The sequence below is a fragment of the Vicia villosa genome, linkage group LG7, assembly GCF_029867415.1.
Source record: "Vicia villosa cultivar HV-30 ecotype Madison, WI linkage group LG7, Vvil1.0, whole genome shotgun sequence".
Lineage (NCBI taxonomy): Eukaryota > Viridiplantae > Streptophyta > Magnoliopsida > Fabales > Fabaceae > Vicia > Vicia villosa.
The window spans coordinates 30,999,956-31,072,044 of NC_081186.1; the positions used below are offsets into that span (position 1 = coordinate 30,999,956).

Below are 72,089 nucleotides of genomic sequence, written 5' to 3' on the forward strand. Positions count from 1 at the left end.
CTCACAAATGTGTGGTTGTAAATCATATTTTCACATCTACCATATAAGAACATTAGATGTTCTGGAAATACCCTTACTATCCTTGCATACGTGTCAATACCTTAGCTTCTACACATTTCTAACTGAAAAAAGTAACATATCTCTCTCACGTCCTTTTCCTCTATCTCGTTCTCTCTCTCTCACTCTCTCTCTCTCTCTCTCTCTCTCTCTCTCTCTCTCTCTCTCTCTCTCTCTCTCTCTCTCTCTCTCTCTCTCTCTTCTTTTTCTTTTTCTTTGTGTGCCCTATTCTTCTTCCTCTTCCCCAACCATCCCCCTCTTCTTCTTCAGATTTGGACAGAGGGAAGAAAGGGCCTTTGACTAATTTGTGGAGAAAGTATGGTATTATTAGAAAAACTCTTATGTGGTAAGAGATTTTTTATTTTGTTTTTGAATTTTTTTTATTTGTATCGGTTTGTTTATTGAGTTGTTAGAGATTATTGTGTCTGTGGTTTTGAATAATAGCATGATAGAAAGATAGGGTTTATAAATTGTATCTATTTTATTTTGTTTGATTTTATGTTTAAAATTAGGGTTTTGATTTTGTGGTTACGGTTTTTGTGGTTGATATGATGATTTTGTGGTTAGGGTTTTGATTTTGTGGTGAGGACACTAGTACGAAAAACACATTTTAAATCAGACATTTTAAATCATATGCTTTCCACTTGATTTAAAAACTTGAAAAAGCTAGGACACGGGTTGCCTATTAAAGTGAATAATATTTAAATTTGTTAATCTGATTTAAAAAGAATTTTATATAACTAAAATAACTAGGTAAGATACAAAAGTGCCCAATGCATCTATTATTCCCTCTCTTCTCCGTGAAAACACAAATTTTCCCCCTTTTTTCACAAAAGCACCCTCACACGTTTTCTGTCGCAACCCTTTCATTTCATACTTGGCGACTGAAAGAAACCCTAAACATGTTTCCTCTTTCTTCTCTCTCGTCGGTGAAACACTATACCAAATTTGTCTTTTAGCAGCACCCCTACTAAAGCGCTTTTAGTAAAAAGCGCTGGTATAGGTTGCGCTAAAAACAAAATAAAAAAACACGCTAAAAAAGCGCTCTTATAGGCTGGGGTACGAAAGCGCTTTCTAAAAGCGCTCTTATAGTGGGGGGGTACGAAAGCGCTTTCTGAAAGCGCTCTTATAGGGGGCTTATGAAAGCGCTTTCAAAAGCGCTGCTATAGGGGGTGGGGTACAAGAGCGCTTTTATCCTAAAAAGCGCTGGTATAGCCTTAGTTACGAAAGCGCTTTTCAAAAGCGCTGTCATACCCTTTTTAAAATTAAAATTTTTAAAAACAAATTATACTAAATGCGCTTCATCGTTTCCAAATCCCTAATTTCTTCATTGCTGCCCACAGAAATTCACAAAATCTTTGAACTCAGAAAACTCAGAAAATCGTTTCATCTGAAAATTGTTTCCATCGTTTCCATCATAAAACTCACCATCTCATAAAATCGTGAGCCACCATTCTCCGTTCTCAATCGTCTTCTTCTCATCGTCTTCTCATCGTCTTCTCTCTGTTCTCAATCGTTTCCATCTTTGCTTATTCTCATCATCTTCTTCTCAACGACACTGCTCGTCGCTTGTTCAACTCTGGGCTTTTGTTCAGATTATTCGAGAGACACATACAGGTAAAGGTTCTTTCTCTGAGATACATTCAATTTACCTACTCTGTGGTTTAGACTATTTAGGAGTTTTGGAATACATATATTTCATCCACACTGACTTGGGACTTGAGAGATAGGGCATGAAGGGCGAGAATCTGAACATAGGTGGAAGTTTTGCTCAAAGTATGTTTGTAGTATCAGTATTAAATTTGGTTGCTGTAGAATAACAATTAGAATATGTTCAGATTGCTGGTAATTAGAAGGAAATATTTGATGGAACAAGTTTATGCAAAATGGATTTAATCTTTAATGGAAATATATGATGGAACAAGTTGATGGAACAATTAGAAAATGTTCAGATTGCTGGTAATTAGAAATGTTTTGTACTTTATTTTGTAACATTTCATAATCTTTACTGGTTTTTACTATTTTGCTAAATGGATTTATTAGATATATATTATTTAAAACTGTATACAAGTTGGCCTACACAAAAACTTAGGTGTTGTTTCTATAACTTTATTTTGGATAGGATTAGGCATATAACCTAATTAGATGTAGACTAATTTTCCATCTGATGGTCTCATTTAATATAAAAATGGACTTTAAATAGGATTTCAAGTGAAGTCAAACCTTTACAAATAGGGACCAAGACTTTGGCTGAGGTCTTAAATTGAGGAAATAAAACAGACCTCTTTGAAGTAAGACCTGACTTGCTACTTTGAATTGACCTATTTAAGCTAATTGATGAGTATAATCACTTGTGACACTGTTAAGGTTAGCTTCCTGATTCACTTAATGGTGACAACTTATGTCGACATGATTTTAGTGCCGAAGTTTTATAGGATCTCAAGCAATCTATGTGGAGTAAAACTCAAGCTCCATTGTCAGACTCTACCAAACTTTCATAGCCCTTTTTTTAGCTAAGTGTTTGATAATCCATATATTGTATTAGATTGGGTTTGAATGATATTGTGCTTCTGTTTGAGTTTTGGTTTTGGTTCATGTTCATGGCTGCCCGAGTTCGTTGTGTAGACATGTTTGAAGTGAGCTTAAGTATGCGTTAATAGGTTGGTTTAGTGGCTTCCCGGTTTCTAAGTTAATTGATTCAAAGGTGGTTGGTAGTGAATTTTGAGAGCCAATTTATACGTATATCATGGCTGTCCGGGATGTTGGTTTAGGGATTTAGAACTTGTTCTGAACCCAATTTCTCATGGTACAATGTGACTTCTTGCATCTTGTTTCATTTTTGGTTTGAAAATTGTGTTAGTTTGTAAGTTTACTTGAATTTAAATGCATTTGACATAATGATACAATGCTGATTTTTTAAGCTATGGATTATGACCTAATTTTTATATTCTTCAATTAAGTTTTTTATTTTATATTTTTTAGGAATATCTTTGCAAGATAGGGGTTACTTGTGAAGAGTGAAAGTTTGATCTCATTCAAGAAGTTGCTTACTACTATACAGGTAATTAATTGTTCTCTCTCGTCAAAGTAATATGTTGCGTTTTATTGCTTCTGATTCATTCGGTGTATCCTTTGCGTTTTGACATAAACGCATTATACCGTTCTGTTCCTTAATAATTAGTTGTTTTTGTTTAGCTTAATTAATTAAGACATGAGTGTAATACTCATTATTCCGACATGTGGAATATTCTCTGATTTTTAAGTGATGAACTTACTAACTTTGTAACTTTTAGATTATATTAAGTAATACTCATTATTCCGACATGTGGAATATTCTTGATGTCAATTTCGTTAATCGTTAAGTGATGAACTTACTAACTTTGTGAATTGAATTCGCCATAGGGGTTACTTGTGAAGAGTGAAAGTTTGACCTTTTTTTTTAGCTTAATTAAGACATGGATAAGACATGGATGAATTCAAACCGATTATCGAAAGAGTACGAGAAAGGGGTATGGGAATTTGTTGAGTTTGCGGTTGCGCACTCCGATGACCCGCTTCGAATGCCGTGTCCTTGCTTGGGTTGCTGTTATGGGGGTAAGGTTGACAGGAATAAGTTGGCATCTCATTTACTACGGTTTGGAATTGATAGAAGTTATACATGTTGAACAATGCATGGTGAGAAAAGTAACGGGAATGCTGAGTCGAGGTGTAATAGGAAGTATGCTTCAAACGACGATTGCACAGACACATACGATTGCGATCGAGTCGAAGAGATTGCAGAAGCGCTTGAAGAAGATCTTGCGGATTGTCCCAAAATGTTTGAGAGGTTGGTAAGCGATGCAGAGAAACCGTTGTATGATGGTTGTTCAAAATTCACAAGATTGTATGCGGTGTTAAAGTTGTACAACTTAAAGGCGGACAATGGATGGTCGGATAAAAGTTTCACAGAGTTATTAGCCCTTATGAAAGATATGCTACCAGAGGATAATGTTCTTCCCAATCGAACGTATGAAGCCAAAAAGATGTTGTCCTCTATTGGCATGAGCTATGATAAGATACATGCATGTCCAAACGATTGCGTTTTGTTTCGAAACGAGTATGCAGCGTTGAATGAGTGTCCTAAATGTGGTGCCCCTCGATATAAGAAAAAGTTGTCTCCTGCTAAAGTCTTATGGTATTTTCCTATAATTCCGAGATTTAGATGCATGTATCGTAGTGAGACCGATTCAAGACACTTGACTTGGCATGCAGATGAAAGAATTATTGATGGAAAGTTGCGACATCCGGCAGACTCACCACAATGGATTAAAGTTGATACTGAATATCCTGAATTTGGAAAAGAAGCAAGAAACCTTCGGTTGTCATTGTCTACTGATGGAATGAACCCGCATGGTATTCAAAGTATCTCGCATAGCACATGGCCTGTGATTCTTATGATCTATAACCTACCTCCGTGGCTATGTATGAAGCGTAAGTACATGATGTTATCTATGCTAATTTCTGGGCCTAAACAACCAGGGAATGACATAGACGTATACTTGGCACCGTTAATCGAAGATTTAAAGTTTTTGTGGGAGAAAGGTGTGGAGGTTTACGATGGGTATAGGAAAGAAAGTTTCAACTTGAGGGCGATGTTGTTTGGAACAATTAATGATTTTCCAGCATACGGAAATCTATCCGGGTACAGCAATAAAGGTCAAAAGGCGTGTCCCGTTTGTGAAGATGAAACCGATACGACACGATTGGAGCTTTGTCAGAAGAATGTCTTTCTCGGCCATCGTAGATTCTTAAATTCTAATCATCACTACCGTGGGTGGAGAAAAGCATTCAACGGAAAGGCCGAACATGGTACAGCCCCGCCTTTTTTTGTCAGGTGATCAAATTTTTGAAAAGGTGAAAGATGTGAGCACTCAGTTTGGCAAGCCTTTTGCACATTCACTTGTCAAGGGTGGGTGGAAGAAGAAGTCCATTTTTTTTGAACTTCCATAGTGGAAGTCGTTGTACGTAAGACATTTCCTGGATGTTATGCATATTGAAAAAAATGTATTTGACAGCGTCATAGGTACGTTACTCAATATACAAGGAAAGTCTAAGGATGGCCTTAACATAAGGAAGGACATGGTAAACATGGGGATGAGAACTGAATTGGGACACGTGACGAAAGGAAGACGAACATATCTGCCACCTGCTGTTTACACTCTATCTAGAAAGGAGAAGAAAACATTGTGTAAGTTCCTCAGTGAAGTTAAAGTTCCAGAAGGCTACTCTTCAGATATTAGAAGACTTGTGTCCATGAAAGACCTCAAGTTAAAGAGTTTGAAGACGCATGATTGTCATGTTATAATGGAACATTTTTTACCAATAGGTATACGTTCTATTCTGCCAGAAAAAGTAAGAAGCGCAATAACTAAGCTGTGTTTCTTCTTCAGGTCAATTTGCAGTAAGGTGGTCGATCCCGCGATCTTACCAACATTGCAAAAAGAGATAGTTGTTACTTTATGTGATCTTGAAATGTATTTTCCTCCCTCGTTTTTTGACATAATGGTTCATCTAGTCGTTCATCTTGTGAAAGAGACACAATTGTGCGGACCAGCTTATATGAGATGGATGTACCCTGCTGAACGTTATATGAAAATATTAAAAGGGTACATGAAAAACAGAAGTCGACCGGAGGGTTGTATTGCCGAGCGATATGTTGTTGAAGAAGCGGTTGAGTTTTGTACTGAATATCTGTCAAATGTTCAATCAATTGGACTCCCCAAATCTCATATTGTCGAAAAAAAAGAAGGAAAAAGGCTAATTGGAAATAAAGTTGTGACATTATCAATGGTCGAACGGGATCAAGCGCACTTGTATGTTCTGCACAATGAGATTGAGGTTGAGCCGTATGTTGAAATGCACAAGGTTGTTCTCCGAGATTTAAATCCAAATAGAAATGAGAACTGGATAGTACGAGAGCACAATCGAAGTTTCATACCGTGGTTTAGGGATCATATTTATTCAAAGTATCGTTCAGATCCTGCTTCAGTAACAGAAAGGTTGAGATGTTTAGCCTATGGTCCAAATGTAATTGTGCTTTCTTATAGCGCATATGCTATTAATGGATACACATTTTATACCAAAGAACAGGATGATAAAAGTACTATGCAAAATAGTGGTGTTACCTTGGTAGCTGAAGCAATGCACATATCAAGTGCGAATGACTTAAATCCGAAATTTGCAAATTTGTCATATTTTGGGGTTATCGAGCGCATTTTGGTGTTTGATTACGCGAAGTTTCAGATTCCTGTATTTGGTTGCAAGTGGGTTGAAAATAATAGTGGCATACGAATGGATAAGTCAGGATTTTTGCAAGTGGATCTCAATAGGGTAGGGTACAAAGATGAGCCTTTCATTCTAGCCTCTCAAGCTAAACAAGTGTTCTATGTCAATGATCCGACAAGTACGAAATGGTCTATATTGCTTTTATCTAACAAAATAGTTGATGAAAACATTGAAGATCAAGGTGATATTGGTGTTGGCATTGAATCTTGTACAAGAAACGATCAAAATGAGAATGAATCTTGTACTAGAAATGATCATAATGAGGGTATTTGGATCAATCCAACCGTCCGCGTTGTTAAGAGACGCGTAGAACACAATCCTACCAAGAAAAGAAAGAGACGTTAGTGATAAAGGTAATAGTATACATATTCCGAATAATTTGTTTTATTCAATTTGTACCGATTGTTTTAATCAATAGTATAGTACTTATTCAATTTTGGTGCATATTCTCGTTTTGTACATAACTTTTGAACCATGTCCGTTTGTCGACTTCTTTACATGTAACTATACTATTTTGACGATTCCGGAGCTGCTCATGCACTTATCTTTACATTTCGGGACTGTTTTTTTATTGTATTTGCTTCTGCCCGTAATCAAAAGTCGGGCTTAGGGTCTGAATTTCGGAAAACCGACTTTATTTTTGAGTCCGTGGGGACGTTTTACCATAGCCATGTAAATTTCGTTCAATTCCGACAAATTTCTTTTTTGACGCTTATTTTGATTTGTACCGATTTCGTTTCCGATACACTTGTACATGCATGGTTTGACTTCCATTTTACTTGTATAGATTGTTAGCTTATTAATAGTGTACTAATGTGCTTTAGTTTGTTTGATACAGGTTAAATGGCTCCGGATAGAGATGCTCCACCTGAAAACTCACAAGAAAACTCACAAGAAAGAGATGCTCAAGAAAGAGATGCCACAGATACAAATGCTCCACCTGATACTGAAGCAAAAGAAGTTGCACGAGGCATCACTATTATGAAGGGAATCGTTCGACATAGAGACCAAGGATTAGTATACCGTTTGGATTGGAATTCTGATAAACAAGCAATTGGTCCTAATTCTGCAAAGTTGACCAGCTATATTGGTACACTTGTTCGTATGCATATTCCGGTCTCCACAGCTAAATGGAATCTGAAAAGCGAAGAGTTGGATGCGAAAAAAAAAGCGATTTGGGACGAGCTTCAGGTATATATCATATATGGTCAATTGTTGTTATTATCTTGACGATAAATTGTTTAAATTACTTATACTAACACACTATGCGTATGTTTTTTTGCAGAGGACTTTTGAGATACCAGATGATCGTAAACGCTACATACTTAGTTTGGCCGGCAAAAGATATAGAGGGTGGAAAGCCTTTTTGACAAACACCTATCTTAAGGATAAAGATGGAAACTTTCTTGAAGAGGCACCGGGACGGCCAAAAAAGTATGAGATCTTCATTGGTGAAAAAGATTGGGCTGAGTTTGTAAATCAAAGAGATGAAGATTTTCGGAAAAGGAGTGCCACGAATAGTGCGAGAGCATCCTAACCCGCATATCCATACAAAAAAGGGCGTATGGGATATGCATGCTTAGAGGATAAACTTGTAAGTAAATAGAAATGCATTTTAATTAATTGTCTAAATGTGTTTTATTTGACGATTTTATCATTTGTGTCAATGCATAGTTAGAGGAGTCTAAAAGTGAGGAAACCTCACTTCCTGTACATGTGTTGTGGAGGGAAGCTCGTGTGGGCAAGAGTCAAGCTGTCGATCCCGAAGTTCAGAGAGTTTTTACTGAATATGTAAGTATAATACTGTGTCTTTAATTAAATCAAATGTTTTTTAATATATAAATGATTTTTTAATGTAAATGAATTACAGGAGACCTTGTCGCAATCGGCATCCACCGGTGAGGGGAGCGTACTTAGTAGAGCACTAGATGCTCCTGAGTATCCCGGTCGGGTGAGGGGTAAGGGTCATGGTGTGACTCCAACCTCTTTTTACAAGAATCCTAGGAGAAGAAATCCTTCAAATGAAGAAGTGTTGCAAAAGTTGGCGGAATTGCAAGCACAAGTCTCTGAATTGCAAAGAGATAAAGAAGTGTATATGAGAGAAAAGTGCAACACTTCATCGGTGAAAGAAACTAGTGATAAGGCTAGTATCAACTATCAAAGGAAATTTCCCGAGGTAATTATAATTTTTTTCCTTTTAAATTGTTCTATTTTATTAATGATAATGACTTTATATTTACTATTGGTTTAGGGCATTTCATCTTGCCAACTATACTTATCGGAACCGAATTATCGACTAGTTGGCAAGGGAAAAGTGCACAACACTTTGGGTGATTTACTTCACCATAGACCGCTCCCGGATGGACACCTGAAAGTATCGGTGGATGTTGTAGTAGATCATGATGCGATGCTACCGGTACCTGACATGGTCTCAGAGACGACATTGCTGCGAGATGCAATAGGATCATTTGTTGCATGGCCCTCGGAGCTCATTACCATTAGTGATGAGGTATATTGAAAACGATTATGAATCATTTAGTTTTCAAATGTCAATTCTAAACCGTTTATTAATTATTTTTTACATTTTAATTTTAGACTGCTCCTATAAAACCCACAATTAAGGGTAAAGGGATTTTACAGGAGGAGGAGTCCGTTGCATCACTAAAAGAGGTACATTTAAAGTGTTAATAATTAATCTGAATCTAAATCTGCATGATTTTATATTTTACCTAACTTATATGATTTTTAGGCATCCGCTCGGGAGTCACAACAAGTGACGCAGCAAGTTCGTACCGTACCACCCACTGGTCCTCCGAAGCCAGCGGGAAAAAAAGGAGGTGCTTTTGTGCCTCGGTACCGGTCGACGCTCGCAACAATGGTTGATATGTCCGATTTGAAGGATGGTGCTTTACGTGAAATCGTTATGGATGAAAGTGTCTTCGGTATTGAATTCAAGTCACTTATTACAATTGATGACTTGGAGGAGATTTTTAAGCATGATCAACTAGGCGTCACTAACATGCACTCATACATCCGGTAATATTCACTCATCCGATATATTATTTAATTAGTCCCACAATATAATTTATTTACACATTTCAATGAAAATAATCTAATGTTTATTATGTTTTTATTTAAGGTTGTTGTATGACAGAGTGTTGCGCGGGACTCCGTTGTCTAACAGATTCCGTTTCGTGTCTTCCGCCCACTGCAGCGGAATGGCAATTGCTTCGGAACCGGAATCAGTTAGACAGCGCTTAGTAGATAGATTCATGTCCACCGGCAATACAGAAAGTCTGCATCTTTGGGCGTATAATACCCAACCAGTAGGGTTAGTTTCTCATTCTTTGTTCATCTAATCTCTGTTTCTTTTGTGTATAGCAAAATTTTCATATAAACTATTGTTTTAATTTATAGAGCACACTGGTTGCTGCTTGCTATCAACCCTATAAGGGAAGTCGTGTATTATCTGAATTCGGTAAATGGTGAATGGACCAATTATCCGGCCATGAAGGACATCGTTGATTTGTAAGTGGGATCGTTCTAAATATATATTCGTGTATATTTATATATTTACTTATTTGTGGGATTGATCTAAACATATGCTTTTATATATTTGTTAATTAGATCAATACAAGTGTTCCGAAGTCAACGGGACGCACAGGTATCTCGAACTAAATCTAACAACATTACTTGGATCCAAGTGCAGGTACATTATTTTTCACAATGTTGCTTATAATATATTTATGCTACTTGATAAAACAAGACAACTATAGAATCTTATTTGTTTTTCTATGTAGTTTCCGCAACAGCGAAACAGTTACGATTGCGGATACTTTGTTTTGAGGTATATGAAAGAAATCCTTCAGGCGAATCAATTAGAGATTCCGCTCACGGTATGAATTTATAACTTAAGATAATTTCATATAATTTATTACATTTAACTAAATATATCATTCATATTATGTTTTTGTTTTGTAGTACCTTGACGAATTCCGTGCTGCTGCGTACCCGAAGCTTAAGTTGGAAGAAATCAAAGAAGAGTTGTGTCAATTTTATATTAAGCGCTTTTTCATGTAGGATTTGTGTCGATTTGAACTATAATATTATTGATGTTGTAATGATGTATATATATAATTTTGGATATTATAATGGTATTATATTAGTATATATATATTGTCTTACTGATGGCTGAAATAATATCGTCGAAAATAAATTACAGGTCGAAAATATTACAGGTTGAAAACATATTACAGGTCGAAAATATTACAGGTCGACTGGGAGGATTAAATTACAGGCTGCACATTAAAATACCTCATTTAGCAACGAAAGCGCTTTTGAAAAGCGCTCTTAAAGGCCCACCTACTAAAGCGCTTCTTTGTAAAAGCGCTGCCAAAGATTAATATGAAAGCAAAAAAAATAAAAAAAAAAGCAACATACTAAAGCGCTTTTGGAAAAGCGCTCTTATAGGGGGGGCTATCAGAGCGCTTTTTCCAGAAAAAGCCTTCTTAAAGCCCACCCTATAAGAGCGCTTTTCCAAAAGCGCTTTAGTATGTTGCGTTTTTTTTTATTTTTTACTCTCACAGGGGGGCCTATCACAGCGTTTTTCTGGAAAAAGCGCACTTAAAGGGGGGCCTACCAGAGCGCTTTTTCCAGAAAAGCGCTCTTAAAGGGGGGCCTACAAGAGCGCTTTTTCCAGAAAAGCGCTCTTATAGGGGGGGGCCTACCAGAGCGCTTTCAGAAGCGCTTTTGTTAGCTACGCCAGCGCCACCTTTCACAGCGCTTTTAAGCGCTTTTAAAGGCTATAAAAAGCGCTTTTAAAGCCCTTCCTCGTTGTAGTGAAAGAAACTGTAATCAAGTTTCCTTTTCACTTTCTCTCTCGGCGAAACAAACCATCGACTGCCTTCTCACTTTCCCTCTCAGCGACGACAAATACGTTGTTGCAGTTTCCGTCGACATTCAGATTTCATGATTCTCCACCTCTGCTTCTGTACAGATTTTCCAAGGTCAATTCATATTTAGGTCTTTTTCAAGGTTAATTTAGGTTTAGTTTCCATTTGAGACATTTCTATGTTGTTATTGTTGTCGCATTCAAACGATATTTAATGAAGCTTTCTTTTTTGAAGATATTTGTTGTGAATTCAATGCCAAGAACAAAGTATAATACAAGGGAAGAATAAAGAACAAGGAAGAAGAGGAACTCAAGAATTGGTTATAACTGCTACTCTTTCACTTTCTCTTAAAACAAGATTACAAGTTTGCAAGAATAACAAATAACCTCTCTCACCCTAAATTAGGATTTGCAGCTTAGCAATGATGAGAGACTAGTATGCTATTTATAATAAAACCTAACATACTAACTAATGGGCTTTTTCCACAAGGCCCATTACACAAGCCAACTTAATAAACAAGCTAACTTAACAAATTAGGGTTTAAACACTAAAACCTAATTTAACATGCTAACAACCCTAGCATCTTCGACACAAGCATGTGAACAACCTTTGACTTCATGCTTAACCCTGTCGAACCAAGAAGCTACCCTTCGGCCATACTAGAGTTCGATCCAATATCTCACAATATTTAAAAGGTTTAATGAAAGTTTGCTACTTTGAGTCGGTAAAGTTTGTTTGAACTCCTATGTTTCTGTTTCATAAATTGAGAATTTTCTTGGAAATCAATGAAGTTTAACCTTGAAGAAGATAACTTTATGTTCATTTATCCATTTATAGTGTCTTGAATTGGCTTTTAAGGTTAATTTTGAATTGGTTTTCAATTGATTTTTGTCAAGAAAGATAAGTCGGTTGTTAGAAATTTGAATTAGTTTTCTCTTTCTTCTGGATTTTGTTTTCTCTTTCTGCTGGATTTTGTTAGGAGATAAGTGGGGTGTTAGTTGGAACTGAAATTGAAATTTTTAGTGTTGTTAAATTATGTTGTTACTGCTAGCTTTGAAAACAAACACATGTTTTATTTAGTTCATAAAAGTTCTAACCAGAAAGGCAATAGGGATATGTTTGCAGTTTGGTTTTAGCAAAGTCTATGGCCTTCGATTTGAGTTTCTTAAAAAATCCTTAAGACAATTGCAATTTGAGGCATAACCAAGAATGATTTACAATAGTTGAGTTGGTCATCCATTTATAGTGATCAAAGATGTTATGGATAACCAATCAAGTAGAATATACTAGACCCAACTGAAAAAGATCCTTCTCTTTATTACTAAAATAAACAATAAGCCATACCTGATAGATGAGACTTATTTGGAATATCCTGCTTCCAAAAATCAGATATAGAAGTTGCCTACAAATAAACTAATTTATTTGCATAAAGATTCCATTAGTGTATTGTATTCCCTTACTGTCGGTATGTCGGTCGGTTTCAGGAATGGTGACAGAAGGATTTAGGGTGATAGTTGTACTTCTCTATGAGAAACATAACTAATTTAACTGAAAAACATAACTGCAGGAGGTGATGTTTTTTATGCATCACAATATGCATTCTTTGGGAAAGATGTTGTCCAGTGAGATCAAGGATAAGAAGGTATTTACTCATAATTGTTGAATAACACAATAAAATGCTGAAATTTTTATTTTAATTAATTTTATTTGTATCCTAAGTTGTTTTGAACTTAAAATAAGTTAATTCAAACTAACTTGAATGTGAAATTAGTGGATTTTGTTCCCCTTCATACTTTTCATTTACAACAATAATTAGTTATAAATATCTTCATGAATAAGCTCTCTATTTCCAGACAAAACAACACGGTTAGCTTCTAACAGGGATTTTGTTTCGCTTGCAAGTATTTTGTTCCCATTAATGATGTTGAAGTGGTAAAGCGGCAAGCAACAAAAGTTTTGGAAATATTTATCCGGGAAATTATCGTGTCCACAGAGATTAGGCTACTGAATTGCCGTTCGACGGGTTCTTAGTTCTTGAGTTTGGATTGAATGGGTTTTAAGTAAAAACGGGAAAGTAAACATATGAACATAAAATAAATACATTCTTGATAGAGAATAACTTATCTGGTTCGAATCTAAATTACTCCTCACAAACTTAGATTTATCACTCCGCCGTACTCAATCTACAATACTCATCAGAATCACCACATATCCCTCACATCAATGTCCATTTCTGCAACACCGACGAGAGTTCAACTATATTGCTCTTTCGACGATGTCTCAACCGATCGAACAACACAGAGACATTAAACTTAGATATTATGTGGATGTTAACCCCAAATCCTATGTCTAGAATCTAGAACTAACAAGTATTCTCCTAATCAAGATTCACGAAGCATATTTCTATAACTACATAAATCCGAAGCGATTAAGCAAAAAGATCAAAAAATACCGAATAAGATTTATAAAGCAAACTTTATACAACTAGTTGAAAGAGCAACAAACATCCATGGGTTTAGAGTAATTTAAATACAAACTCACCAAAAGAGAAATACAAAGAGAAGAGAAGAAGAGGAACCAAACATTTCTTGGTTTGTCAACTCCGATCGATGAGAAATTCGACCTCCGATCATCCAATTGCAAGCTCCAATGGTGTTTCCAAGCTAAATCTACCCAAAAATGACCTAGGATGAGTTGGGGTTCAAAAATACCCAAAACATAACCTAAAAAATCTGATTTTCGCCTATTTATCCAATTTTGAGTTCTGTACAGCGTGCGTCGCGCGCAGGAGCGTGCATCGCGCCCAACCTACTGTCATGAAAAAACAGCTTTTAGTAAAAATGACGTAACTTGAGAACCGTAACTCCGATTTGCGTCTGGTTCGAAGCGTTGGAAAGATTATTCAATTTCCCATTTAACAATGATAACATATCAACCAAATTGGTGATTTATTATTCTTTGGTTTTGAGCTTTATTCGTTGACGAGTTGGTTTCGTTGCTCAAAAATGCGCGTTTGAAGCTCATGCTCCAAATCCATCTATTCACAAAGTATACGTATTTATACACAAAACGGGGTATTATTCAAACGGTATTAACAAAAAGTATCGATAAGTGCAACAAAACATTTATATAAAATAAGTACATTTTTGCACTTATCAAACTCTCCCCAACTTGAATTTGTTTGTCCTCACACAAGGCCAAACACTCAAATCGAAAAAGTAAAAATCCAAAGAATCAAGAGTTAACAAGATTTGGAAAAACGAAACAATTGTACGGTTCAAACCAAAACGCACAAACAAAGTAAACACTTACCACAATCCTACAACGAACTTGAAAATGAAACGAATCTTAAGTACAAAAATCATACAAAACATTCTAAAACAAAACAAGCTCAATCACGAATCACGCCTAGCAAAAACTCATCGGTAGATGAAAAACACCGAAAGGTGAGGACATTGAACACTCATCCAACAATCTTGCAAACAAAAGACAAAATTATGCGTTCATCTAAAAATAGTATTGAAAATGCAACGGCACGAATCACAAGGGCTTTCAAGGTTGTAATGTGGCTCGGTTAACAAACAAGTGATAAGTTCTAAAGCTAATCGAAACAAAAACTTGCCTAAACCTAAGGGAGTAATTACTTCCACAAAGTTTCAAACAATACAATTCCAATCCAACTTTCTTCTTCATCACAAGTTTCACACCACACACAAAACTTATTAGCACACTCTTATTCATACTCTTTTTGTTATTTTTTTTCAAACTTTTTCTCTTTTTTCTTTCTTTTTCTTTTCTTTCTTTTTCATATTTTTTTCTTTCTTTATCTTTTCTATCCACACCGCATACCAATCACAACATAAGTAGATAAACATCCTCTCCCCAACTTGAATTCAAACACAACATAAAGTGAATACTCCCTACTTTCTAAGGCAAGGCAAACATTCAAACTATAAATCATAATTGAGGGTTCAAGAAAACAAAGAATCAACATCCATATACAAATGAAAACCAAACGCTCATAGACAAGCATTAAGCAAAAATAATATGGATATTAACCAAAGGCTCAAAGGAGGTACTAGTGGTCACACACTCACAAGGTGAGTTGATATTTGGCTATGATAGTTGTGCTCAAAATCAAACAAGTGCCTTGATCACTTTCATGCATTCACAAAACCAATACAAACAAAAGATTAAACATAATAATATCCAGTTAGAACAAGAAATGTCGGTCTCTCACATATATACACAATGGAAAGCCACCTCACATTTATGGTAAAAAGGGAAAACTAATTGTGATTCAAGTCATGAGTAAGTTATGCAAAAAAAATGAGTAATATGAAATTTGTACAAATGAAAAGTCTCATAAATATGTGATGCTATAGAAAGCAATAAACGAGTACCTTGCTACGTACAAATTTGAACAATCATTAGCACACAACCGGCATGTTGAATCTATCACAATCGAAGAATTACCATATGCTACTTCAAGTAATCGAGCCAAAATTTGAGTCTAAACAACAACAAAAGAATTTAAAAAAAGAGTATAAAATACTATAATATAAAGCCTTGGTGTAAGTGGGAAAAAGGCTAGCCAAGTGAACCATTAAAAAGAATTCATTGGCCAAAAGTTACAAGGTGCGCGACGCGCGCAAAGTTCTGCCAAACCAAGCTCTTCAGCTCCCAGGTCGCGCGACACGCCCTCTTTGCGCGCGACGCGCCTACACTAGAAAAAGAAAAACCAGTGCAGCAAAACACAAACCACGAGCAATCTCCACTTATCACCTGCACTACTCATTTACAGAAAAACTGAAAAAATAAAACCGTTAAGGTGCCTCCCAACAAGCGCTTGTTTTACGTCGTAAGCTCGACGCCTTTATTGTGCACGGTAGTAGCTTCCTCTACGATACATCAACGCTCTCGCCTCAACGTAACCTAAAGAAAATTTCCTAAGCATACACTTGAACAAACGTTACGAAACAATAAAATTTACAACAAAACTTAAACAACACATATGTGTACATACTCAAACATTAAGAAAAACACAATTTACAACGGAATGGTGAAATGACTAAACAAGTTGAAAAGTGAAGATATGTAATTTTAAGAGCTAATCCGAGTTCAACTTCTTTAGTCAGTTTACCAAACAAAATGAAACAAGTATAACTATACACAAATACACAAGTATGAGTCTAGGCACAAAATATACGATATTCACAAAACTCAAAACCAAAGAAACTATCACAATTCGAATTCAATAAAAACACTAATCCCCGACAACAGCGTCATTTTGTTGAAGCGGTAAAGCGGCAAGCAACAAAAGTTTTGGAAATATTTATCCGGGAAATTATCGTGTCCACAGAGATTAGGCTATTGAATTGCCGTTCGACGAATTCTTAGTTCTTGAGTTTGGATTAAATGGGTTTTAAGTAAAAACGGGAAAGTAAACATATGAACATAAAATAAATACATTTTTGATAGAGAATAACTTATCTGGTTCGGATCTAAACTACTCCTCACAAACTTAGATTTATCACTCCTCCGTACTCAATCTACAATACTCATCAGAATCACCATATATCCCTCACATCAATGTCCATTTCTGCAACACCGACGAGAGTTCAACTATATTGCTCTTTCGACGATGTCTCAACCGATCGAACAACACAGAGACATTAAGCTTAGATATTATGTGGATGTTAACCCCAAATTCTATGTCTAGAATCTAGAACTAACAGGTACTCACCTAATCAAGATTCACGAAGCATATTTCTATAACAACATAAATCCGAAGCGATTAAGCAAAAAGATCAAAAAAACACCGATTAAGATTTATAAAGCAAACTTTATACAACTAGTTGAAAGAGCAACAAACATCCATGTGTTTAGAGTAATTTACGTACAAACTCACCAAAAGAGAAATACAAAGAGAAGAGAAGAAGAAGAACCAAACATTTATTGGTTTGTCAACTCCGATCGATAAGAAATTCGACCTCCGATCATCCGATTGCAAGCTCCAATGGTGTTTCCAAGCTAAATCTACCAAAAAATGACCTAGGATGAGTTGGGGTTCAAAAATACCCAAATCATAACCTAAAAAAAAAAAAACTGATTTTCGCCTATTTATGCAATTTTGAGTTCTGTACAGCGCGCAGGAGCGCGCATCGCGCCCAACCTGCTGTCATAAAAAAACAGCTTTTAGTAAAAATGATGTAACTTGATAACCGTAACTCCGATTTGCGTCCGGTTCGAAGCGTTGGAAAGCTTATTCAATTTCCCATCTAACAATGAAAACATATCAACCAAATTGGTGATTTATTATTCTTTGGTTTTGAGCTTTATTTGTTGACGAGTTGTTTTGTTGCTCAAAAACGCGCGTTTGAAGCCGTGTCTCCGACACGTTATTGCTCATGCTCCAAATACGCCTCAACACCTACAAAATGAATTGAAAACTATCAAAAAGTATAAAAGTATATGAAAATACATCTATTCACAAAGTATACGTATTTATACTCAAAATAGGGTATTATTCATACGGTATTAACAAAAAGTATCGATAAGTGCAACAAAACATATATACAAAATAAGTACATTTTTGCACTTATCAAATGATAATAACTAATGATTATTTTATTCGTAGTAATTTGTGTGCATCATGCCTTAGCCTACAGAGAAGTTGAATAAGTTGAGAGCAACTGATATGAATTAATCGTTTAATCTAACTTCCATCATTGATTTGTAGGCGCAATAATCGACATTAAGGTAAGAGCGTGAATAATTTGTATTCGGTGCTTTCGGATTTTAGATGTTGTAAATGTAATCGTTACTCTTTTGATGTTTGTATTTCGTTGAATTTTCTTGCTGATATGATTGAATATAGTTTAGAAATATGTTATTTTTCTATAATATTAATCTCTTATAGTTTGTTTGATTTATCAGAGAATGAAGGTGGAGATAATTGTAGAACATCCTTTTATCAAAACTTAACCATTTTGGCAATTTATGCATTTTGCTTTACCATAATGGCTTCAATTGTTATGTATGAATTACTCTTGCATTATTTCTATCTCTCAAAGCGTAGGTTTATTTTTTTTCAAATATTTTCCATTCACTTTCAAGATCCTTTTATCTTCGTTTAATTCTTCAATTTCATACGCGCCATTGGAAAAAACTTCGATCACTTGGAACGTTCCTTCCCACTTTGGAGACCATTTTCCCAGTGCTCTATCCTTTCGATCGAGAAAAATCACTTTCCACACTAAATCTTCAATAAAAAATGATTTAACTTTGACCTTTTTATTGTAATATTTTTCTACTCTATTTTTCTGCCTTCTCAATAATTCTAAGGCAGTTAGTCTTTCTTCGTCTAAGTCAACTAACTCATTCATCATCATGTTCAAATATGATTCAGATGGAATCTCACGGTGTCTTTGGATTCTTGTTGACTGTATGTAAATTTCATATAGGAAAATTGCGTTAGGGCCATACGTCAGTCGAAAAGGCGTAGTATTTGTAGCTTCAATCCACTGAGTGAAATAGTCAATCCCCACTAGAATGTACCTTTTACTGTTTGACGATGCTGGTCAATTTTCTCCAACTAAGTCTAAAGCCCAACCTCTAAAGGGACAAGGCTTCACAATGGAGTATAATTCTCTTGTAGGGACATGTTGTATGCTTGCATGCACTTGGAATTCTTGGCACCCTGTTTGCAAACTCAACACAATCTTTAAGCATGGTAGGCCAATATATTTCTTGTCGAAATAACAACCATTTAATCTTATGACATGCTTGATGTGTGCCACATGACACACGATGGACACTCGAAAGGGCAAAGTATGCCTCGGATTCACTAAGACATTTAAGTAAGACTCCTTCGGGTGTCTTTTTAAATAATTCATTACCCATAAGAATATAATTTAAAGCTCGATACCTGATTTTTCATTCAGCAGATGTTGTTGGATTTTTTAAGTATTTCACAATTCGTTTTCTTCAATCCTCGTTTGTCAAATTGTTTATGGCTAAAATCTCAAAATTCTCTTCGTCAGCGTATCCTATCTTTATTATTTCCAAATATAATGGGGATAATTTGGTTGAGAGGAATCTTTCTCTGACTTCGATTGCATCTTGTAGTGTTTCTTTTGAAAATTTGTAACCATAAGCAATTTGGGCCAAGTCGCTTGCCTCTTGATTTTCAAATCGGGGTATGTGTCAAATACTCACCATTTCAAACCATCGTAAGAGTCGATTGGCTATCACAAAATACATAATAATATTTTCTTTAACACATTTGTATTCCTTTGTAATTTATTTTATAACTATCTCTAAGTCACCAATTATTTCGACTTGAGTTCCCCGCAATTCCAACAAGATCTCAAGTCCGGATATCAAAGCCTCGTATTCAGCCTCGTTGTTTAAACAAGGGCCTTTGTTAGGAGAAATAATCAGTACTCTTGCACCTGTTCCATTCCTATTACTAGAATTGTCGAAGTATAATTTCCAAGGCTAAAGTTCAAGATATTCTAGGGGACTTTCGACTACTGAGTGCTCGACTATAAAGTCTGCCACAACTTATCCTTTAATAGCCTTCAAAGGCGTGTAAATTAAAGAATACTCAATTAATTCTAGTGCCCATTTACCAATTCGACTATACAAAAAAGGTTTAGAAAATATTTGTTTAATCATGTCAAAATGAGATAAAACATAAACTGGTTATATATAGTGTTTCAACTTTGTACATGAGAAATACAGACATAGACATAATTTTTCAACTACACTATATCTAGTTTCTGCATCGTTCAAGACTCTACTAAGGTAGTAAATGGCTCTTTCGATGCCATTTTCATCCTCTTGAGCTATCATGCTCCCTAAAGTCACATCAGATGTAGATATATACAATTTCATACTTCTATTTCTTCAAGGAGGCACCAAGATTGTAGGGTGAGCAAGGTAGTTCTTGATCTTGTCGACAACCTCTTGTTGCGCTTGCCCCTATTCAAAACCTTCCTTCTTAAGTCGAAGTAGAGGTGAGAAGGCTTGAGTCTTGCCACTTAAGTTTGAAATAAACCTCCTTAAGAAGTTGATCTTGTCAAGTAGCGACTGCAATTCGTTCTTTGTTGATGACACTCTTGCTTCAATGATGGCCTTGGTCTTATTTTGGTTTATCTCAATTCATTTCTTATGGACCACATAGCCTAGGAAATCCTCATCTTGTACACAAAAAATCACAATTTAGAGGATTCATTTTCATCCCATGCATCAAATTCATTCCCCTTTGATATGTTGCCCCAACATTCTTTACGCCAAAAGGAATCACCACCTACTTGTAGATGCCTAAGGCTCCGGGTCATCGAAATACTGTTTTTGGCACATCGTCGCTAGCAATGAAAATTTAATTATACTTAGAGTACCCATCGAGCATACTAAGGTACTCGTATTCTGCAACCGAATCTACTAACATTTCCGCCACAGGCATTGAATACTCATCTTTTGGGATTGCAGCATTTAAATCTCTAAAATCAATGCAAACCCTTAAACTGCCATTTTTCTTAATAATTGGTAAAATATTGGCAATCCATTTGACATACCTGGTAACACGATTAAAATTACATTTGAGAAGTCTCAAAGGTGTTAAAAACACTAGAAAGGGGGGTTTGAATATGGTTTTTAACAAACAAATTTTTAATAAAAAAACAACTCCCCTTTTTAAATAATAAACTCTTTACTCTTGATAATAACTATAGATTGCAAGAAGGAAAGAACAAGGTATGTTTATACTAGTTCACTTGAGAAATTCCCAGCTAGACTATTCCACCCGCCAAGGTGATTTCGCCTCTCTCATTCGAGGCCTTAATCCACTATAACCAAACTGATTACAAATGCACGGGCAACCGCCGGTGACTAACGATGCACAAGCAACTGCACGTGACTAACTACAATGCACATGCTACTCGCTAGTGAATAACCCTGCACAAGCTACCCGCAAGTGACTAACCCTGCACATGCTACCCGCAAGTGACTAACCCTACACAAGAAACTGCTTGTGACTAACAACCTATAAGACTCTCTTGTCCTAAAAGTCCCAAGACTACTGACCAACAGGTCTCTTGAGGCAGAATCAAACAACCATTTGAATCAAAGTTTGTTTACATTATAAGTGTTTCTACACAAGCTAAATGTAAACGATATATTTCAAAACTAGACTTAAGAGCATAAAGCTATGAACAGTCTTTTTTGAATGGATTTGATCGTGAATTAGCAGCTTTCTCTTGAGTCTTCAAGCCCATTATATAGCCATTAAATAATATATTCGTTGGAGGGCAGTTCTAGAACATCTGGAAGTTTGGTGGCTTGAACGCAGTGGGATACAAGATAGTATGCAACATCCATCCTTTCTTGGTAGTGGAACGAAACATTCGTATGTACCTTGTACCTCGTACTACATAATGTTATCTTCTATTCTTCTTGAACTTCAGAGGCTCACAACATGAGTTGGAAGAAAAGAAAATAAGCTTTAGATCTTTAGAGCTCCAAGTCTTCAGAGTCTTCAAAACCATGTCTTCAGAGTCTTTGGCACTTATTATTTAGAACTGTTTGTGTAATACGGTGAACCGACTTTTCTAAAATGTTGCGGATAGCAAGAGTCGCCACCGACTTTTATTTTATCCAATTGGAAAGGCAAAAAGAACAGGAAAGACCTTTGAAAGATTTTAAGTTTGGGGGGTAGGTTATACAAAGGGAAGGTGTAAGGCACCCTTTGAATCCATGGTTATCCATGGTGTAACGACTGTTTTTCTTTAATTATTTATTTATGTGAATTATGTGTTAATTATATGTTTAATTGATCTTATGTTGTTTTATTTGGGGATTGTTAGTAAATAATATAAGATAGTAAGTGTTGTTGATTATTGGGCCTAAGTCGGTATTAGTAAGTGGGGGGTGTTAGTTAGAGCCCATTAGTAATTTAAGATAGTAAGGGTTTAACTAAAATAAGGGTTTTAGAGGAAATAGAAATTAGAAGTTCATTTTGGGGTTTTTGGTGAAAGAAGAGAAGAGTAGAGTGAAGAGAAAGAAGGGAATCTCAATATTGAAGCTAGAGTTGTCTTCAATCCAAACCTAAGGTAAGGGTGGGATTCTTTCATGCTAAAGGGATGTATGATAATGTTTTGGGTGGGATTTAATTGTATGTGGCATCCATGGAAGTGGTGTGTAGAGATGTTAGGGTCTATGAACAAATGCTTGATTTGATGATTTGAAATGTGTTTAATTGATGTTTGATGATGTTATGATGTTATAAGACCCATAATATGTGTTGTATTTGTGTTGATACCATGTATTCTGTGGTTGTTCATGATGTTTGATGTTTTCCAACTTGATTGGGTTGAGTTTAGGGGTTTTGGGATGGGTTTGGTATGCTGTTTTCTGTGTTTGGGGTTTTCTGAAAATCGCCAGTTCGCGCCGCGAACCCCTTGGCAGAAACTTTGGAAGTTCTGGATCTGCTCAATTCGCGCCGCGACCCCTTGTTGGCGCCGCGAACTGCTTGGCAGAAAGTTGGGGATTTTTGGATTCGCTCAGTTCGCGCCGCGAACCCTGTTGGCGCCGCGAACTGCTTGGCAGAAACTTAGGATCATTTGATTCACTCAGTTCGCGCCGCGAACCCTATTGGCGTCGCGAACCCTGTTTTGCAGAACTTTTCCTAAACTTTGAAATGATGTATCTTTTGAACCGTAACTCCTTTTTAAGTGTCGTTTGAACCTACGTGAAGCCCTAATTGATGTCTTGCCGTAGAATATGCTTTGTATAACTTTGAATACTCTTGGAATCTTATTGAATTGTATTTTGTTGACATTGGATATCCGGAATTGATTATGTCGTTTAAGTTGATCATGTCGTTTACGTGGATTGTGTTATTCGAGTCGATTATGTCGTTAAGTGTGATTGTGAATGTGCATCATTTAGTCACATTCATTGAATTGTTTGAGACGGCCCTAGTGGCAAATGTTTGAGACGACCCTTGTGGCGAATGTTTGAGACGGCCCAATGGCAATTGTTTGAGACGGGAGTTTTACTCCAATGGTACCACATGCATTTGCATTGTTTGAGTTGCATAAGTAAAGTCGTATGATGAGTCGTACTTGAATATTTGTGTGCGCATAACATGAATGTTATCTTGTGTCAATTTGATGGTTGTTTCGTTGAGTATATGTGATAAGTGACTATGTATGCCTTAATTGAGATTGATATTATTGTTGTCGGTAGGATGTTGAATGTTGTGAATAGTAGTAAGTGATATATGTTGAGAAGTGGTGACCGATGTATGATTATTTCTCTGCTTTGAATATTATCATACGCTTCTTTATAATGATTGATAACGTGCAGGTAATGACGCGGAGTAGTCGTGTACCTATAGCTCGAGTCGGTGTGTGTCGATGCTCTGATACGTAGCACTCGGGGAATGTTGGACTACTTGTTTATGTTTTGGTTTCTTGTGTTTATCCTTGTTAAACCTTGTCCTTATATTATGCTGATACTTTTTAGATGTATCGTGTCGTGTTCGGCCGTGATATTATGAGTTGTATTGTTGTGACATATGATTTTCCGCTGCGATGCAAGTACTTGATTGGCTGACAATGATTAATGATTTCGATATTGTTCTCCTATATGAGTGTTATGTATCTAAGTGATTGAGCATGATATACATATGTGATTTTGTTGTTTAAAATGTGACGCTCCGAATCGTTATGTTCTATTTGCTTGAAATTTTGTACTCTGGTATTCCTCTTTATTGCGGGGTAGATTTGGGGTGTTACATTAGTGGTATTAGAGCAGGTCGGTCTTGTCCGGCCATGTGTCGTGTCGTAGTGTAGTCTAACAAGCTTATACTGTTGTTTGTGCTGATTGCTTTTGTGTTGTAGTGAAGACTTGTGATGGCTGGGAGGAATGATGCTGCAATAGCTGCTGCTTTGGAAGCAATGGCTCAGGCTTTGGAGAACCAACCGAATGGTAGAGAGAGTGCTGCTTCTCGGAGTTTGGCTACCTTCCAAAGAGAGAACCCTCCTGTGTTTAAGGGAACTTATGATCCTGATGGCGCATTAACATGTCTTAAGGAGATTGAGAGGATTTTCCGTGTCATGGATTGCACTCCTGAACAGAATGTTCGGTATGGGACTCATATGCTAGCAATTGAGACGGATGATTGGTGGCTAGAGACCCGTAGGAGATTGGAAGCGAGTGGTGAAGAGATCTCTTGGATTGTGTTTCACATGGAGTTCTTAAGGAAGTACTTTCCTGAAGATGTCCGTGGCAAGAAGGAAATTGAATTCCTTGAGCTAAGTCAAGGGAACAAATCTGTTGTGGAGTATGCTGCTAAGTTTGGTGAGTTGGCAAAGTTTTACCAACACTATGATGGGCCAAATGGTGAGTTTTCCAAGTGCATTAAGTTTGAGAATGGGTGCGTCCGGAGATTAAGAAAGCAATTAGTTACCAGAAGATTCGTATCTTTGCTGATTTGGTTGATTGTTGTCGGATCTATGAAGAGGATAACAATGCTCATTATCGTGTGATAAGTGAGAAGAGGGGAAAGGGTTATCAAGGTCGTGGTAAGCCTTATGAAGCTTCGAGTGGAAAGGGCAAGCAGAAAGCGGTTGAGGGTAAGAGGACTAGTGGGGGAGATGCTCCTGCTGGTATTGTGTGCTTCGAGTGTGGCAAGGTTGGTCACAAGAGCACGTCGTGTAATGTTGATGCTAGAAGATGCTACCGTTGTGGGAAGTTTGGTCATGCATCGTCTGATTGTACGCATAAGGATATGGTGTGTTTCAACTGTGGTGAAGAAGGCCATATTGGAAGCAAGTGTCAGAAGCCCAAGAAGGAACAATCTAGTGGGAAGGTGTTCGCCTTGTCGGGAACTCAGACCACTAGTGAGGATTCAATCATCAGAGGTACATGTTTCATTAATAGCATTCCTTTGATTACTATTATTAATACCGGTGCTACGCATTGCTTTATATCTGCTGATTGTGTTGATAGATTGGGTCTGGTGTTATCTGCTATGAATGGAGAAATGGTTGTCGATACTCCGGCTAAGGGATTGGTGACTACTTCTCTTGTGTGTCTTAAGTGTCCCGTGTCAATTTTCGACAGAGACTTTCTTGTTGATTTTGTTTGCTTGCCGTTGAGAGGTTTGGATGTGATTTTGGGGATGGACTGGTTAGGGCATAACCATGTTCACATTAATTGTTTTGATAATTCTGTGAGGTTTTCTTCTCCTGAAGAGGAAGGCTTAGAGTTGTTATCGGCCAGACAGTTTCGTTTGTTGATGAAAGAAGATGTTCAAGTGTTCGCGTTGGTTGCTTCGATGTCTGTTGAGAATCAGGCTGTAATAGAAAGGTTGAAGGTAGTATGTGAATTTCCTGAAGTTTTCCCTGATGAAATTCTCGATGTGCCGCCTGAGAGAGAAGTTTAGTTCTCCATTGATCTTGTACCTAGTACTAGACCTGTGTTTATGGCACTGTACAGGATGTCTGCATCTGAATTGTCTGAATTGAAGAAGCAATTGGAAGAGCTGCTTGAGAAGAGGTTTGTGGGACCTAGTGTGTCACCGTGGGGAGCTCCAGTGTTGTTGGTTAAGAAGAAAGATGGAAGTATGAGACTTTGTATTGATTATCGTCAGTTGAATAAGGTGACAATCAAGAACAAGTATCCACTTCCAAGAATTGATGACTTGATGGACCAATTGGTTGGTGCTCGTGTGTTTAGCAAGATTGATCTGAGGTCAGGTTACCATCAGATTAAAATGAAAGATGAGGACATGCAGAAGACGGCTTTCAGAACACGTTATGGACATTATGAGTATTCCGTGATGCCCTTTGGTGTTACTAATGCACCTGGAGTATTTATGGAGTACATGAACCGCATTTTCCATGAGTATCTGGATCATTTCATGGTGGTGTTCATTGATGATATTTTGATTTACTCTAAATCAGAATCAGATCATGCTGAGCATTTGAGGTTGGCATTGCAAGTCTTGAAAGAGAAGAAATTGTATGCTAAGTTGTCCAAGTGTGAGTTTTGGTTGAAAGAGGTTAGTTTTTTGGGGCATGTCATCTCGAGTGATGGTATTGCCGTGGATCCGTCTAAAGTTGATGCCGTGTTGAGATGGGAAACTCCTAAGTCGGCTACCGAGGTTCGAAGCTTTTTGGGATTAGCCGGTTATTATAGAAGGTTCATTGAAGGTTTCTCTAAGTTAGCCCTTTCGTTGACTAAGTTGACTTGTAAGGGTAAGGCTTTCGTGTGGGATGTTTCTTGTGAAGAGAGCTTTGTTGAGTTGAAGAAAAGGTTGACGTCGACACCGATTTTGATATTGGCTAATCCGGAAGAATCGTTCGTGGTCTATTGTGATGCTTCTAAGATGGGTTTAGGAGGTGTGCTCATGCAAAATGGTAAAGTTGTTGCTTATGCATCAAGACAGTTGAGAGTTCATGAGAAGAACTATCCTACACATGATTTAGAACTTGCTGCTGTAGTGTTCGTGTTGAAGATTTGGAGACATTATCTTTATGGTTCTAGATTTGAAGTCTTTAGCGACCATAAGAGTTTGAAGTATCTGTTTGATCAGAAGGAATTGAATATGAGACAACGAAGGTGGTTAGAACTGTTGAAAGATTATGATTTCAGTTTGAATTATCATCCAGGAAAGGCTAATGTTGTTGCCGATGCTTTAAGTCGCAAGACTTTGCATATTTCGGCAATGATGGTTAAGGAGTTAGAATTAATTGAGCAATTTCGAGATATGAGTTTGGTATGTGAAGTGACTCCTACGAGTGTTCGATTGGGTATGTTGAAGATTAACAATGATTTTCTGGATAGTGTCAGAGAGGCCCAGAAGTTGGATGTGAAATTGGTTGATTCGATGATTGGAGTCGATCAAGCTGAGAATGGTGATTTTAAGTTAGATGCGCACGGTGTGTTGAGGTTCCGTGATCGGATTTGTATACCTGATGATGTGGATTTGAAAAGATCTATTCTTGAGGAAGGTCATAGGAGTAATCTGAGTATTCATCCCGGAGCTACGTAGATGTACCAAGATTTGAAGAATTTTTTTTGGTGGCCTGGAACGAAGCGTGACATAGCTCGGTTTGTGTATGCATGTTTGACTTGTCAGAAGTCGAAGGTTGAACATCAGAAGCCTACTGGTTTAATGCAACCGTTAGAAGTCCCTGAATGGAAATGGGATAGTATTTCCATGGATTTTGTGACAATTTTGCCGAATACCGTGAGAGGATATGATTCGATTTGGGTGATTGTTGATAGGCTTACAAAGTCGGCTCATTTCATACCTATTAACATCACTTATCCGGTTTCGAAGTTGGCGGAAATTTATGTCCGTGTGATTGTGAAGTTACATGGTGTTCCTTTGTGTATTGTTTCGGATAGAGATCAGAGGTTCACTTCAGATTTTTGGAAGAATTTGCAAGAGGCGTTGGGTTCTAAGTTGAGGTTGAGTTCGGCGTATCATCCTCAGACCGATGGTCAAACAGAGAGAACGATTCAATCTTTGGAGGATTTGTTGAGATCTTTTGTTCTTGAGCAGGGAGGTACGTGGGATACTTATCTTCCATTGATAGAGTTCACATACAACAATAGTTACCATTCGAGTATTGGGATGGCACCTTTTGAGGCGTTGTATGGTCGGAGATGTAGGACTCTGTTGTGTTGGCATGAATCAGGTGAGAGTGTAGTACTTGGACCGGAGATTGTTCGAGAAACTACCGAGAAGGTTAAGTTGATCCGTGAGAAGATGAAGGCTTCGCAAAGTAGGCAGAAGAGTTACCATGACAAGAGGAGGAAAGATATAGAATTCCCAGCTGGTGACCATATATTTTTAAGCGTTACGCCAACGACTGGTGTGGGAAGAGCCTTGAAGTCGAAGAAGCTAACTCCTCGTTTTATCGGACCATATCAGATTTCTGAGAGAGTTGGGAATGTGGCGTATAGAGTGGCCTTACCGCCTAATCTTTCGAATTTGCATGACGTGTTTCATGTGTCGCAACTTCGAAAGTATGTTTTGGATCCTTCGCATGTGATTCATATGGACGATGTGCAAGTGCGGGATAATCTCACGGTGGAGACTGTGCCTATAAGGATTGAGGATCGCGAGACGAAGACGCTTAGAGGCAAAGAGATTGCTTTGGTGAAGGTCGTTTGGTCGGGTGCTACCGGTGAAAGTATGACGTGGGAATTGGGAAGCAAGATGCGCGAGTCGTATCCTGAGTTATTCGATTGAGGTAATTTTCGAGGACGAAAATATTCTAAGTGGGGGAGAGTTGTAACGACCGTTTTTCTTTAATTATTTATTTATGTGAATTATGTGTTAATTATATGTTTAATTGATCTTATGTTGTTTTATTTGGGGATTGTTAGTAAATAATATAAGATAGTAAGTGTTGTTGATTATTGGGCCTAAGTCGGTATTAGTAAGTGGGGGGTGTTAGTTAGAGCCCATTAGTAATTTAAGATAGTAAGGATTTAACTAAAACAAGGGTTTTAGAGGAAATAGAAATTAGAAGTTCATTTTGGGGTTTTTGGTGAAAGAAGAGAAGAGTAGAGTGAAGAGAAAGAAGGGAATCTCAATATTGAAGCTAGAGTTGTCTTCAATCCAAACCTAAGGTAAGGGTGGGATTCTTTCATGCTAAAGGGATGTATGATGATGTTTTGGGTGGGATTTAATTGTATGTTGCATCCATGGAAGTGGTGTGTAGAGATGTTAGGGTCTATGAACAAATGCTTGATTTGATGATTTGAAATGTGTTTAATTGATGTTTGATGATGTTATGATGTTATAAGACCCATAATATGTGTTGTATTTGTGTTGATACCATGTATTCTGTGGTTGTTCATGATGTTTGATGTTTTCCAACTTGATTGGGTTGAGTTTAGGGGTTTTGGGATGGGTTTGGTATGCTGTTTTCTGTGTTTGGGGTTTTCTGAAAATCGCCAGTTCGCGCCGCGAACCCTTGTGCGCGCCGCGAACCCTTGTGCGCGCCGCGAACCCCTTGGCAGAAACTTTGGAAGTTCTGGATCTGCTCAGTTCGCGCCGCGACCCCTTGTTAGCGCCGCGAACTGCTTGGCAGAAAGTTGGGGATTTTTGGATTCGCTCAGTTCGCGCCGCGAACCCTGTTGGCGCCGCGAACTGCTTGGCAGAAACTTAGGATCATTTGATTCACTCAGTTCGCGCCGCGAACCCTATTGGCGTCGCGAACCCTGTTTTGCAGAACTTTTCCTAAACTTTGAAATGATGTATCTTTTGAACCGTAACTCCTTTTTAAGTTTCGTTTGAACCTACGTGAAGCCCTAATGGATGTCTTGCCGTAGAATATGCTTTGTATAACTTTGAATACTCTTGGAATCTTATTGAATTGGATTTTGTTGACATTGGATATCTGTAATTGATTATGTCGTTTAAGTTGTTGATGTCGTTTACGTGGATTGTGTTATTCGAGTCGATTATGTCGTTAAGTGTGATTGTGAATGTGCATCATTTAGTCACATTCATTGAATTGTTTGAGACGGCCCTAGTGGCAAATGTTTGAGACGGCCCTTGTGGCGAATGTTTGAGACGGCCCAATGGCAATTGTTTGAGACGGGAGTTTTACTCCAATGGTACCACATGCATTTGCATTGTTTGAGTTGCATAAGTAAAGTCGTATGATGAGTTGTACTTGAATATTTGTGTGCGCATAACATGAATGTTATCTTGTGTCAATTTGATGGTTGTTTTGTTGAGCATATGTGATAAATGACTATGTATGCCTTAATAGAGATTGATATTATTGTTGTCGGTAGGATGTTGAATGTTGTGAATAGTAGTAAGTGATATATGTTGAGAAGTGGTGACCGATGTATGATTATTTCTCCGCTTTGAATATTATCATACGCTTTTTTATAATGATTGATATCTCACCCTTACTATTTGAATGTTACCCTCCGTTGGTAACGTGCAGGTAATGACGCGGAGTAGTCGTGTACCTATAGCTCGAGTCGGTGTGTGTCGATGCTCTGATACGTAGCACTCGGGGAATGTTGGATTACTTGTTTATGTTTTGGTTTCTTGTGTTTATCCTTGTTAAACCTTGTCCTTATATTATGCTGATACTTTTTAGATGTATCGTTGTCGCACGCTCGCGAAAATGAAACAACAGAGTCGCCACCAATATATTTATCCCATAAGGGAAAGGAATATCAGAAAACCTAGAATAAAGAAAGGACGAGGTCTTTCGACCAGAGATAGGGTACGGGAGTCGGTTACGCAAGGGGAAGGTGCTAGCACCCCTCACGCCCATCGTACTCGATGGTATCCACCTATGTTTGTTCTATTCTAAGGGTGTATAAATCTAAAGCTTAATCACTAAGGGAATGCATGCAAATGAAAGAAAAGAAACACGGGGAAAATAAGGTTTATAAATAGTTGTGCTCGCTTAGGCCCCGCGACCTAATGCCTACGTATCCTTTTCAGGAATCAGAGCGCCGTAGTTCGGCTCTTTAGTTTTTGTTTGTTTTTGTGTTTTTTAGTTGAACAGTTACATTCGCACTCCACTGCTCGACCTCTGGAGTCTTAAGCTGGGGATGGAGCGGAAATAACGTGTCCGATTAATGAGAAAGAATGCCCTGAAGGCAAGAGAAAGAATGCCTCGGAGGCAAGAGAAAGATGATTGGTTTATGATTTTTAGGTGTAATTCCATGATGGACAAAAACCCACTACAAGGCTTCGCATCACTTCCTTACTTTGTTTAGGTCCGAGCCTTTATTAGATATTTTGAAGTGTTTTTGGTTAAGTGTCTTTTAAGGGAAATTAATTTGTGACTCGAATCATGCCTTAAAAAGAGTTTTTTGAATATTTGGAGAATGCACATCGAGGCCTACGCCACAATCGTTTCTCTAAATGAAATACAATTTTTGAATATTTAGAGAATACACATCGAGGCCTACGCCATAATCGATTCTCTAAATAAAATATAGTTTTTAAATATTTAGAGAATGCACATCGAGGCCTACGCCACAATCGTTTCTCTAAATGAAATACAGTTTTTGAATATTTAGAGAATGCACATCGAGGCCTACGCCACAATCGTTTCTCTAAATGAAATACAATTTTTGAATATTTAGAGAATGCACATCGAGGCCTACGCCACAATCGTTTCTCTAAATAACGGTTAAGAAATACACCGAGGCCTACGCCTCAATCATTTCTCTTCCACTAAGTGGGAAAGAACGTACATCGGGGCCTACACCCCAATCATTTCTTTCACACTAAGAAAAAAAGCATTAGCATGATTCGCGTCGTCCTTTATTAATGTTTTAAAGTTGAAAAGAAAAAGGGAAGAAAAACTAGCCTAAAATGATCAACTAGCCTAATGTCATGATTATTATAGGTCCTAAATCTATGGGAACATACAAGTGAAATTACAAGATAAATCTACAAGTAAAAAAAATCACAGGTGAGCATGATACAAAATAGTACTAAAAATGATTAAAAGAATGACTTGAAAAATAGTACAAAAGCATGGAATAAAATATTCAAAATATAGCATGAAATGGATTAAAAGACTATTTATTTTTGTGAGATTTTTATAAAGAAAAAGAATTCTAATTAAGCAAAAAAAGAAATTAAAAGAATTAGCCTAAACTAATATTTTGTGATTTATTTTTATACGTCAAAATTAACACTAAGGTCTAAAATTGAAAGGAAGAAAATTAGCATCTTATTTACTCAAAGAAATATGAGGAAAATCTAATTAAAACCTAAATTTCACTAATAAAACATAGAACCAGGGGGTGTGAATTAGATTATAGGTGTAAAGAGTAACTGGTGCATGGCCCATCCAGAATAGGGCCCAGGGGTGTTTTTATTGGTCACAGACCTTTTTATGCCAAACACTAGTATGATGGGCCATGGTGGGGTATACAGGATTCGGCCCAAGGTTGATTGGTGATCCAGAATTTGTTTTCTTCAGATTAATTAACAACATTAATTAATTAAATAAAACAAAAATGAAAAGGGAAATATAAAGAGGAATTAGGGTCTAACGTTGTGACGTTCCCTATCCTATTCTCAGGTTTCTCTCCCTCGCTTACTCTCATCTCACGCACAGCGGTGGCCGGAGAAAACCTTCCCTATCTCCGATCGTTTCGCCGCCGTTCCTTCTCCAGAATCCTCTCGAGTCTCACACCAAACACTCAAAAACACGTCTCAAATCGACATGGGAAAACGAAACCTAAACATGAAATTGGTACAATCAAGAACAAAAGGAGAATCGAAGGAATCAGGATGCGACGAAGACGCTAAAAAGGCCGAAGTTTAAGAGATTGAAGAACTTACCTGGTGTGCAGAAGGAGGTGAAGATCGAGCAGAGATGAACGCGATTGAGAAGAGATATTGGCTCAGGTAACTTCGAGTCTTTACTTGTATTTGATTTTCTGCTTCTTCTTCTTCCTTGTATGATTTCTTCTTCTACTCTTCTTCTTGGATTGTTTCTGTTCTTCCGTCTTCTGGTTCTTTATCTTTGTTGAGCAATCTTTACAACTGTAGCGTGAGTATGAGGGATGAGAGAATTGAGTTGAGGTCTAGCTCGGTTGAAGGAGTTTCAGAGGTTGAAACTCCAACAACGATGATGATGAGCTTTAGTATTAGTTTGAGAGAGATGAAATTGCAGAGAATGAGAGTGAGAAGTTGAAGATGGAGTGGTGATGGAGAAGAAAATGAGGATGAATGAAGTATGAAAATGGTGGAGAGGGTGAGTGAGAGAAGAGCGGGAAGAAGATGAAGATGGAGGTGAATGTGAAGAAATGGCTTCTGTGATGGTTTTGATTGGGAGATGGCGTCTAAACTGATAATGGTGGAGGTGATGAGAATATATAGAGTTTGAGAGAGTGGAATTCAGTTGAGGGAGAAATTCTGACCCATAGGATTAGAGGGAGTTAGTTAGTGAATTGATGGTGTGAGATTGAGTTGGTTAAGATGGTTATGAGTTGGTTATTTTTCTGTTTTTGACAGTTATGAGTTGGTTAGAGAAAGTTAGTTAACAATCTGTTATGAGGTGGTTAATTGTAGTTTTTCTGTTATGACTTTGGTTAGGGAAATTGAATGGGACTGTTTGTGGTTTGTTGGTTATTTAGAAAAAGTTAGGAAAGGTTTTGAACTTAAAAACAGTTAGGAACTAGTAAAAAGGTTAATTGGTTAGTAAAAGGGATGATCGTGTATGGATGTACTGAAAATGGCAGGTTTTGAATTGTGCAGCAAGTTTAGACTTGTATTGGGTTATTCTATGGAACTATTTGGATATGGTTGAAACAGGTTTGAATTCTGTAAAACTGAATGTCAGGTAGTTAATGAAACAGGGCTGAACTGTTAGAAATGCAGCTGGTTTTGAATGTGTTTGTGAGGTGTATGTATGTATATGTGGATGGTATTTAGGTACATGAATTTATGAATGTGCATATGGATGGTTTAGTGTATGTATGCTGATCGTATGTGACTGTTATTGATATGAATGTGAATAACTAAGTGCTGTATGTTTTTTTTGTTGGATTTTATAGGTGCAATATTATCCTCTCCGGCTAACCCGAGCAGAACTCGGCAAGCTAGAGCACGGAGGCAGTCCAGAGCAGCAGGAGATGATTTGCATAAGGACTTTTATACCATTACTAGAACAAGACAACCAAGGTTGATCAAGGCTGATTGAGTTATTTCAGGGCCACATGATCATTGCTAATATTTGCAGTATCCAATTAGAAATATCAGACCGGTCGGTGCTTGTTGCCTACTGAAGCAAATCATGTAGACATCTCTTCTCAATTGGGGCCTGACACAATTCCAACATTAGATGCTAAGGACTTTTCAATTTTCCCCAGCTTGCTCTCACAAATGCAGGATCTAGTTTTTGTAATTGAACTTAGGGGAATCTTCTCAGTTGAGCTTTTGTGATAGACCTTTTCTGGATGATATTATTTCATGAAAAACTTTGCTTTGTAATTTGTGTTAAGAACCCTTGATGTAACTTATATGGTTTTCTTTTCTGAATTTAGATTTTGTAATGCATTTGGACTCCAGAACTTGTGATGAAATATGGCTCTTGAAAGTCTAAATGGTGTTTCCTTTCAAATCAATTAGGATCTTTTCTCCTTTTAATGTACATTAATCGAACTTTAAAAGCCCAATAATTTTCAGATCTATAACACCCATAAGCGTAACCAAAACTTATCTTAAGATGAACTTGAATCAAAACCAATGAATCCACATCTTTCTCTTGCGTAAGAACCAAAGCCGATGATTTGCCATCCATGTAGCCAAGTGGCCTAACATCTCAAATAATAAATCTGAATTTGAACCAAATTGTCATTCGTTGAGGACTGACTTAACAGGGCTTCTGATGATGATAGAGACCTTAATCTACTCCATAATTCTTGATCCCATATCCAGTTATTGATTAAGCGAATGCATAATTTTATTTATGACTTAAGATGCAAATGCAAATGAAGCAATAAACCAATTAGAAAAAGAATTAGATGGGCAAATTTTGGGGTGCAACAGCTGCCCCTATTTAATCGTCTTGAACCTGAAGGTGAGATTGGAGCTAGCCTTTCGAACATTCAAGGTAGAAGAAGATTAAATATCAATGGACCCTGAAAAAATTGCCTGATGAAAGATAGGATCCACTAGGGAAAAGAAATGGTGTCAACTCTACTGAGGAAGAACGTATCAACTATGGGTTGAACAAATTAACTCTGGGTTAGAAGTGAAATAAACATCAACTCTGGGTTGAAAAAGAAAAGTGGATCAACTCTAAGTCAGAGATTAAAAGGAAGTCAACTCGGGGTTGGATAAGAGGTTAACATCAATTCTGGATTGAGAACGGAAAGCGAAATTAGTATTAATGGGACAAGATATGGGTATCAACTCTAGGTTGAAGAAGAAAAGGAAATCAACTCTGGGTTGAAGACAATGGGTAGACATCAACTCTGGGTTGAGAGGAGGTAATTCAACTCTGGGTTGAAAGAGGCAAGATGAACAATTAGGAATAACCGTCAACTCTGGGTTGAGTGGGAAAGAAAGAAGATAACTGTCAACTCTGGGTCGAATGGGAAAGATAAAAGATAACCGTCAACTCTGGGTTGAGTGGGAAAGAAGAAAAGATAATGTGCAATATCCGTCAATTCTGGGTGAGAGGGAAAAAGACAAAAGATAACCGTCAACTCTGGGTTGAGTGGGAAGGACAAAAGATAACCGTCAACTTTGGGTTGAGTGGGGAATAAAAAAGATAACCATCAACTCTGGGTTGAGTAAAGGATGACCGTCAACTCTGGGTTGAGTGGGAAAGAGGAAAGATAACCGTCAACTCTGGGTTGAGTAAAAGATAACCGTCAACTCCGGGTTGAGTGGGAAAAGAAAAAAGGTAACCGTCAACTCTGGGTTGAGTGGGAAAGGAAGACAAGGATCAACTCTGGGTTGAATAAAAGATAACCGTCAACTCTGGGTTGAGTGGGAAAAGAAAAGGATCAACTCTGGGTTGAACAAAAGGAAAGATAACCGTCAACTCTGGGTTGAGTGGGAAAGAGAGATAGTCAATTCTGGATTGAACAAATGACAACCGTCAACTCTGGGTTGAGTGGGAAAAGATAAAAGATAACCGTCAACTCTGGGTTGAGTAAAAGATAACCGTCAACTCCGGGTTGAGTGGGAAAAGAAAAAAGGTAACCGTCAACTCTGGGTTGAGTGGGAAAAGAGAAAAGATGACCGTCAACTCTGGGTTGAGTGGGAAAAGAAACAATAAGAAATATCCGTCAACTCTGGGTGAGAGGGAAAAGACAAGGGATCAACTCTGGGTTGAATAAAAGATAACCGTCAACTCTGGATTGAGTGGGAAGAGATAATTAACTCGGGGTTAAAAGATGAAAGGAAAGCCAACTCTGGGTTGAATCACAAAAAACATCAACTCTAGGTCGAAGAAAGGTGAACATGATTGACTTTTGGAGATGACACCGCAATGGTAACTCTGAGTGATCCAGTGGAATGTCAATTGTATGCTTTGTAGGGACCTCATCTGATGAATAACTTGGCTTATGCTTCATATGCAATGCTTGATTTGTTTTATGCACTTCTGGAGATGCAATGCAATGAATTCTATATGCAGTGTACTGATTGATTGTCAGGGTTTCTGCTTTGTATGAGGGATAGATTAGGTGGAGTTCTAAAACTCTGCTTGATTCAAGATAAGGTGGATGCCCCTGCTTTATTGATGATTGGATCATGTGGAAAAAATGATAATGAGAATGCAATGATATGCATGATGCATGTATGACTATGGATGGAATGATTGTCTCCAAGATACAAGGAGTGGATGGAGGAATCCTTGCAGGAAGGTTGTTGCTTGAAGGATAGCCCTTGTGAAGGTGAGGTGTTTGGCTTGACTCCTCGACACTTGTCTCGATATCTGACACTTGATTGAAGATGAAGAGATGAATTGTTACTAGCTTGCCCCAGCTTGTATGATCTCTTGAGATAGAACTTTGATAATGCTTGAATCATGGAGATTTGCGATGGACTGCCCCAGTGTTGATTATGGAACGAATGCCCCAGATTGAAAGGAACTCTTTCACCAAATGGATTCTTCAGATATTTGCTCAGTAGATGACCAACCTTTGCCTTTGTATGATTACTCGATGGAATTTCAATGTTGAACTTTCCTTGGTATCAAGTACTTACTTTCAAGTTAGAGACAATTCTGTTTTGAAAAGGATAATGAGAATGCAATGCACATGTTAATCTCAAAAGAAAAGTTTTATTTTCCAAAATGTTGTACTGATACTAACACAAGTGACAAGCAACATTAGGAGTCAGTTTTGACATGATTTCACAGTTTGTATGCTTTCAGAACGAACCCTGCTTCAATTAGGACTTTTGAGGGTTGTAACGTGGTCGGGTTCACGGTTTAAGAAACAAAAGATAAAGGCTCAAGTTCTACTTAACCCACCCATTCTTCGTGATGTTCTCCAATCCTACGTTCAGTTAGTTTGACACGAGTATTCACCTTTCAGGAAGGATTGTGATGGATGAGGATCCTTTGTGATTTTGATGGAGGTGGCAGCCACCCTTTGGTGCTTTTTGTTGATAGTCATAACAACTTGTCCCTCGGAGGATTCTTCTTTTGCTTTTTGCTTTCCCTAACTTTTTCCTGGACAAAATTTCTTTTGATTTTGGTTTTCGTTGTCCAGCGGGATATGCCCTAATTTTTGCCTAAGTCATTTGCTTCAAAGCTTTTCTTTTTTTCTTTTGACTTAGCGGGCTATTGTTTCCTTTTTTTTATCATGATTCATAACTTTCTTTTCATTCTCTTTTTGTCTCGTTCGGGAACAAGTTGTATGACTTTGGTGATTGACTTGAAAAGGTTGCGACTGCCTTCTTCCCAGTAAATGAGAGACATCCATTGGGGATTGTGCTCTTCCTTTTTTGTTGTGAGATCTGAAATATGATCGATCCTCTGATGGAATACCTGAAAGTTGAGCACTCGGCCGCATTAACTGAAGACTACCCTGCCCCTGGTTAAGATTGAGGGTTTCATTGTATTATTTTTTGAAAAGAAACTACTACTTCTTAGGCTCAAAGGGGTTGACGAGGGTTTCACTCCCTTATAACTCCAGTGTTTAGGAATTGAAACAACGCCTGTACATCGTCAGCAGGATCTTTGTCCAAAAGCATACAATTAGTGATTCATGTGTTTTTGACTTTTCATCATTCTCCTTTTTTAGTTGCTTAATACAAATGAGTGAAGTATCAATGAATATAATGACAAAAATGAAATGATTTGAGAAAAACATGTATATTACATTATTTTTATTTATTCAAACAGAATGAGTTTCTTACAATGAGAAGTACTTGATAACAACAAAAGTAATACAATTGAAAATACTAAAGAAATCTATACAATGGCAAGCTTGGCCTTATTCTAATGCAAATGAAATGTTCTCTGACAAACATAAAGTCTTCATGGTCCACTGGTGGAAGGTCCATTGTGAGGTGGCATGGGATTGTTGATCACATTAGGTGCCACAGGTGCAAACGCAATCTCTTTTGCGTCAAGCAGATCCTGAACTTTGTCTTTTAGAACTCTGCACTCTTCAGTAGTGTGACCAGATCCTCCCCAGTGGAATTCACACTTGGCATTAATCTTGTAATTTGGAGGGAGGGGATCAGGAGGAGGCCTAGCTTCAGCTAATTGAATCAGTTTTTGATCAAGCAAGGCGGCGAGAAGTTGGCTATAGGTCATTGGTACACGATCATACACCATTTTAGGCCTATTCTGCCTCTGTTGACCTTGTCTCTGCTGATAACCTTGTTGTTGGAAACCTTGTTGTTGTTGTTGGACATATTGTTGATAAGGGACCCAAGGTTGTTGACCAATGGGTGCCACATAAGCTTGAGGGGCGGTGGCGGCCACTTGATAGCAAGGAGCTTGATCTTGAGCATAGGTGGCACTGGTCTCGCCTTCTTTCTTCTTGACAAAGTTACCCTGAGGTTTCTTGTACCCATATTGGTTTGCAGCAGCAGCATTGGCGGGATTCTGGATCTTACCAATTTTCAAACCATTCTCAATTCTTTCACCAATCCTGACTAGATCGGAGAAACCAGAAGAAACACTACCAACCATTCTCTCATAATAATGTCCTTGAAGAGTGTTCATGAACATGTCAACCAGTTCGGATTCAGAAAGTGGTGGATTCACTTGAGCAGCCATTTCTCTCCACCTTTGAGCATACTCTTTGAATGTCTCATTGGTCCTTTGCACTTGATTTTGAAGTTGCAACCTAGTCGGTGCCATGTCAATGTTATACTGATATTGCTTGAGGAAAGCATCAGACAAATCCTTCCAAGATCGGATTCTATTACGCTCCAGATTCATATACCAGTTCAGAGATGCCCCAGATAAGCTATCTTGGAAGCAGTGAATGAGCAATGAGTCGTTGTGGATGTGAGAAGCCATCTTACGACAATACATGATGATATGGCTCTTCGGACAGCTCAAACCCTTGTACTTCTGGAAGTCGGGAGTCTTGAACTTAGGAGGGACAACCAGATTAGGAACTAGACACATATCCTCAGCATCCATCCCATAGGCACTAAATCCTTCAATGGCTCGAATTCTTTCCTCAAGGATTTTGTACTTCTCAGCAGATTTCTCAACGGGTCGAGCTCTTTCAGCAGTTGGTATTGTTTGCATTTCTGGGTTAGCAGAACGAGTACCACAGAAAGCAGGAATAGGAATCTCTGTTTGAGAAGGTGGCACAGGGAGTGGGAAGACGGGATCAGCCATAGTCATTGCTCCAGAAGTCACGGGTATAGTCCCACCTTGGTTTGGAGCTCCAAGGGTATCAACAGTCATGAAGTTGAATGGCATCCCAAGAGTAGCATTAGTCCTTGCTTGGAACTCAAATGGAGTAGAAGAAGGTGGAACGACCTCAAGTTGGCTAGCAGCAGCTTGGTTACCAACAACGGGAATCTCTTGTGTAGAAGGAACCCTTTCAGTTCGCAAGGCTTGGATAGCTTCCAGGATAGCATCGACCTTAGTTTTCATTTGATCCATCTCTTCTCTAATGGCAGCCTGATCTTGTTCATAGTTCTCCATGATTCTTCTTCTGTGAGCTCTTGTCAGATATCGGTGTGGAGGAATCGTTTTGACTGATCTGATGGAGAGGAAGAGTAGTAAGAGTCTTGGTAACCATGGATGCACATGCATGAATGCAAAAATATTAATGAAGATGCAAATGCAACATAAATCAGGATCAAGGATCAAAGCTTCTCAGATAACAGCTTCACATGGTCAATAAGATATGGTCGAATCCTCCAGATTCAGAGGTTCGACGTTGCTTTGATAAATAGCTTGTGCATGAGTCAAAGATGGTCGAACCCTCCAGATTCAGAGGTTCGACGTTGATTCTGATAGATAGCTTTTGCATAAGTCATATAAGGTCAAACCTCCAGATTCAGAGGTTCGACGTTGATTACGATAAATAACTGATGTAGAGCTTCTGTATAAGTCGAATGTTCCAGGATCAAAGGTTCGGCGACCTTTTGAGTATCAGGAGAACCAATAGTCACCAACAGAACATGTACATGTACCTGTAAAGAATATGATTCCCTCCCCACTCACGGGTGTAGTCTAGGTCAGGGTAGGTCAATATGGCAACCAGCGTTATCAGTTCTCCTGAGATACCACCATTGTTGCATCTACATGCCAACGATGATACCCCATTTGAACCTCGACTGGGCGTGGGTCTCATGATCGCACTAGACAAGACCTGACATCTCATCGGCGTCATGACTATCCACTCTATCCTAGGTATCCTATGTGTCAACTCTGGCCTGGGTATTGGGCCTTTTACCTCATAGAAACATCCCACCCAACCTGCAAACAGAGAAAATATGTGGCCCCCACGGGGACCCATAATATAGTCCAGAATGCGAGAAAATAAACATGATATGCAAGCAGAAAATAGATATCATATGCAAGCATAAAGTAAATGAGGCAAAACATAAATAATATATAAGCACACCCAATAAACAAACAACAAACAAAGGCTAGGATCGACTCGCTAAGTACGGACCCGCAATAGGTCTACGTCCCCAGCAGAGTCGCCAGCTGTCGCACGCTCGCGAAAATGAAACAACAGAGTCGCCACCAATATATTTATCCCATAAGGGAAAGGAATATCAGAAAACCTAGAATAAAGAAAGGACGAGGTCTTTCGACCAGAGATAGGGTACGGGAGTCGGTTACGCAAGGGGAAGGTGCTAGCACCCCTCACGCCCATCGTACTCGATGGTATCCACCTATGTTTGTTCTATTCTAAGGGTGTATAAATCTAAAGCTTAATCACTAAGGGAATGCATGCAAATGAAAGAAAAGAAACACGGGGAAAATAAGGTTTATAAATAGTTGTGCTCGCTTAGGCCCCGCGACCTAATGCCTACGTATCCTTTTCAGGAATCAGAGCGCCGTAGTTCGGCTCTTTAGTTTTTGTTTGTTTTTGTGTTTTTTAGTTGAACAGTTACATTCGCACTCCACTGCTCGACCTCTGGAGTCTTAAGCTGGGGATGGAGCGGAAATAACGTGTCCGATTAATGAGAAAGAATGCCCTGATGGCAAGAGAAAGAATGCCTCGGAGGCAAGAGAAAGATGATTGGTTTATGATTTTTAGGTGTAATTCCATGATGGACAAAAACCCACTACAAGGCTTCGCATCACTTCCTTACTTTGTTTAGGTCCGAGCCTTTATTAGATATTTTGAAGTGTTTTTGGTTAAGTGTCTTTTAAGGGAAATTAATTTGTGACTCGAATCATGCCTTAAAAAGAGTTTTTTGAATATTTGGAGAATGCACATCGAGGCCTACGCCACAATCGTTTCTCTAAATGAAATACAATTTTTGAATATTTAGAGAATACACATCGAGGCCTACGCCATAATCGATTCTCTAAATAAAATATAGTTTTTAAATATTTAGAGAATGCACATCGAGGCCTACGCCACAATCGTTTCTCTAAATGAAATACAGTTTTTGAATATTTAGAGAATGCACATCGAGGCCTACGCCACAATCGTTTCTCTAAATGAAATACAATTTTTGAATATTTAGAGAATGCACATCGAGGCCTACGCCACAATCGTTTCTCTAAATAACGGTTAAGAAATACACCGAGGCCTACGCCTCAATCATTTCTCTTCCACTAAGTGGGAAAGAACGTACATCGGGGCCTACGCCCCAATCATTTCTTTCACACTAAGAAAAAAAGCATTAGCATGATTCGCGTCGTCCTTTATTAATGTTTTAAAGTTGAAAAGAAAAAGGGAAGAAAAACTAGCCTAAAATGATCAACTAGCCTAATGTCATGATTATTATAGGTCCTAAATCTATGGGAACATACAAGTGAAATTACAAGATAAATCTACAAGTAAAAAAAATCACAGGTGAGCATGATACAAAATAGTACTAAAAATGATTAAAAGAATGACTTGAAAAATAGTACAAAAGCATGGAATAAAATATTCAAAATATAGCATGAAATGGATTAACAGACTATTTATTTTTGTGAGATTTTTATAAAGAAAAAGAATTCTAATTAAGCAAAAAAAGAAATTAAAAGAATTAGCCTAAACTAATATTTTGTGATTTATTTTTATACGTCAAAATTAACACTAAGGTCTAAAATTGAAAGGAAGAAAATTAGCATCTTATTTACTCAAAGAAATATGAGGAAAATCTAATTAAAACCTAAATTTCACTAATAAAACATAGAACCAGGGGGTGTGAATTAGATTATAGGTGTAAAGAGTAACTGGTGCATGGCCCATCCAGAATAGGGCCCAGGGGTGTTTTTATTGGTCACAGACCTTTTTATGCCAAACACTAGTATGATGGGCCATGGTGGGGTATACAGGATTCGGCCCAAGGTTGATTGGTGATCCAGAATTTGTTTTCTTCAGATTAATTAACAACATTAATTAATTAAATAAAACAAAAATGAAAAGGGAAATATAAAGAGGAATTAGGGTCTAACGTTGTGACGTTCCCTATCCTATTCTCAGGTTTCTCTCCCTCGCTTACTCTCATCTCACGCACAGCGGTGGCCGGAGAAAACCTTCCCTATCTCCGATCGTTTCGCCGCCGTTCCTTCTCCAGAATCCTCTCGAGTCTCACACCAAACACTCAAAAACACGTCTCAAATCGACATGGGAAAACGAAACCTAAACATGAAATTGGTACAATCAAGAACAAAAGGAGAATCGAAGGAATCAGGATGCGACGAAGACGCTAAAAAGGCCGAAGTTTAAGAGATTGAAGAACTTACCTGGTGTGCAGAAGGAGGTGAAGATCGAGCAGAGATGAACGCGATTGAGAAGAGATATTGGCTCAGGTAACTTCGAGTCTTTACTTGTATTTGATTTTCTGCTTCTTCTTCTTCCTTGTATGATTTCTTCTTCTACTCTTCTTCTTGGATTGTTTCTGTTCTTCCGTCTTCTGGTTCTTTATCTTTGTTGAGCAATCTTTACAACTGTAGCGTGAGTATGAGGGATGAGAGAATTGAGTTGAGGTCTAGCTCGGTTGAAGGAGTTTCAGAGGTTGAAACTCCAACAACGATGATGATGAGCTTTAGTATTAGGTTGAGAGAGATGAAATTGCAGAGAATGAGAGTGAGAAGTTGAAGATGGAGTGGTGATGGAGAAGAAAATGAGGATGAATGAAGTATGAAAATGGTGGAGAGGGTGAGTGAGAGAAGAGCGGGAAGAAGATGAAGATGGAGGTGAATGTGAAGAAATGGCTTCTGTGATGGTTTTGATTGGGAGATGGCGTCTAAACTGATAATGGTGGAGGTGATGAGAATATATAGAGTTTGAGAGAGTGGAATTCAGTTGAGGGAGAAATTCTGACCCATAGGATTAGAGAGAGTTAGTTAGTGAATTGATGGTGTGAGATTGAGTTGGTTAAGATGGTTATGAGTTGGTTATTTTTCTGTTTTTGACAGTTATGAGTTGGTTAGAGAAACTTAGTTAACAATCTGTTATGAGGTGGTTAATTGTAGTTTTTCTGTTATGACTTTGGTTAGGGAAATTGAATGGGACTGTTTGTGGTTTGTTGGTTATTTAGAAAAAGTTAGGAAAGGTTTTGAACTTAAAAACAGTTAGGAACTAGTAAAAAGGTTAATTGGTTAGTAAAAGGGATGATCGTGTATGGATGTACTGAAAATGGCAGGTTTTGAATTGTGCAGCAAGTTTAGACTTGTATTGGGTTATTCTATGGAACTATTTGGATATGGTTGAAACAGGTTTGAATTCTGTAAAACTGAATGTTAGGTAGTTAATGAAACAGGGCTGAACTGTTAGAAATGCAGCTGGTTTTGAATGTGTTTGTGAGGTGTATGTATGTATATGTGGATGGTATTTAGGTACATGAATTTATGAATGTGCATATGGATGGTTTAGTGTATGTATGCTGATCGTATGTGACTGTTATTGATATGAATGTGAATAACTAAGTGCTGTATGTTTTTTTTGTTGGATTTTATAGGTGCAATATTATCCTCTCCGGCTAACCCGAGCAGAACTCGGCAAGCTAGAGCACGGAGGCAGTCCAGAGCAGCAGGAGATGATTTGCATAAGGACTTTTATACCATTACTAGAACAAGACAGCCAAGGTTGATCAAGGCTGATTGAGTTATTTCAGGGCCACATGATCATTGCTAATATTTGCAGTATCCAATTAGAAATATCAGACCGGTCGGTGCTTGTTGCCTACTGAAGCAAATCATGTAGACATCTCTTCTCAATTGGGGCCTGACACAATTCCAACATTAGATGCTAAGGACTTTTCAATTTTCCCCAGCTTGCTCTCACAAATGCAGGATCTAGTTTTTGTAATTGAACTTAGGGGAATCTTCTCAGTTGAGCTTTTGTGATAGACCTTTTCTGGATGATATTATTTCATGAAAAACTTTGCTTTGTAATTTGTGTTAAGAACCCTTGATGTAACTTATATGGTTTTCTTTTCTGAATTTAGATTTTGTAATGCATTTGGACTCCAGAACTTGTGATGAAATATGGCTCTTGAAAGTCTAAATGGTGTTTCCTTTCAAATCAATTAGGATCTTTTCTCCTTTTAATGTACATTAATCGAACTTTAAAAGCCCAATAATTTTCAGATCTATAACACCCATAAGCGTAACCAAAACTTATCTTAAGATGAACTTGAATCAAAACCAATGAATCCACATCTTTCTCTTGCGTAAGAACCAAAGCCGATGATTTGCCATCCATGTAGCCAAGTGGCCTAACATCTCAAATAATAAATCTGAATTTGAACCAAATTGTCATTCGTTGAGGACTCACTTAACAGGGCTTCTGATGATGATAGAGACCTTAATCTACTCTATAATTCTTGATCCCATATCCAGTTATTGATTAAGCGAATGCATAATTTTATTTATGACTTAAGATGCAAATGCAAATGAAGCAATAAACCAATTAGAAAAAGAATTAGATGGGCAAATTTTGGGGTGCAACAATCGTGCCGTGTTTGGCCGTGATATTATGAGTTGTATTGTTGTGACATATGATTTTCCGCTGCGATGCAAGTACTTGATTGGCTGACAATGATTAATGATTTCGATATTGTTCTCCTATATGAGTGTTATGTATCTAAGTGATTGAGCATGATATACATATGTGATTTTGTTGTTTAAAATGTGACGCTCCGAATCGTTATGTTCTATTTGCTTGAAATTTTGTACTCTGGTATTCCTCTTTATTGCGTGGTAGATTTGGGGTGTTACACATGGGCTCTTAATTGCTTAGCTCACTTTGTTTGTTTGAAATGTTTGAAAAGAATGTCGTGTGTGAATAGGAAAAACTTTTTAAGGACTTTAGCTTGTAAATAAGCGTAGCCTTTTGGAAATCGTTTTGAAAAGGAGGTTTGAAAAGCATTTGATTTTGATTTGAATGGAGCAAGCAATTAAGAACTACCTACCCTAAGTTTGTCTTTCTTGTTCTTTAAGTCTTTCGGGTGAAAGGGTCTATCCATACCATGAGGGGGAAGGAAGTCTTTCAATTCAATGTTTAAGGGTCATCGAGAGTATCGTTCGCCATAAGACTGTCCCTACCATAAAGAGGGCAGGTAGTCTAAGGGAAGGATATAATAGTCTTTTAGGCAACATGTAAAGACTCCTTAGCACTCAAAGGGACGATCATCATTTTTCGAGGCAACATCGAGGGACGAGATCATATTTATTGTAGGCAACTCGAAGGGACTATGATCTTTATATCGAGGGACTATGAAGATTTTATCGAAGGCAACAGGCTAAGGAGTCCCTACGCTCGAAGGGACTTGACTATTTTGAATGAAAGGCAACAGTAAGAGTGGTAACCTTAAAGATGTGTGTGTGCACCAATCACGTGTTAGATTCAGATATTTAATCTTGGTTTAGTGAGCTATCGTTCAGTTAATTGTTGTCACTCCCTATGTTACTAACCACACAGTTTAATGTATATAGAAAATTAAAACAGTTTATGGGTGCGGAAAGTAAAATGCGGAAAGTATAAAGCCCTAATTACTATTACATCAAAATCAAATGATCGACCTATACACCTTCTAGAATTTAAATGACGGAAATTAAATTCAATAATTAAATAAACAGCATAATAAAAGACGGAATTTAAACAATCATGCGACATTCAAGAGTTTTGAGATGAGAAGAGAATCGGGCGAAAATTATAATTTGGAAAAAAAATCAGGTTTAAGTGGAAAGATAAATCAATTACCTAATTACCTAATTAATTAATTAATTATTAAGTTGAAAAGAAAAAAAAACTAATTCTAATTAAATCACTAAACTAAATTAATTGAGAAATATTATGTGAAACCCTTAATTCCAATTGGTTGTTTTTAATTTAAAATAGTAAATAAAAAGTGAGTGAAAATAACAAACTTGAAAACAAACAAACAAACAAGAAAAAAAATCAAATGAACCTTGGAGGTGTGATCTGGAATAGGGGTGTATGGAAAACAAAGGCCCAACAACATACAACCCAATGCTCCTGCGCTTGATCCAGTGTGAAGGATATGTGATAGTCCATGGTAGGGAAGCAATCTGGTCCTTCTGATCTGGGCTTGTGTGGATCCAATGGCAGAGATGTGAGGACACATGGAGCATGCATGTGCGCTAGGTGTACTGGATCTGTGGATAAAACATTGTAAACTATAATGTCATAGATGGGACTCGAACATAAGACACTACACTTATTCATCCATTCACGTTTCCAACTGCACCAAGATTGTTAGTCATTAATAACATGAACAAAATAAAATAAATACATAAAACAAAGCTAGTGGTGGAGTCAAAGCGTGGGACCCTTGGATGCACGCCTGGGCCAATGAGAAGTGGGAAGAGAAACTGATGGAGTTGTCTGGCGAATGGAGTGCAGCACGCGTGGGGGAGAGAGGAATAGAATTTTTGATCCACGAATCAAAACGAGCCACGCGTAGTCCCACTAGCCTTCGTCCCTGACCTTCGCATCTGCGGGTTTTGCTGCGGATTTATCCGCAGAATTACCTGCGGATTTTGCATCGAATTTCCTGCAATTTATAAAAACTAAACAAAACTCCATTAAAGCTTAAGCTAAGCGCCCAGACATTGTCTTCAAGGTACTACTACCTCATTAGAGGCTTCACTTGGGTCTGAGAACGTACGAAGCATAGGAAACGAAAGCTTCCAATCACAAAGCCCTAACAATGGCATCACCTGTTCCAGACGTTAAAACACCATATTGATGGCTCAATCCTTCTCAAGATAGCACCAGGGTTACGTCAATACAATCAAAACACGTTAATGCACCGTGACATGAAAAATATGAAATTTTGAATATGAGTGCAAGTTGATATTCATGATGCGTATGTTCTAGGTACAACCACGAGTTCTTACTTACCTGGGCTTAGCCTATAATATTCCAGAAGTTGAATAGAATGGATGGGAGTCCTTGAAATTCGTTGCCACAAAAAATTCGACTTGCCCTAGTTTATGAACTTTTTTATGACTTTGAACCCTAGTATTTTGCTCTCCCTTTCTCCTCCCTTGGGCTTAACGTGTTATGAATATATAGAAGAATAGAATTAGGTTAGAACTTGTCTTGAGATTGAATCAATTAGGTGATGTGGAAATTGAAAAAAAGATTTATATTAAATCTTTCTAAAATTAGACACCATTCTATTTCATGCATATTTTGCTTTTGATCATGGCCATTGGATTGAATTTGGATTGATTTAATGAATGGAGATTGTATCATAAAATTTATTTCATTTAAATGTGATTTTATTTGATTTAATTTGAATTTAAATAAATAAAATCAAATATAAATAAAATAAAATCATGAGATAAAATTTATATGATCAATGGGCCTATATTGAGCTTAGAATTTCGTGCATAGTCCAAAATTATAGGCCCACTACTTAAAAATACAAAATTCCCCACTTAGGCTTTCATGTATTTTCTCAAAATTGACCAACTTGCGCAAGCCATAACTCGTTCAATATTTGTCATATGGGGATGATCTAGGACTTTTTGGAAAGCCCAAGATGTCCTCTATAAGACACTTTGGAACATATTTTTCATTTGGAGATTTTATCTTGATGATATGGCTCCTAACAAAAAACAGCTTTTTGCAAGCTTCTAGAAGGACCTGAAATGTTTTTACTTATATCTCATATGCGAAAGCATTTCTTGACCTTGGGCCCAACATAAAATTTGTAGAGAATGAAATTTCCTTGAGAATAGGATTTGGTTGAGGAATTTATGATAAAGTATGAGAGAGATATGATCAGTCAAAGTTGGGTTGAGTTTTACCCAAAAACCCTAATTTAGCAACTTGGACATTTGATGAATTTGAAGTCTTCCTTGATGAATCATGATCAATACTTGATAAAATTATGAATGTGACTTCAAAATGTTTATGTTGACAAAAAATCAGGAGTTTTGACTGTACTTTGACCATAGTTGACTTTTAGGTCAAACTAGTCGCCTATCGATCATTTGAGCAGTTGACTGAGCAATCCTATGCATCAGAGCTTGAAACTTGGCATGAGGACCCTTTGAAGCATATGAGAGGCCATGAGATCCATTTTAGGTCTTAGAACTCGATTTTACTTTGAGAAATACAAAACCCTAGTTTAGAGGCTGTTGATTAGGAGAGAGACTGTATGCTTCCTTCTTGATTATCTTTGAGCATTTGAAAGTCAGATGGACTGAAATACGAGTAAATATGATGGGCAAATTTTGTTAGTAAACGATGTTGACGTGTTGTGAAGTGGTGAATTGTGTATGAATTTATTCTAATATATTTGTTATCATACGCTCTTTATATGGTTATGATATCTCACCCCTTCTGTTTGAATGTTACCCCTATGTGGTAACGTGCAGGTGGTCAGGAATGAGGGATAGTTACTTTCAAGTAGTTCGATTTGGTGTCGTCGCTCTGATACGTAACACTAGAGAGGGGATGAGTGTTATTAGTTTTAATTATTGTATTTTAATTTGATTGTTGAAGTTTTATGAAGTAATGATGTTGACTATTGTCGAACGAAGTTGTTATTGGTTTTTAATTGAATTCTTAATAACTTTCTCTGCGTAATAAAGGATGTTTTTTAAGAATATATCGTTTTGATCGGTTCATCCATTTTGAATGTGTTATGTATCTGTTATTAAATTATGAGCATGTGTCGGTATTGTCGAACGAAGTTGTCATTGGTTTTTAATTGAACTCTTAATGACTTTCTCTGCGTAATAAAGGATGTTTTTGAATAATATATCGTTTTGATCGGTTCATCCATTTTGAATGTGTTATGTATCTGTTATTAAATTATGAGCAATGCCTCGAGCCTTCATCGAATTCTTGATCAATCCTGAAAATTACAAAAAATGAAGAAGATAAAAGTTAGTCCATTAAAGATCTACAAACCCTAATTGACTAAAAAAAATCTACAAACCCTACTTGAAAATTCTACAAACCCTAATTGATTAAAAAAAACCCAGGTTTAAAACAATTAGTTTATATACAATAAACAACTTAACATTGTTGAGAATTACGAAAATCGAAAGTTCGATTAAATTAAAAAAATAAATAATTTATGGGATTACCGTAATTAATTAATTAATTAAAAGCTGATGTGAAAGACAATTATTGTAAAAAAAAATTATTTTTAATGTTATGAGAAAAATGAAGTTTTCGATTAAATAAATTAGAGTCATGAAAATATGTATTTAATAAATAAAAGGTTTAACTAAAATAATTGTTATAAAAAAAAATAAGATAGAGAAAAGAAAATAAATAAAAGGGGGTTATGTAATTAAAAATAAAAAAAATTAAAAAAATCTTAGCTTTTGATGATATGTGGCACGTTGGTGAAGGTGTACGATAGACTGCTTGCTTCAGAGCGTTGTATCTGAATCAGAAAGGATCTGTTGGCTGAATGATGAAGGCGCATCATAGTCCATAATGGCACGCACTCACCTGATCCCTAGACATCTCAAAAAGCCAACGCGCGCTTTTCATTCAGAACAGACCAATGACATCCTGCCACGCCATCGTCTTCCTCGCTCATCCGTCGTCTTAGCCCAAGCTTTACCCACGGTTTTTTGCTTCCGTTGCCATATACCTGCAAATCACGAATACAACCAAAATGCACCAAAAATGTTTCGCGACCACACCATTGTGGTCGTACAAGTCTCACGAGTTCATTGATACCTGAGATTAGGTCTGATTTTACCTAATGAAGAAAACCCTAATCTACAACTTAAAACCCTAACAATGGTGAAACTCAAATAACAACATATTAATGCAATTAAGTTTCTAGAATCAATCAGAGCATCAATACAAACATGAATATGCAACCAAAATACATTAATTATGTGCGTATGATTGAATTTGATTCAAAGTTAAAAGGCTCGAAAACATGACTTACTGTGGGGTGTTCTTGATGCTTTAAGGTATGGGAGTGATCGAGACAGCTTCAGGGAAGATCAAGGAAGGTTTTTGACTGCTTAATTCTCCTTGAATTGGCCTGCAACTAAGAAATCAGTCTTGGAATTTCATGAATTCTTAGGACTCGGGTTTGGGTTCTTTGAGGTAGTGAAAACGTGTCCTAGGGGTCTGCAATTGCTCACTATTTATCATAGAATGAACTAGGTTAACAAAACTTGATAGAATCTCTTTGAATCCTTGATTGCCATTTAAGAAAATTTGATTGAAATTTGGTTCATGATCTTTCTAATTTTGGCCTTGAATGATCCTGTAACACCCCAAATCTACCCCGCAATTATAAGCGAAAATCAGAGTGCATTTAAAAATCTTCATCAAACAATGGGATGTCACAATTCGACTTAACCAAACAAACATACTTATATTGCATTTAATAAAGATACATAGCATTCGGAACAAAATATCAGCAAAGGGGTGAGATATCTTACAATATAAAGGAATGCATGATAAATAATATAGGAGATATAGATCATACATAATTTCACCACTTTGCATCACATAACATCTTACAACAAGTTTCACCGTAAAACAACTTATCAATATAATACAACTTTCAAAACGGAAACGATGTCATTAATCACATATTCAAATATACAAGTATGATATCAAATACAACACAACAAACATATCATTATCACGTTGCAACAAACACCTCGTCATCTCAACAATCAAAACACAATTCAAATGCAATTCAAATGCGACTCAAATGTGACTCAAACTTATGCATATGCATGTGGTACCATTGGAGTAAAACTCCCGTCTCAAACATTTGCCACAAGGGCCGTCTCAAACATTTGCCATAAGGGCCGTCTCAAACAATGCAATGGATGCGACTCAAATGATGCACATCCACAAACACAACTTAAACCACTTAATCAACTTAAACGACATGATCAAATTGAACGACATAATCAACTTAAACAACATAACCACATCAACTAAACAACCTCAACTCAATGCCAAGGTTCTATGGCAATAACCGTATCATAGTAATTTACCACATCCCAATCACATAATCACATCATATCGACATACAACATCTATTCAACTTCATTCTTATCAACATAATACAACTTATCAATAGGGACCATAGGGTCTACAACAACAACGACAAATTCATCATGTTATAGCAACAATAACAATTCAACATATTGCACAACAACAACAAACATCAACATGTTAACACAACAACAACAATTCATCATGTTTCAACAACAACAATTCATTATATTGCACAACAACAACAAACATCAACATGTTACAACAACAACATCATTTCATCATGTTACAACAACAACAATTTATCATGTTAACGACAAACATCAATAATTCATCATATCACCAACAACATCAACAAATTCGTCATATTCCCTAATTCAAGTAATCATCATAACACGTTATATTCAACTTCCTAATAAAGACATATATATTCTTAATTCATCACATGGCATCGTCGTCGACTCATACATATCAAATACGCACAATTAATCACATATAGCATACAACATCTTTATCAATTATGCATATCATCATATATCTCATTATCTCATCATAAGGAAGGCACATATTATCATTTCAATAACATTGTATCGTCATAAGAAAACATACATCAAGTTATACCATAACATGGTTATGTCAATTCATAACAAAGAGCACACTTCGCATGTTAACACAACATAGTTCATCACTTGATCCTTATAAACACAATAGGATACTATATCATATGAATCATTTCATTACATCATGGTATAGTTCATTGCGTTAGCTTTCCAACGCTTCGAACGGCGCATAAAACGGAGTTACGGATCAAAAGTTACACACATTCGAATTTTTCTTAAATATGCCTATAGTCGCGCCGCCACCCTACAGACGCGCCGCGAACTACAAGGAAGTAGCCTACCAACTACTCAGTTCGTTCTGCAAACTATTGTTCGCGCCGCAAACTATTGTTCGCGCCGCGATCGCAGTGCAGGAACATTTCCCTGTACGCGTTCAGCATATCCCTTTTCTCATCCTAACACCCAAATTCATGTTCTAGCTCAAAATTGCACACGAAATTCACATACATAACATATATACAACTCATAAGGACCTCTATATTCATCAAAACCTTATTAATCATGCAACTCTATGAATTTCACCCAAATCTCAAAAGCTAGGTTTTCACATTCTTTCCACCAAACATACCACAATTCAGAACCCACACATAGAATCATGGTAAGAAGCATTATAACATATCATTTCCATCAATACATACAATATTACCCAAATTGATTTCACTTAAACCTAACCATTTCAAACTCACACATATATGGAGAATGTCATACAATCTAACCCACCATAAACATTATCATGCCAAACCTTAGAGATTAAGAACCCCACCCTTACCTTAGCAAAAGCTTCACTTCCTTCAATGGAGCTCTTCCTCTTCACGCCATAGCTTTCCCTCTTCCTTCCCTTCTTTCTCTTCTTTCTCTTCTATCTCTTCTTTCTCTTCTTTCTCCGCAAAATGAGTTATGAGGCCAAACCTCTAAAACCCTAACTCTTACTATTATTCTTTTCTTAATTGGGCTTAGCCCAAAATCCAATCTCTTATGTCATATTTGTTTCACTTAGGACCAATTCATAATCTCTCTTTAATTACTCAATTAAGCCAAATAAAACACATAAATAATTAACCACACAACTTAACCGAATATCATATCCAATAATATTCCACATTCACCATCGATCTATAACTTTAACAATACTAACTCGCAAATGTACTTCTCTGACTAATCCGACTAATTAATCTGACCATAACTTAACTGCTTAAATCAACATATTAATCCATTACGTTTGTAGAATAATACTGATAAACCTCGACTTCAACTAATTCCAATGAATAAATCCTCGATCAATTTAATTAAATAATTAATTAAATTTGGGGCGTTACAACTCTCCCGCACTTAGAATATTTTCGTCCTCGAAAATCCATCCGACATAACCGTCCTCAACTTCGCTTCCAACTCTCCAATTCTCAATTGCAATTGACAACACTTCGACTACCAAAATAACTCAATCTGACTTAAATCCAGTGTCAATTATTCGACATCTCAACGATATACTCGTTAACAACTTACCAACCATCCCAGGAACCTCCCGGCTTATCAATACTTATGGTAGCAACAACCTTAACTCGCTTATACATGGAGATACAATCTCACTTCATTAACTTAGCAACAGAGTCATCACTGTTTAACAATACCTTGACTATCAATCCTTAAGGTAGTAACAATCATAATCCTCATATACTTGGGTGTTCAACACCACACCGTTATAGTAATAACAACATTCTCAACACCAGAACACATACTTACTTCCATTCTCATGATTATACATGATAATCTTCAACAAACACCAACAACTCTCTCTCCGCCTTGTTGTATCACTCCTATAGTAACATCAACGTAGCCAGCATACTCAACTTAGTCATAGTACAGAATATCACTTATTACTTACAGAGTCCAACAACAATATAACGACAACAGAAACCAAATTACTATAGCGTCAACTTAACAAGATTACTCGACAAATACACCCAACTCCAACATCAACTAACATCCCTTATATCATCCTTATAAACTCGGCAAAAAATACCATATTTCTGATACCTCGTTCTCATCTTAACAGCCCACCAAATCAAACATGCAGATACAAACATATCATTCCCCTAGGCTTCCGATACCTAGTTCTTCACCTCTAACAAACACACACGCATAGCAACTGCGCCACCTTACACATCCGCTGCGCAACTATGATAATCCATCTTAAGTCACCGTCCATATTAAATCTTTCCGTCAATCATATGGTTCACAAGTCTTAATCTAGTTCAGACTTCCTTAAACATCTATCACAAAACTGTTGTTCACTCGACATTCTCAATCCTTCACTTTGCGATGCTATCTCCCCTATAAACCAGCTTCTCTGACCTGTTTGTCACTTCTTAATCATTCATGGATACTTTTCCGTTGATTCACACCAACCAGAGAGCAACTATCTTCACGACATAACATTCATCTCTTTACGCACTATCATGCTGGCAAGATACGTCTATGCTATCCAATCACGATTCTGTCTACTATCAACAAGTGATTAAGGGTGATCAAGTCCTCAATTTGTCAATATATAGCCGACAACCATAATGGAGTATAAACCGTCATTACCAACATTAATAATGTTCTTTTCCAACTTGTGCTCATATCACCAGAAGCAATATGATTCCGTAATTCACTAATCTTCCAAAATCATCCGAAAAAACTAACACCGGCGTCTTGCAGCTACTTCCTTAAGCACCTCTGACGATACATCAGAACAAAATTCATGTACACCATTATTCGTAATTCTTATTATTGAAATCATACTCATCTCTTCGCATTACCAATTCTTACTCGCGCTTCAAAACGTTTCCACGGCTTCAACAGTTCTAATACTGCCTCAATCACTTGCAACAATCTTACAACAAGGTCTACATCGATACTTCTTTTAATCACTGATGCAACATCGACATATTACGCAAGGTTGCTCAACCAACAACTTCACAGTCCATCAGCAGCACTGGAATATCGCACTTTCTAAATTCCATCTTCTAGAATTTATTCTCATTACTTACACTTACCTTTAGACATATCAGGAACTTGCACCATGCTCGCATACCAACAACCGCTATATAGCTCCTCATCCTTCTAGAAGTGAACATCAAAAATTCCTGATCATCATCTTCCATCAAGATGCTTCAACTTAACTAGAAACCAAAATCTTAAATCCAAGTCATCTTCGATTCAGGAAACAACAAACTCCAACAACACTTGCATTGTCGCCCCCAGCAGCATACTACATCCTACAACTGAAACATAACTGAGAAGCATAGCTTCTCCTCCACTTAGCTTCAAACCAACTTCTACAGACAAACGATCAGAAGAACAACAAGTACCGACAGTGATTCACACACTCGTCGTGTACACGGGAATAAACATCATTAGACAACATTGGCCGGATGGACTGACCTGCTCTGATACCACTATTGTAACACCCCAAATCTACCCCGCAATTATAAGCGAAAACTAGAGTGCATTTAAAAATCTTCATCAAACGAAATAGAAGCCCTAGTCTTCAAGTAAAGGACTGACTTTTTGTGAGCGAAATTAGGAGAGCATTCTGATTCCGAAGCTGAGAACAACAATTGAAGGTGGAGTCTTTACCAATTGAAGACATTCCTTTGACGAAGATGAATCCCTCCATTAATTCTTGTGTGTTCTTCATGTCTATGGAGAGCTAAATTCCTCTTGTTGAGTTTAAGGTAGTAGTTAGCCTATGAATATGCAATACCATTGATTAATTCCTATGAAAAATTGTTTGAATTTATTATCAATAAGAAACCTTGTTTTTATATTAAATTATTGTGGAGTCTTTGATCGAAAGAAAAGATTCTAACTTTTGCCCTAGGTTACTATATTGATTCAGTTCCAATTTGCAGAGATGGAATTGTAATTGAGTTTTCATTATTATCGTTCTTTATTACTATTATCGATATTGATATTCTGAGAGATCGAATCTCATAACGGTAAAAGTTTATCTAATTTGATTTGCAGACATGGAATCATATTTGAGGATAAGTGAAGATAATAATTCAAATGATTGTTCAACTGTGATTTAATTAACAAATTGTATAGGAATAGGTTGATGAACCCTAAAGCTCAACATATCTCTTTAATCGTTAACAAACATTCAGAATTTGCATTTAAAATTATTGTTTTGATTTAATAGCATAGTTATAATCACAAAACAAATTCACCTACTTTTTCTCACTCAAAATAACCGACTATAGAACGGCAGTAATATTAAACCAATCCCTGTGGATACGATATATACCGAAAATATTTACCCACAAATACTTTCAACAAATTGGCGCCGTTGCCAGGGGTTGGTGTCAATATTGCACGCATTGCAATAGTTTTTATTTTGAGTTTTTGTTACTAATTTATCGATTTAGTTGTTTCACTCGTTCCTTAGTTTTTGCAGAATTTCGTGTATGCGCAGCAAAGTTCCCAGTGATCAACTTCTTTTTGATCCCGAGATCGAAAGGATCGCTAGGAAGATAAACAGCAAAACACGAAGAAGAGAAAACATAGCAAGAGTAAGAGACAACGCAACCGCGACATCGTCACATCAACTAGAAACAGTTGACGAGTCGTCAGAAGGACTTTTCTTTCACGAACTATTTGCTGAAGAAGAACAGGAAGTTATTATACAACCAACTGTTGTCAACATGGCTGCTACTGGTCCATGTGCAAATAGCCCAAGACTCAACCCACAGTTTGCTAGAACTGCTGCCAACGGGCGGACTTCAGAATTGAAAACCGGAATCATACAGTTGATTTGTGCAAGTCCTTTCGCCGGATTGGACCATGAAGATCCGTACACGCATCTCACTCGGTTATATGAGTTAGTGGGTACAATTGGTGTAGCTCAAGCTGATGAGGAAACATTATTCAAGAGTTTGTTCCCACATTCTTTGTTATCCAAGGCAAAAGATTGGTACTTGGATCAACCCGAAACAGTGATGACCGACTGGAATACCTTAGAGGAAAATTTTTTGGAAAGGTTTTACTCTCAAAACCGATTCTTTGAAGCAAAAACAACAATAGCAGTATTCTCTCAAGGCAGTAATGAATCATTGAATGAAGCATGGGAAAGGTATAAAGCTATGTTGAGAAAGTGCAAAGGACACGGTTTTACAGAAGTTGATCAAATCCACATGTTCCGTAATGGTCTCACACCTACAAACAAGACACTCTTGGATGCCACAGCTGGTGGTTCACTCATGTCCAAGACACCTGCTGAAGCTACTCAGATAATTGAGCGAATGGCTCTGAATGATCGTCAGGGTAACCATGATCGAACTATCAGAGATAAGAAAGCCGAAATTTTGGAATTGAATAACAGTGATGCTCTGCTGGCCCAAAATAAGTTACTAACATCACAAGTGGAACTTTTGACACAACAAATGTCTAAATTACCACAATAACTCAAGGAGATGAATGGTGTATCTAATTCTTATCAAGTTGCAAAGTGTGAGTTATGCAAGGGAGATCATCAGACAGGATTTTGCCCACCAGTTTTGGAAGAAGAAGTGAATTACATGAACAACAACCAAGGACAAAGGCAGAATCAATATCAGAATCCTCCGTATCAACAAGGTTATCCACCAAGGAATAACAATCAAGGTTATCAACAAAGGCCACATAATTAAGGGTATCAACAACAAGCCTTCCAACCTTACACTCAACCACCACCATAACAACAAGGAGGACCGTCAAAGTTAGAAGAAACTATGACACAATTTATGCAAATGTCAATGACAAATCAAAAGAATCAAGAGGCAGCTATAAAGAATTTGGAAACTCAAGTGGGGCAACTTGCTAAGCAGATTGCAGCTAATCACTCAAATGCAACATTCTTTGCCAACACTCAAGAGAATCCAAAGGAGCATTACAAAGCGGTGGTGACAAGGACTGGGCAAAAAGGAAGTAAGGACGAAGTTGAAAAGAATGATGTTGAGGATGATACAGAAAAGAAAGACGAAAAACATGATGGAGAGGATGAAGAATATGAAATTATTAATAATGAGGGTGAAGAAGAAAATTTGAATAAAGAAGCTGAAAAAAAAGAAAAACTAAAAAGAAAGAGTGTTAGAGAAAAGATGGCAAGCAACGTGATACCAAGTCAACATTTGCCATATCCCCATGCTCCATCAAAGAAGGACACTGCTAGGCAATATGCAAGGTTTATGGAAATTTTTAAACAACTACAAATTAATATTCCATTCTCCGAAGCAATTGCTCAAATGCCAAAATATGCGAAATTCATGAAAGATATCTTGACAGAGAAGAAAAGACCGGAAGAAGAAGAAGTTATTATACATGATGCACAATGTAGTGCTATAACATCACGCCTCCCTCAAAAGGCGAGAGATCCTGGAAGAGTCACATTGCCGGTTACAATTGGAAATCAGAATATTGGGAATGGACTGATCGATTTAGGATCAAGTATCAATCTAAGTCCTTTATCAATACTGAAGCGGTTGGGAAATATTAAGATGAAGTCAACAAGAATGACTTTACAATTAGCAGATAAATCAACCACTCTTCCTTATGGCGTTGCACAAGACATGTTAGTGAAAGTTGACAAATTTTTGTTTCCGATAGATTTCGTTGTGATTGACATGGAAGAAGACAAGGAGTCACCTATCATTCTTGGAATACCATTCATGAAAACAGCCCGAATGATGATCGATATTGATGATGGTATAATGAAGTTAAGAGTCCAAGATGAAGAGGTGTGTTTTAATCTTTTCGATGCCATGAAACAACCCAAGGACAAGAATGATTGTTTTCGCATGGATGTTACTGAAGAGAGTGTAGTAGAAGTGGCAAACCAAATTCATCTATCTAGCCCTTTAGAGAGATCTCTTGTTGAATCTTTTAATGTACTTACTCAAGAAGAAGAAAAAGAAATTGAGTTATTTTTAAAAGGAATTAGAGAAATGTGGCAACACGATCACAAAGGAGGACAAGGTAGAAGATTTGGGGCTGAAAAAGGAAGTTAAAGAGTCAAAGATAGAATTGAAGCTACTCCCACCTCATTTGAAGTATGTCTTTTTAGATGAAGAGGGAAATAAACCGGTCATTATCAGTTCTAAGTTGAATACAAAAGAAGAGGCAAGACTCATCCAAATTCTCCAAAAGAATAAAGCTGCAATTGGATGGGTATTGGCAGATCTGAAAGGTATAAGTTCTGCATATTGCGTGCACAAGATCATGTTAGAAGAAGAATTCAAACCGGTAGCTCCACCGCAAAGAAGACTAAATCCAACAATGAAAGAGGTAGTAAGAAAAGAGGTGATAAAACTCCTAGAAGCAGGTATGATTTACCCAATTTCTGATAGTGCAAGGGTAAGTCCAGTACACGTTGTGCCAAAGAAGGGAGGCGTGACGGTAAACCGTAATGACAAAAATGAACTTATACCAACAAGAACTGTAACCGGGTGGAGAATGTGCATCGATTATCGTAGACTCAACAAAGCTACGAGAAAAGATCACTTCCCTCTATCATTCATGGAACAAATGCTTGAGAGGTTATCGGGGTAGAATTACTATTGCTTCTTAGATGGGTATTCCTGGTACAATCAGATTGTGGTAAACCCAGAAGATCATGAGAAGACAGCTTTTACATGTCCATTTGGAATTTTCGCATATAGGAGGATGCCATTTGGATTATATAATGCTCCAGCTACTTTCCAACGGTGTATGCAAGCCATATTCTCAGACCTCATTGAAAAAAGTATTGAAGTATTCATGGATGACTTCTCAGTATTTGGAAAAACTTTTGATACATGCTTGAATAATTTGGATGTGGCACTTGGAAGGTGTATTGAGACAAATTTAATTTTAAATTGGGAGAAGTGCCATTTCATGGTAACTAAAGGAATTGTACTCGGACACAAAGTATCTTCAAGAGGACTTGAAGTGGACCAAGCCAAGGTGGAGGTAATTTCAAAGCTTCCACCTCCAATAAATGTCAAAGGAGTAAGAAGCTTTTTAGGTCATGCAGGATTCTGTAGAAGATTCGTAAAAGATTTTTCAAAGATTGCCAAACCTTTGAGTAATTTACTCAACCAAGGTACATGTTTTAATTTTGATGAATCTTGTGTACAAGCTTTCAATGACCTAAAAGAACGGCTAGCCACCGCACCTGTGATCGTAGCACCCGATTGGAAAAACCATTTTGAACTTATGTGTGATGCTAGCGATTATGCCATAGGTGCGGTATTAGGCCAACGAAAAGGAAAAATATTTCATGTCATACACTATGCAAGCAAGGTGCTAAATGATGCTCAAGTCATTTATGCTACCACAGAAAAAGAATTGTTAGCTATAGTGTATGCCCTTGAAAAATTTAGATCCTATCTCATTGGGTCAACGGTGGTGATTTACACAGACCATGCGGCCATTAAATATCTGCTTACTAAACCGGATTCGAAGCAAAGACTCATTCGTTGGGTTCTTCTTTTGTAAGAGTTTGACATAGAAATCTGAGATAAAAAAAGGTTCAGAAAATGTGGTAGCAGATCATTTATCCCGTTTGGTCAATGTAAATGTCACCAACCAAGAAGCTGAAATAAATGATGAGTTCCCGGATGAACAACTTTTTCAAATCCAAATAAGACCTTGGTTCGCCGATCTTGTTAATTATATAGCAACCGGTATGATACCGGAGGACTTTGACTGGAACAAAAAGAAAAAGTTGTTAGCCGATGCAAAATATTATGTGTTGGACGATCCATATTTGTTCAAGATAGGTAAGGATGGAATTTTAAGAAGATGTGTTACTGAAGAAGAAGCCCAACAAATCTTGTGGCACTGTCATAATTCACCTAGTGGTGGGCATTTCAACGGATGGAGGACGACAACAAAAGTTCTCCAATCCGGGTTTTTCTGGCCAACTATATTCAAAGACGCCCATCACCATGCAAAGAATTGTGACAAATGTCAAAGAGTTGGGGGGATAAGTAAACGAGATGAGATGCCACTTCAGACCATTATTGAAGTAGAAGTTTTTGATTGTTGGGGCATCGATTTCATGGGGCCATTTCTTCCTTCTTTTGCTAATGAATATATTCTAGTTGCAGTGGATTATGTCTCCAAGTGGGTAGAAGCCATCGCCACACCAAAAGCGGATGCCAAAACTGTGCTAAAATTTTTAAATCGAAACATATTCACACGTTTTGGCATGCCTAGAGTGATTATAAGCGATGGTGGATCTCACTTTGTTAACGAGCAGGTAGCGAAAGTGCTGGACAAGTATCGTATCAACCACAAGATAGCATCACCTTATCATCCCCAAACCAACGGACAAGCAGAGATCTCAAACAGAGCAATCAAGAATATTCTAGAGAAGACTGTGTCAGAATCCAGAAAAGACTGGTCGGTAAGGATTGATGATGCCTTGTGGGCATATAGGACAGCATACAAAGCACCGACTGGTGCATCTCCTTTTCAAATGGTTTATGGGAAGGCATGTCATCTCCCGGTGGAGGTGGAACACAAAGCATTATGGGCCTTACGATTCTTCAATAGAGATGATAGTTTGGCTTATAAGAAAGGAAGAATCAAATCCATGAGCTTGAGGAATTCAGGTACCTAGCATATGAGTCTAATAAAATGTACAAGGAAAATATGAAAAGGTACCATGATAAGAAAATCAAGAAGAAAGAGCTCAAGGTGGGAGACCTTGTTCTGCTATTCAATTCTAGACTAAAGCTCTTCCCAGGAAAACTAAAGTCTAATTGGTCAGGACCGTTCATAATTAAGGAAGTCAAACCATATGGTGCCATTACTATTGAGGATAGTAAGACTAAAGAAAGTTGGACCGTTAATGGAGAACGGTTAAAGAACTACCTTGGGGGAGAGTTTGATAGAGAAGCGTGCACAATCTCACTTCTGAGCACATAAGAGAAGGATTTCGACCGTCGAGCCATGCGACGTTAAACGAAGCGCTTGTTGGGAGGCAACCCAACAGAGTAAGTTCTTTTGTTTTCTTTTATTATTTATTTATATCATCAAATCAGTGCAATGAGAGTAGGGAGGAGTATGAATCAAACATTAAGTGAGGAAGGTGTAACAATTTGCAAATAGGCTTTAATTCGCAAAGCCGCGCCGTGAGGCCAAACAGAATGTTTGGCGCGCCGCGGGTGTAAATGTGCGCGCCGGGGTAATGCGAAATTCAGCTTTTATTTGGAAACTGTACATTTCCCCCTCATTCTATATTTCAAAACTCCAATACTCCTCAGAGCGAAAAATAATAGATTTGCAGTTTTCATCCAAAAATCTCGTTCAATCTCACTTAAATCAGAATCAAGGTATGTATCCCTCCCTTTATTTTTGTGTTCATTACCAAGTAGGTCAAGTTGCAACCCTAATCTTTAGATAGTATGAATAGATGAAGGATTCATGAAAAATTTTTGAACCCTAGGGTAGATGACAATGATCTAATGTTAAATTGAGACTGTAGGTGTGATTGAGGGCATTGGAAGCCTCAGACAACACCCACTACAGTCAAATCCTAGCAGTTGCGCCGCAGCCGCGCCGCGGGTAACTGCAGTCGCGCCGCGACTGGGTGAGAAATCCTCCCATTGTTTTGTTTTTCTGATCCTAACATATTATCTGCAATATGTTGCTATGTGTTGTGTTAACTGCAGATGAATCCCTCCAAAAGAGGACGCACCAAGACAACAAGTTCTGGTCCTAGGGGAGCACGTGCTTCGACCGATCAGGCTGAGCGATTTTTGGGTCGGGCTCAAGCAGAGAGATTCAAGGAATTGGGGTCCCGAACCATCTTAACTGAGAAGTTGGTTACCACTTTAGGACAAGGAGGAGGTCCTTACTCAACTATGTGGGATTACCTTGAGCATAGAAATTGGCAGCGTGTGTTTCAACCACACACAGTCCTTGATTATGACATAGTGAAGGAATTTTATGCAAATGCTATCAAAACCACGGATAAACGTGGCCTATACATATTGTAATACGGTGAACTGACTGTTTTATCGAAATGTCGCGGTAAGCAAGAGTCGCCACCGACTTTTATTTTATCCAAATTAAATCAGAAAGGCTAAAAGAACAGGAAAAACCTTTTAAATAAAAAAAACTGAGTTCGGGGGGTAATTATGCAAAGGGAAGGTGTAAGGCACCCTTTGCATCCATGGTTTTCCATGGGCTCTTAATTGCTTTGCTCTTTAGTTTTGAAGCCAAAAGTTTCAGAAAATGTAGAAAAAGAGAAATAAGGACTTTAGCTCGTAAAATGAGCGTAGCCTTATTGAAGGTTTATGAGAAAGATTATATAAAAAAATTTTAGAGCAAGGCAACGCAATTAGGGGCAATTACCTTATAGTTTGAAAAAGAAGTTCTTTTAGCCTTTCAGGGTGAAAGGGTCTTTCCATGCCATGAGAGGGCAGGAAGCCTTTCATTTGGAGATTGAAGGGTCATCGAGAGTTCGTTCGTCATAAGACTGTCCCATGCCATAGAGAGGCAGGTAGTCTAAGGGAAGAACCAGAATAGCCTTTTCGTAGGCAGCCAGAGGATACCTCAGCCTTTTCGTAGGCAACTTCCGAGGGTCGAGATCATGTTTAGTGTATCAAAGGCAGCATCATTAGGGACCCATGATCTTAATCGAGGCAACATTGCTGAGGCATCCTCGTATTCGAGGGACTGGCTATTCTGCAAAAAACACAAGGCAACAAGGCAACAGGCAACAGAGAGGTTACCCCAAAAGTGTGCGTGTGTGCACCAATCACGTGATCAGTTCAGAATATATTATCTTATAATGATTAAGTGATGCTAGTTTAATTCAGGGTTGCACTCCCTAAAGTAACTAACCACAACAATTGATAAACAAATATAATTAAAGCAAATACGGGGAAGGGGAAAATGAAACCAGCGGAGGAAAGGGGAATTGAAACCAGCGGGATAATAATATTAATAGGTCTAACACGAGTAATAATTAATAGCAGGGTTTAGGGTTACCGATATTCGAAGCTTTGACAATTGGCAAACCCTGAAAAGGTGGAAAAATAACAAACAAAAATAGGGTGAGTGCATTATCGGTTCGGAGGCAAACATAGGTAACCCTAAAAATAAAAAGATAAAGAAATTTAAAATAAATAAACAAATAGGCACTTAGCTTTGAATTTGATCTGATATGGTTGGCGGTCGGAAGAAACCTCGGGATTAACCCTGAAAAATGGCAAAGGCAAAGGCAAAAATAGATATGAGTGTATGCAGAGTTTAAAAGGCAAACCTTAAAATAAAAGGAAACAAAATAGACTTTAAAATAATAATTGAATACTTAGCTTCGGATTTTGAAGGCGCGTAGTCGGAAGGCATTTGAAAAGTCAACCCTAATAAAAGAGCACAGAAAAGAAATATTTTCAATGTATGGAATGATCGTCATTAACCCTGATCAGGGTGCAAATTAAATAGGAAAAAGAAAATAATTTAATTAATTATTGGTCTTGCGACCTAATTAATTAAATCGGGACGAGAGAATAAAATCGAGCATAACAGGTATTTTTAGGAATTTTTTAGAATAAAAACAAAATAAATATGAGTTTTTGAATATATAAATAATTAAATATAATTTAAAATAATTAAAATAAATATATAATTAAATATTAAATATATAAATAAATAATTATGAAAATAAAATTATTATAAATAAAACATAATAATAAATATATTATAAATAAAAGGAAAAAAAGTATATAAATAAATTAAAAAAAATAAAAAAAATAAATAAAAACTATGTAAAAGAAAATAAAAACAAAGAAATATAGGAAACTCTTCTTATGATTGGGCGTGGCGCAGCTCTGAGCGTTCACCATAGAGCAGCGTCCCCTTGAAGGTTGGATCTAAATCTCCGAAGATCTGATGGTTGATCATGGAGGGCACATGATAGGGATATGAGAGCGCTGTACACTGGATCAAGAATGTTTGTATTTCATAAAAAAATAAGAGGGAGCGAAGGGTCGAACCCGCGCCCTCACCCTCAAACGCTTCCCCCTTTTGCCAACTCAATCACACGCTTCAGTTGTTAAACATACACCTTGGTATCATAATAAAATAACAATGGCTATTTAAATGAAAATATGCGCGCGAATTTCAAATGGGCCAATCGTATGGCAACACATCGTCGTCTTTCTCAAAAACTTGCAAATCAGTCTAAGAATTTCGCTACGATTTAGCCATGGACAGGTCCGTAGCCAATGCACCCGCAATAACAAAAATCTCATACGAACACCATAAATCTTTCGCGAATATGCCAACATGTTCGTCCAGGGTCCCTGCATGTGGTAGGCTGCATAGTTTTCCCTAATTTCACCTATTTTAGAAAACCCTAATTTGGAAGCTCTAACCCTAATAATGGTGTTTTCCTCAATACGACATAAAAGTGCAATTAAGCTTCCATAAACATTCAGAACATCAAAACAAACATGCTTATGCAATCGAATTTCAATATAGATGCTTGTATCATGCTATTCGAACGAAAAAAGAATGGCAAACCGTGAGCGTCTTGAGGTCGATTCTGGACTTGTTTCTCGAGTGTAATGATCTGGATTGCTTCCAAATTCTTCCAGGGATGTGTTAGGATCGATGAGATGTCTCGGATTTGCTTCAAACTCTGAATTCAACTTTAGAATTCTTAGAATTTTGAACTCGGTTTTGGAACTCTTGTGCTTCAAGACCTAATGAATCCGACCCCTTCTCAATGCCAATAGGTTGTATACTTATAGGTGAACACATTAGGGCAATAAAATTGGTTTAAATCTTTGTGAATCTTGAGATTGAGTTTTGGGAAAATTTGATTCATGGAAGCTTCCAAATTTGTTCAATATTAGTCCAATCTCCTTCAATTTAAATATGCACGAAATTTGGTTAATTAAATGATATAAATGTTGATCGAAATTGGTTCAAAAAATATCTCCATCATAAACTTTGATTTTTTTATTGAATATTTGATTTAAATTGTATTTTGAAATAAAAATTCAATAAAAATCAAATAAATGTCAATAATTCGTGGTATTGGATTTTTAGGTCTTCAATGACTTGTGGATCAAAATTGAATCAAGATGGCTTGGGCCCATTTGCAAGAATATTTCAATTCTTTCACATTTTTCCCTCAAAAATAGCCCAACTTTGACAAGGCATATCTCTCTCAATTTGTGAGGTATGGAAGTGTTCTAGGACTTTTTAGAAACCTTAGGGAGTCCTCTAACCAGTGTCTTTGGTCTCATATCAAAATTATTTTCCATGCTCCTTTTATGTCTTTTTGAAAAAAGTGTCTTTTTGTTGACTTTTGAAAAGGACCTATAATGTTTTAGTCCATATCTCTCAAATGAAGCATTTCTAGACTTGGCATGGGAGAGACAAAATTGTAGAGAATTCAATTTCCTTCAAAGTGAGATTTGGATGGAAATTTTATGATGTTCCATGTAGGAGTTATGGCTGGTCAAAGTTCGATTGACTTTTCCTATACAAACCCTAATTTAGAAACTTTTTGATTTGTTGATTTTTGATCTTTCCTTGATGAAACATGATCAATTCTTGATCAAATGGTGAATGATACTTCAATATGAGGATCTTGACAAAAAATCAGGAGTTTTGACTTTACTTTGACCACAGTTGACTTTTAGGTTAACTTAGTCGACTGTTGACTTTCTGAACAATTGAGTGACCAATCCTTTGAGATGAGACTTGATACTTGTTATAGAGGTAATGTGAAATATATTGAGCCGCATAGGATGCCTTGGAACCATTTGATTCACTGGTTTTTCCTTTGAACAAACCAAACCCTAGTTTCTGAGCCTTGTTTAGGAGAGTGTGTCTTGGAGCTTTGTGTATTGACTTGAATTTGAATAGGAGAAATAGTATGGGCAAATTTTGGGGTATGACAGCTGCCCCTGTTCAATTATCTTAAACCTGAAGATGTAGAGTGGTTTGTATGCCAGTCGGTATCTGAAGGTGGAAGATGATTGAACACTAGAATACCAAGAAATTTGCCCTAGCTGAAATAGGGACTTTTGTCAGAGATGGACTTGAAGATGCCATCCAGGTGTTTGAGAGTCTGAATATGTCGTACGTTAGACTATTTCTGAGGAATAGACTTAGGTTGAGTCATACGTTAGAGTGGGTCTAATTTGCATCCTCAGATGTCTGGAAAACCGTGCGTTAGGTTGAAGAATAAATCGTGCATTAGAATATTCTCAATTGCATCCTCAGATGTCTGGAAAACCGTGCGTTAGGTCGAAGAATAAATCGTGCGTTAGACTATTCTCAATTGCATCCTCAGATCTCTGGAAAACCGTGCGTTAGGTTGAAGAATAAACCGTGTGTTAGACTATTCTCAATTGCATCCTCAGATGTCTGGAAAACCGTGCGTTAGGTTGAAGAATAAATCGTGCGCTAGACTATTCTCAATTGCATCCTCAGATGTCTGGAAAACCGTGCGTTAGGTCGAAGAATAAATCGTGCGTTAGACTATTCTCAATTGCATCCTCAGATGTTTGGAAAACCGTGCGTTAGGTCGAAGAATAAATCGTGCATTAGACTATTCTCAATTGCATTCTTAGATGTCTGGAAAACCGTGCGTTAGGTCGAAGAATAAATCGTGCATTAGACTATTCTCAATTGCATCCTCAGATGTCTGGAAAACCGTGCGTTCGGTCGAAGAATAAATCGTGCGTTAGACTATTCTCAATTGCATTCTCAGATGTCTGGAAAACCTTGCATTAGGTAGAAGAATAAATCGTGCGTTAGACTATTCTCAATTGCATCCTCAGATGTCTGGAAAACCGTGCGTTAGGTTGAAGAATAAATCGTGCGTTAGACTATTCTCAATTGCATCCTCAGATGTCTGGAAAACCGTGCGTTAGGTTGATGAATAAGTCGTGCGTTATACTAATCCAATTTGCATCCGTAGATGTCTGGAAGGCCGTGCGTTAGGCTTTGCTTTGAATAAGATTCGAATCTTTGTAATGTACCTGTCGCCTATTCACTTGGTAACAATGTCAGTTTTATGCAATGTTTATGATGTATGTAATGAATGAGATGGAGTTCTCAAAATAAACGGGACGCTTTTTATGTTATGCATGAATTATAACCGCATGCAATGTATGAATATGCATGTGATGTATATGATGTATGGCTATGATTTATGTTACTTGAAGCATCTTGATTGAGAAGATAAATCTCTATGTCATTGTGAGTTTGATGTTTTGATCTTTTCTTGGAGATGCTTAGCTGGGAATTTATGATTCTTGCTTGGGGATGATCAGTAACTTGACGTACCCTGATTGGGGGTGAAAGATATTAGTAAGCCATGTTGGAGAAGAGCAAAGTGTTGGAGAAACGGTAGTGTTGAAGATGTAAACTCTGTTGGGGAGCCACGTCTTTGTCGGGACGAGAGTATTTGAAGATATCTTCTTGAGAATTGCTCTGTGGGGATATGATCTTGTGAACTCGGAGCTGTGGGAAGGCATGGATGCCTTGAACATTGCCCCCAATATTATAGTAACTACCATTCCTGGATTTGATTAGGACACGCCTCTGAGTATTGATCAAGATATCTAACTGGACTTGCATAGATTTGCCCCTATTAGTAGGAACTTTGGAAAGATTCGCCTCGCGAGAACTTTATGAGGTGTGCACTATGGGCGACATGCCCCTAGTACTTAGTATGATGCCCCTGACTGATCGGGCGCCCTTGAGAGATTCTTCGAATCTTGACTTGATTGTCCCAGATTGATTTGGTCAAAGCGTGCCATGCCCCTTGTATACGTAGGAGACATTGCTTCTCGGTGTAATCTTGTCTGTCGGGATAACTTCCAGTCATTAGTTGTACCCTGCGCAAGTTCTTTCTGATGCTAACATTTGAAATTATGTAGCAGAATATGTTTAATAATGAATTCATGAGATGCAATGCATACGTTTGTCTTGAGTTTTTTTTTTTTTTTGAAAAAACATTAAAGCAAGAGATGTAAAATCATGATATTTGTAAAAACATGCTATTTTTGTAGAAGCGAAATATTGACTCAGCATTTTAGTAAACCTTAAGGAGTCGGGATACCTTTTTGGTGACAGTATGCTTTCGAACTAACCATGCTTCAATTAGGACTTTCAAGGGTTGTAACGTGGCTTGGTTCACGGTTTAAGAAACAAAGGATAAAGGCTCAAAGTTTATTTGTACCCAACCCTCTTCGTGATGATCTTCAGTCTTAAGTTCAGTTAATTCAACTTAATCATTCAGGTTCCAAGAGACTTTTGGATTTGCACCTTTGATAATAATGATAGTTCACAAGCAAAGAGAACTTTTGAGATGGCAGTCACTTCTTCCTTTTGGTAGTCACAACATTGTGTTGTTCAGGAATTTATTGACTTCTCTTTTTTCATCTTTTTGATATCCCTAACTTTTGCCTGAACTGTGTATCTTGAGCTTACAGTCAGCGGGATGCCTTGATTTTTGCCTAAGTCTTCTTTTTGATTTTTGACTTAGCAGGCTTTTCTTTGTATATATGTTTTTTCATTTCATTTTTTTTGAAAGATATTGACTGCCTTGCTTAATGATTGATGAACCATCATTGGCTTTTGATTGACATCTCCAACACTTCTTTGATGTGTGCGGATGACCGCTTGTGATTGAAACCTTTGTTGGAAGGTGTACGGAATGATTCTCTTAAAATAGAATGCACAGCCAAATTAACTGAGAACTACCCTGCCCGAGGTTATGATCAAGGGTTTTAATTAATACAAGAAAGAAACTTCAACTTCTTAGGCTCAAAGGAGTTGACGAGGGATTAACATCCTTATATCTCCACTGTTTAGGAATTGAAACAATGCCTGTACATCGTCAGCATAGTCTGTTCAAAAGCATACTGTACGAGGTTGCGGTATCATTTTCGTCATTCTCCCTTAAAAGGCATACAACTTAGCAGGTGTTGAATATACACAAAACATATGCGAAGTAAATACACAATTTAAAATGAGTGATAGCGAAATAATTTATTCAAGACAAACATATGCAATGCACTGATGATGATTATTAAAACAGATAATGTCTATCATAAGTCGAATGTTTAAACAAACAGAATAGAAATCAGCAACTGAAAAGTAAAACTAATGATCTGAAAGTTCATCTTTCTAGCCATCCACAGTATTAGCAATCTTGTTGTGATTAGGCATGGGAGTAGTGATCACATTAGGAGTTGCAGGAGCGTCGAACTCAATTTCACCAGCGTCGATCATATCTTGGATTTTATTCTTCAACGGCCAACAATTCTCTGTGTCATGTCCAGGACTATTAGAATGATATGCGCACCTCACATTGGGCTTGTAACTAGGAGCAGAGGTGTTAGGATTCTTAGGAGGATCCCTCAGGGTGTTCAAATTTGCCTTTAGCAGATGTTGTAATGCTTGAGCCAGTGACACGTTGATCTTTGTGAACTGACGCTTAGGTGCATCTGACTTGCGTCTTTATTCTGGAACTAGTGTAGAGATCAGAATTGTCCCCACAGATTGGCTGTGTCCATTGCGACCTTTCAGATTGTACCCAGCATTAGCCATATGAGGTTCCTTAGGTGAGTTGAAGTCAGTGATCTTGTCATCAATGAGGTCTTGAATCTTGTGCTTTAATTGCCAGCAATCCTCTGTATCGTGACCAGGACTATTCGAATGATAGGCACATCTCGCATGGTACTTGTACCCACGAACAGGTTTAGCAGGAAATGAATATGGAGGTAATAGAGTTATCAAGTTCTGATCGAGTAGTTGTTGGAGAACTTGAGACTGCGGCATGGGAAACAGAGAAAATGATCGCTTAGGCTTAGATCTCTGATTATTTTGACCACTTTGATGCTTATGTTGATTCTTCTCCTTCTCGGTCAGAAGTGCCTTCAATTCTTCTTGCCCCTTGGACAAGTTCAGGATCAAGGTTTGAAATTCAGCGTTCTGAGCTTGGAGATTTTTGACAGATTGTTCAAGATCCATGATGCTGAAATAAACAGCGAGGGAGGATGAGAGACCTATTGTAAGAAACCTGTTATGCGATGTTATGGATGCAAATGCAATTTTTCAAGGATCTTTAGGAATTTAGTTAGCAATATTTAGAAAATGATTTGGTCGCGTCTTTGTCTGAAGAATTCTGAATTTTGTCTTTGAACGTCCTTCTTCGAGAAATCAAGCTCACCATATCAAGTGGGTCATCGCCTCTGATTTGGGATATTTCTGAATTTGAAAATGCATGGCTAGAGGAAAATAAATCCTCTTGCCCCTTGATAGGCACTGTGTCTTTGAATTGGAAGGTATGTGGCTAGAGGAAAATAAATCCTCTTGCCCCTTGATTAGGAAATCAATCCTTGATAGGAGTCCCTGAAATTGTGCGCCCTAAATCCCTAAGATCCTTGAAAGGGTTAGTTAAGTCATGTTATGCTTATGATGTCATGATGTTATGCGAATGCAGTTCATTAGACATAGTGTGAGATAGTAAAGACAAACAAGTCCTTTTAACAAAACCTGCAAGGAAACGAAGGTTAGTAGCAAACAC

The 72,089-nt window shown here is 37.5% G+C and overlaps 1 protein-coding gene across 1 annotated transcript; it reads left to right on the forward strand.

The window, feature by feature from the left end:
• The first annotated feature begins 7,209 nt into the window (after positions 1 to 7,209).
• Positions 7,210 to 43,148, forward strand: LOC131618821 (uncharacterized). The gene is made up of 3 exons (XM_058889979.1): positions 7,210 to 7,572; positions 7,667 to 7,903; positions 42,903 to 43,148. Exons 1-3 carry the CDS (start codon positions 7,225 to 7,227, stop codon positions 43,146 to 43,148), a joined length of 831 nt encoding a protein of 276 aa, XP_058745962.1. The 5' UTR covers positions 7,210 to 7,224.
• The last annotated feature ends 28,941 nt before the right edge of the window (positions 43,149 to 72,089 follow it).

Excerpts from the sequence above, each read along its gene's own strand:
- LOC131618821 (XM_058889979.1), top strand. The coding sequence starts at position 7,225 with ATGGCTCCGGATAGAGATGCTCCACCTGAAAACTCACAAGAAAACTCA. Across the intron at positions 7,573-7,666 it reads CGATTTGGGACGAGCTTCAG|AGGACTTTTGAGATACCAGA; the intron begins GTATATATCATA and ends GTTTTTTTGCAG. Across the intron at positions 7,904-42,902 it reads AAAGGAGTGCCACGAATAGT|GTTTCTCTCCCTCGCTTACT; the intron begins GCGAGAGCATCC and ends TCCTATTCTCAG.